At 40.9% G+C, this 72,089-nt stretch overlaps 2 protein-coding genes and 1 pseudogene across 4 annotated transcripts; all 3 read right to left on the bottom strand.

Annotated features, from left to right (window-relative positions):
* Nucleotides 1-18,817: 18,817 nt before the first annotated feature.
* LOC148901390 (5S ribosomal RNA) lies at nucleotides 18,818-18,936 on the bottom strand (annotated as a pseudogene).
* Nucleotides 18,937-40,539: 21,603 nt separating this feature from the next.
* On the bottom strand, nucleotides 40,540-56,511 carry cnot6a (CCR4-NOT transcription complex, subunit 6a). Its single transcript, XM_089023062.1, has 12 exons — nucleotides 56,493-56,511; nucleotides 55,330-55,451; nucleotides 53,573-53,759; nucleotides 52,459-52,544; nucleotides 52,263-52,367; nucleotides 52,025-52,093; nucleotides 51,210-51,367; nucleotides 50,930-51,084; nucleotides 47,618-47,772; nucleotides 47,309-47,542; nucleotides 46,693-46,895; nucleotides 40,540-44,244 (listed from the first exon to the last, which is right to left on the bottom strand). Exons 2-12 carry the CDS (start codon nucleotides 55,439-55,441, stop codon nucleotides 44,029-44,031), a joined length of 1,680 nt encoding a protein of 559 aa, XP_088879188.1. The 5' UTR covers nucleotides 55,442-55,451; nucleotides 56,493-56,511; the 3' UTR covers nucleotides 40,540-44,028.
* A 1,285-nt stretch (nucleotides 56,512-57,796) lies between these two features.
* On the bottom strand, nucleotides 57,797-69,213 carry simc1 (SUMO interacting motifs containing 1). Of its 3 annotated transcripts, none has more exons than XM_089023034.1 (10): nucleotides 67,253-69,213; nucleotides 65,640-66,383; nucleotides 65,310-65,557; nucleotides 65,117-65,186; nucleotides 64,706-64,866; nucleotides 61,672-61,764; nucleotides 61,424-61,555; nucleotides 61,143-61,299; nucleotides 60,659-60,743; nucleotides 57,797-59,643 (listed from the first exon to the last, which is right to left on the bottom strand). In XM_089023034.1, exons 2-10 carry the CDS (start codon nucleotides 66,087-66,089, stop codon nucleotides 59,432-59,434), a joined length of 1,608 nt encoding a protein of 535 aa, XP_088879160.1. In that variant the 5' UTR covers nucleotides 66,090-66,383; nucleotides 67,253-69,213; the 3' UTR covers nucleotides 57,797-59,431. The 3 variants fall into 3 exon arrangements, with proteins under 3 accessions (XP_088879160.1, XP_088879168.1, XP_088879175.1); XM_089023042.1 differs by having other exon boundaries at nucleotides 65,640-65,864; nucleotides 67,253-69,212; XM_089023049.1 differs by lacking the exon at nucleotides 67,253-69,213 and having other exon boundaries at nucleotides 65,640-66,016; nucleotides 66,117-66,234.
* Nucleotides 69,214-72,089: the final 2,876 nt, after the last annotated feature.

Raw genomic sequence — 72,089 nt, 5'->3', positions numbered from 1 at the left:
GCCTTTTATTCACACCTCTCTGGGTCTCCGTCAATTGACTCACATCTTTCCGAGCCGCCTTGATCTTGGCCTCCAACCGTCTTTTCCATGGTGGGTAATAAATCTCGTGGCTCTCATGGTTGCTCTTGTAGCCAAGCATGTCTAGGATCACTGATGCTGAGGTGTATATCAGCTCATTGGTTTCCGTGATCGTTCCGGTCGGGATCGTTCTCAGTGCTGCATTCACAGTTTCCATGAGACTTTCAGGTGGTACTTCACATAGCCGTTGTAATCGGTGCCTTCGTTGCCCAGTTTTCATTCTTGCCATGATCTTATCTCTCAGGTCATTTGCTGCCTCGCTCAGCATTTCATTTATTGGGGCTGGCTTCCCAATCTCATTATTCATTGGGGCTTGCCTCCCAATCTCTGGTTGAACCTCTTCCTGTGATGTGGCAGCCTGGGGCCCTTCACGTCGGAATTTGTGTTGTACCTCATCAATCTCAAGTTGTGATAGCAATTGCCGTTTGTGGATATTGGAACACTGAGCCACTAGTTGTTTCGTGGTCAACCGCGACTGTGGGTTTCGAAGTAACCATTCAGCCCCCATTCACCGCATGTAACCCCTCTGACTAGGGTTGCTTGAGTAGTAGCATTCCAACAGAGCCATGTTATCGCATCTCGTCCATCTCCGCTTTGTTCCAGTAGCCCATTTTTCATCAGGGTGCTCTGGTTCCCCAGCACCTGACGCAGACCTTGTTTGGCCGGGCGACGTCTGAGCCGGCATGTCATTCCATTTATAGTCTCTCATCATTGTATGAGGTAGGCATTAGCGTGAAGGGTCTTGCCCAAGGACCCACACTGGATGATGTCATTGTGCTCATTTTCTCTGCCACAAGTGGGATTCGAACCCTCGTCTCCCATATGCCAAACCGATGCCTTATCAACTGAGCTATCCAGCCGCTATATATATATATATATATATATATATATATATATACACAAGCATACACAGACACTGAGAGACCGACCAATAGAGAGACCGAGAGACCAAACCGATCGACCGACCGAGAGACCGCTAGATAGATAGATTGATAGATACAGAGATCATTTGTACAGGGAGTTCCTGTTTTGCAGTTCTGTAATTTTCCAATCGAGGGCGTGGAATAAAAGAATGACAGCAGAGAACAAGATGCTGTATCACTGACCTTATAAAAGATCAAGGAGCTCTCAAAGGTCACTGTTGCCATATTGTCTTTCTCTGTGGTATTGACACTTGGTATTTCTGTGATCTTTTGCTCTAATTAAAAAAGAAGTAAACAGTTGCCAAGACAACTACTGTGTTTTTGCGCAAGGTTGTCCTATCAGATGACAGTTTATGTGAATAGGGTGTTTGCATTTGTCTCTTCATCGATGCCAATGCGCATTCTACAACTTGTTTCAAGCAAACCTCTGTCGTCTACTTTTGCGACATTTCGGCATCACAGGTCTTCAAGAGGAACGCACTTTTGTGCTGTTTGGAAAGCTTTGATGCACTTCATGTTCTGCACTGAACTGTATTTATTGCTAGCTGTTAGAAAGTAATGAAATCTGACTTTCTGTTTGCTTTGGAACTCACGGGGAACCAAACCCACTGCAGAGTGATGCCTCCCTCTGAATTTTTCTGTTTGTCAGTGTTCATTTGCCTTGTGCTTCATAATGTTTTATTTGTTAGTGTACCTGAGGTGACACCGATTGCAACCAATTTCAGTGTTGATTGGATATTCAGCCGCTAATATCAGCATGATCACAAATGAAATGTGTTACAGAAATGTACTCCTTTTGAACTCCACATTAGTTCATTTGGCTGATCACAAAATGTCAACAGTAACATGCAGAGACCTTCATGGGGGCGACACGCCAGCTTTCAAAGCTGACCATGCACCTTATAATCCACTGCGCCTTATATACCGACCAATATTGAATCGCAACCGGTCTCGCAGCTACGGTAAGTATAGTAAACTGCCTCACAAAAGTACTATTTTTTTACTTCAGAATAAATAATAAAACAGTGTATTCATTTTGGGAGTGAATGAAGTTGTCCGAAAGTTGATTTATATTCTAATAATAAAGTTTGACTGCCCTATCTGACTGTTTTGTTGCCCTTCCCTTTATCACACACAGCACCATCTAATGGGTGCATCACGTAACCCAAGCCGAGGAGAGATCGGGCCAGCTCCTTATCGTGGGCTAATTTCAGACAGTCAACCAATATGGTGCAGAATGCTCATACAATTCAGATTCTTGATCCTGTACAAAAGAATGCCACAGACGAGTTATGAGACTAACATCTGGGAACTATTTTGATTTGTGAAGAAGTGCACAATAGGTCATTTACGAACAATTTCCAAGGGTGCCTGACCCCAAAAGTTCTGTTATAGTCGAGAATAAATTCGAGAATAAAAAGGAGTTTGTAAGTGGACTAATGTGAGAAACTAACGTAAGAAATCAACGTGTCTCATTGCACCCGAATAAGGTGCAACGTATCTCCTGAAAACAGCTTGGCAGGATTTGAATCTCAAGCCTTCCCTTTTGAGCCGCCTGCCTAGTTTTCAGAGGCCACGTTGCTGTGTTTTTCTACTCTCTGCAGCACGTCTCCTCAAGCAACCCCGCACCCCTCCAGATCATGAAAATCAAACTAAACAGGCACAGATTAGGCAGATAAGAAACATATAACATTCATTCTTGAGTGAAGTGTTATTTCTTTCTTGTAGCTTTCCAAGAATTCTGAGAAATCCGTGGGTAACATTTTGGCCTTCCCCTTCCTTTGGATGATGATCCCATTGTCTTGTGGAATGGCACAAAGAACACATTCCAACACACATTCTACTGCGTTTAAATGGAAATAAATGTAGGTGAATGCAGACACCTGAGGCCAGGTGGGAAGGTGACACACAGCAGATCAATATTAATGATTGCGGGGAAAGAACATTTGAAAATAAATATTTTAATCACATTGGTTGATGTAAAAAAGTGAAGGTCAAGAATAAGCAGTAAAAAGGTCCTTAAGCTACTACGAAAGCATGGTTTGATTCAGGATGTTTCTTTTTTTTTAAATCCATTCTTTCATCATTTAAGATTGAAAAACTGAAATCAGCAAAAGTATGGTTGCGGTTTATCCACGATGGTTCATTTTTATTTGATCTGTCAACCTGCACCAACACCATTGTTTGTTTGTTTGTTTGTTTGTTTCTCGCCACACACAAAGATAAACTGGTCATGGATTTTTTTGGAAGTGGCGCAAGTTGAAATATGATCTCGTAAAAAACATCAACTCAGTCCTGATGCTCATTCATCATCTTCCAACTGCTGCCAGGAAATACAAAAAAAAAAATTCTAGAAACACAAAACGAAGACAACTACAGGTTTGGAATTCAAGTTGCCGCCTGCCTGAGAGCTCGCAAGCAGACAATTAGCCCACCTTATCTATTGACTGATATTGTGTCCGTCACAAAAGCTTGACGTGGATATTTTCCTCTCAACATCTGCTTGGCTCATAATGTCTTGGAAGTACAAAACAGATATTTGATCTGATCGTATTGTCTTTGTTATTTTGACGATTATGAACATTTGAAAAATACAAACACATGACACACAGTGAAATCATTAGTGCTTTGATCTAAAGTATGAAATTCAAAATAGGCACATCTTTTTTTCTCGCAGAGATTTACAACGCTGCTCCCAGTTAACTTGACAATAGCCAGCTGTGCTGTTGGGTGAAAACCAATCTAATATTCCATACACAAACACGCTAGCATGTTAACCACCTTGGGCTAGTTCAATAACAAGCTATCGCAACGCTGCTCCCAGTTAACTTGACAATAGCCAGCTGTGCTGTTGGGTGAAAACCAATCTAATATTCCATACACAAACACGCTAGCATGTTAACCACCTTGGGCTAGTTCAATAACAAGCTATCGCAATTGATCGAAAAAAGAAGAGCTGCTGTGTCAAACAATGAGGTTGATGCCAAAGGTGTTGGCTCCAAACCCCGGGCACACAGTCAAGAAGAATTCTTCCATCACAAAGTATGTTAAAAATGCACTACCAAATAAGCTGTTTCTGAACCCTTTCTGGCTCAAAATGTGACACGTGGATAACAAATGTAAAGAGTGGAAATGGAGGGGAAGTTTTGGAGCAAGTCATGAATAGTCATAGAATCCAATATCTCAAAACAAAATGTGTCTTCTATTCAACACAGAATAAGAGCACGCTCGTACGACAAAGACGACATCATGGAAAATTCCGGAAATTTGCTCAAGTCACAGCAATTATTTCAAGGAGAATTGTGGACTAAAAATATTCATACAAACGTGGCATTTCCAACTTTGAGTGCATTTTCACATGTTGCTAATTTGCTTCACAGCTGATCTTATCAAACAACACAAAATAGTTTCAGTCGTGTATTGACAAGAATTATGGAGCTAAAATGACCTCTGGATGTCAGAATGTAATTATTCATATTAGTAGATGTAAATCTCTACTACATAAGATGCCAGAGAGTCTAGTAATCACGCTGGTAACTTTGTGATTATTTTTTTTTTCAGGGCGTATTCTCTCTGCGTGTAGGAAATCTGCCTTCGCCAGCACTGCCGAGTCAAAGTATTTGTATGCAAACTAACGTGTATGCACATATCGCAGAGTGGGGATTTAAAGGAAGAACTCCATCCATTTTAAATATGCAGCTTACATTGTATCATCGAAATATCGAAGAGCTCAAACTCACGACCTGCATTGTGTTCTATATTGATCATGATCCAAATTAATTTTGAATCAGAATCAGAAAGCCTTTAATAGTCCCACAGTGGGAGAATTTGAACATCATCTACAGCAGCAAAATTGAAAGGAGGTGGGGGGAAAAAGTCTGGCATTTGTACAAAAAATTATACAAGACTGAAATGTACAAGTGCACAAAAAGTTTCATGAAAAGAACTGTTCGCGTATGAAAATACAGTACAAAAGCATATTTGATAAATGTGACTGTACTGCAAAAGTTGTGGGCGTTTGGCATTCCACGTCAAAACAGTCCCTTTATATCGTAAGTAAGTTAAGTTATTCTGGTGTATTCAATCACACGCCTCTTCTATTTAAGTACTGGCTGGGATCTTAAAATGAAAAACAATTAAAATGGATCTTGAATGACCAGCAAGACTTGCTCAAAGCTCCCTTTCCTATGAGTGCGGTGTGCAGTCATTTCCAGCAGAACCTTGCATCTTCTTCTTTTCCTTTCAGCTTTTCCCTTCAAGGGGTCACCACAACAAATCAGTAGCTTCCATCTTTAGAGGTTTGATCCGCGTGTTTGTTTTGGCCAAGCTTTTACGTCGGATGGCCTTCCTGACACAACCCTCTGTATTTATCCGGGCTTGGGACCGGCACAAGAAGACATATGTCACTGTGTGGCTACAGAACAAGCTTGCATAGTAGTTGCAAAACAAAACAAAGCAAAACAAAGTCTACACAGTCAAGAGTAGAGAGTACAGAGTACCTGTAACATTTAAAAAAATAGGGAGGTGAAATGATATTTAATAAACAGAGTGTGTCTTTAAGCACCTTCAATCACAATGCTCAGTTTCAATAGGTTTTCCAAAACATACCAGTCTCAATTAATTGAGCCTGGAGCTCACCAATTAGCCCTTTGAGGGTACTTATGAGCAGCTTGAAACATGAGGGATGTGATGGACCCTCCTTTTTGCAAATGCTGACAGTCTCAGGTATAAAACTAAGAAGAGCTTTGGAATGCCTGAACTGTGAGAATCAACTAAAGTAGTGCAAACTTTGTGCAACTAAAGTGGATGTTTTGATGTTTTCAAAAGATGGATTTTATTTACATTGAAAGCAGCTGCTGGAGTGGTCAACTGCAACACTTGTGGAACTTTAAGCGGTTAACTTCTCCCTGAAAAAAAGTCTCCCAGTACACATTTTGTTCAAACCCCTGCAGGAGGCTGCCTTGTTTCACTGCAATATTTCTGCTACAGATACCCAAAGGTGTACAACTTGGTGAATTTAGCATCTTTGGGTTTCATATGTTCAGAGATGAATGGAGATCTTATACAGACGCCGCGCAGCTTGTAAAATTCTAGTTAGGACAAAACAGTACATCCGAACATTTTTGCTGGTCTGTATGTCAAAAAATGTTTGGACAGAGATGCTGTAAATAAGATTTTGTATTGTGCGTCGTTTTCCGGCCGAGCTCGCTTGTGATTGGCTGCGTACTGTGCGTCACGCACACGCACGCACACGCACGCACACAGATACATTGGAGGTTTCAAGGGCTGCATATTTGCTCGATGGACACCAAGACTGACAAAAAGTAATGGTGATTACTAAATTACGTGCCAGCAGCTTCAGTAATGGCTGGCTGAAGACCCAAGGATATACAGTATGTCGTCGTACTACAGTAGGTGTTAATTTATGTTACGACTGTTGGAGGGTCTGTGTTTCATACTTCTCTGTTCAGTGTTTGACTTAAACATAAATTCCATCCAAAATATCACACTGAAGCAACTTAGGATCAAATTCACCTTACAAACGACCGCTCGGAACGTATCACGTTCGTAAGGTGGGGAGCGCTTCTAGATGTATAATTTTTGCGATTATAAACCTTGTCCGATATCAGGAAAGGTCGAAATATCTAGTCTTTTTTTTGTATACCACACAATCTCTTTGGGTCCGTTCAATTCTACAATTGCATCTGTTAATTAGATGCCAGAATGAACCATGTTGTTCTGGTTGTCAATCAGGAGATAGCTCATGTGTGATAGAGAGATCAGTGTTGCCTGGTTGGACGTCTCCTTATCAGAATCAGAATCATCTTTATTGCCAAGTATGTAGAACACACAAGGAATTTGTTTCTGGTAGAACACGCTGCACTAGTATCGTCGTCCAAAAAACTGCTAAGTGGCACTATACAGTTCCACTTTGGCTACTGTTGAAAGAGTTCAAAGAGTTAATGGCTTGGGGGAAGAAGCTGTTATCATGTGAATGGTTACCTCCCCTCGCAGATGAAAAGCCAATACCTCAGAGAGGAGCCGGGGGGCAAAAAAAATAGATAAGTGCAGGACCTAGAGTTATGCAACACTAATCGATTGAGAACATACAACAGAAGCCACTCTCCCTTACCCTGAAGTTTGTGTTCTTTCGGCTTGCGGCCCCGCCAAGGGAACCCCCTCCTCTTCTCCAGACAGCTTTAATGATTCAGAGAGCAAATGATCCGCGATGAAGTGGATTTGGGCTTACTTGGCGCACAGCGTACTCTACAATGGATTGCTGCCGTAATCAGTAATAATCTAAATCAAATTTGTTTTTCAGTTTGTAAACCTCCACCAGGTGCATTTCAGATCAGGAATGTTCCAGTTCAAAAGTAGAAGAAGCAGAGGCTGGAAAAAAATATTCACGTTGGCTTATTTTTATTAAGTCTGATTCCAAAACACTGAACTGACACTCAAGGATCTGTTGAAATGCTTTTTCATCCGAGAAGCTCACTTAGGACAAAAAAGTTGCTGGATTTGCCACACTGGAAAGTTGGGAAGTTCCTCGGGGAGACTGATCTGAAATTTGACAGTCTGGGGGAAAATTCGGCTTCAATCGCAAGAGAAGAATGCCACCATGAGGTATACATCGGTGAGGAAAATAATGAAAAAGTGCTTTTGTTTTGGAAAAAGCTTTCACTCTTAACTGGACACAATGTCGTTTGGGAACTGAGTACAAGCACAATATTTACACATTTTCCTTTTTATTTTATTTTTTAATGAAAAGACTTATTTCTGCGATGTAGAAAACCCAAGCTCAAACGGAAGTTAATCCATTTCGATGAGTGAGGAAAAAGGAAATTATATATTTTCTTGACAATTCAGGCTGTTGATGTTACTGGATATATATATATACAGTAAAGTCTCGTTATATCGATATCGGATATATCGATAGTCCCGGTTATATCGATACTATTTCTATGCACGCACGGAGAAAATTACGTGCAAACAGGGTCGGATATATCGATAGTCCCGGTTATATCGATATTTTTCCCAGTTATATCGGACTCCCTTGAATATCGATATAATGAGACTTTACTATATATATATATATATATATATATATATATATATATATATATATATATATATATATATATATATATATATATATATAAAACATAATCAGACATCATTATCATAATTATAATAAAAGTCAATTTCATTAAAAAAGTATTATTTCACTCCTTTCAGTGTTGTAGTTTTAGGTCAGAGTTTTTAATCCAATCAGAATTCAGCTAGCTTGTGTCGCCAGGCTGTATGAAATCTGACCGAGGCCTTCAGAATAAACAGTGAGGGCTTCTGTGCGCTGTACATGAGTTGATGTATAGTTGCGATAGCCAATCAGATCACGAGTTGGCACAGTAAGGCCAGCTAGAGGGCCTCGCGTTGAACATGACATGTACGCGTCCTGTGATTGTATACTCACTTTACCTCAGCGAAGGCAGCGCTATGCAAATCAACCAAGCTACAACAGATCAGACCCGGAAACTTTAGCAGAAAAACCAAGTATGTAATTATTCATATTAGTAGATGTAAATCTCTACTACATAAGATGCCAGAGAGTCTAGTAATCACGCTGGTAACTTTGTGATTATTTTTTTTTTCAGGGCGTATTCTCTCTGCGTGTAGGAAATCTGCCTTCGCCAGCACTGCCGAGTCAAAGTATTTGTATGCAAACTAACGTGTATGCACATATCGCAGAGTGGGGATTTAAAGGAAGAACTCCATCCATTTTAAATATGCAGCTTACATTGTATCATCGAAATATCGAAGAGCTCAAACTCACGACCTGCATTGTGTTCTATATTGATCATGATCCAAATTAATTTTGAATCAGAATCAGAAAGCCTTTAATAGTCCCACAGTGGGAGAATTTGAACATCATCTACAGCAGCAAAATTGAAAGGAGGTGGGGGGAAAAAGTCTGGCATTTGTACAAAAAATTATACAAGACTGAAATGTACAAGTGCACAAAAAGTTTCATGAAAAGAACTGTTCGCGTATGAAAATACAGTACAAAAGCATATTTGATAAATGTGACTGTACTGCAAAAGTTGTGGGCGTTTGGCATTCCACGTCAAAACAGTCCCTTTATATCGTAAGTAAGTTAAGTTATTCTGGTGTATTCAATCACACGCCTCTTCTATTTAAGTACTGGCTGGGATCTTAAAATGAAAAACAATTAAAATGGATCTTGAATGACCAGCAAGACTTGCTCAAAGCTCCCTTTCCTATGAGTGCGGTGTGCAGTCATTTCCAGCAGAACCTTGCATCTTCTTCTTTTCCTTTCAGCTTTTCCCTTCAAGGGGTCACCACAACAAATCAGTAGCTTCCATCTTTAGAGGTTTGATCCGCGTGTTTGTTTTGGCCAAGCTTTTACGTCGGATGGCCTTCCTGACACAACCCTCTGTATTTATCCGGGCTTGGGACCGGCACAAGAAGACATATGTCACTGTGTGGCTACAGAACAAGCTTGCATAGTAGTTGCAAAACAAAACAAAGCAAAACAAAGTCTACACAGTCAAGAGTAGAGAGTACAGAGTACCTGTAACATTTAAAAAAATAGGGAGGTGAAATGATATTTAATAAACAGAGTGTGTCTTTAAGCACCTTCAATCACAATGCTCAGTTTCAATAGGTTTTCCAAAACATACCAGTCTCAATTAATTGAGCCTGGAGCTCACCAATTAGCCCTTTGAGGGTACTTATGAGCAGCTTGAAACATGAGGGATGTGATGGACCCTCCTTTTTGCAAATGCTGACAGTCTCAGGTATAAAACTAAGAAGAGCTTTGGAATGCCTGAACTGTGAGAATCAACTAAAGTAGTGCAAACTTTGTGCAACTAAAGTGGATGTTTTGATGTTTTCAAAAGATGGATTTTATTTACATTGAAAGCAGCTGCTGGAGTGGTCAACTGCAACACTTGTGGAACTTTAAGCGGTTAACTTCTCCCTGAAAAAAAGTCTCCCAGTACACATTTTGTTCAAACCCCTGCAGGAGGCTGCCTTGTTTCACTGCAATATTTCTGCTACAGATACCCAAAGGTGTACAACTTGGTGAATTTAGCATCTTTGGGTTTCATATGTTCAGAGATGAATGGAGATCTTATACAGACGCCGCGCAGCTTGTAAAATTCTAGTTAGGACAAAACAGTACATCCGAACATTTTTGCTGGTCTGTATGTCAAAAAATGTTTGGACAGAGATGCTGTAAATAAGATTTTGTATTGTGCGTCGTTTTCCGGCCGAGCTCGCTTGTGATTGGCTGCGTACTGTGCGTCACGCACACGCACGCACACGCACGCACACAGATACATTGGAGGTTTCAAGGGCTGCATATTTGCTCGATGGACACCAAGACTGACAAAAAGTAATGGTGATTACTAAATTACGTGCCAGCAGCTTCAGTAATGGCTGGCTGAAGACCCAAGGATATACAGTATGTCGTCGTACTACAGTAGGTGTTAATTTATGTTACGACTGTTGGAGGGTCTGTGTTTCATACTTCTATATATATATATACATAACATAATCAGACATCATTATCATAATTATAATAAAAGTCAATTTCATTAAAAAAGTATTTTTTTCACTCCTTTCAGTGTTGTAGTTTTAGGTCAGAGTTTTTAATCCAATCAGAATTCAGCTAGCTTGTGTCGCCAGGCTGTATGAAATCTGACCGAGGCCTTCAGAATCAACAGTGAGGGCTTCTGTGCGCTGTACATGAACGGGCACATGTAGTTGATGTATAGTTGCGATAGCCAATCAGATCACGAGTTGGCACAGTAAGGCCAGCTAGAGGGCCTCGCGTTGAACATGACATGTACGCGTCCTGTGATTGGATACTCACTTTACCTCAGCCCTCAGCGAAGGCAGCGCTATGCAAATCAACCAAGCTACAACAGATCAGACCCGGAAACTTTAGCAGAAAAACCAAGTATATCTACTCGCTTTTTTAACCCACAATGGCTGAAGGAGAGGACAACTCGCTGTCGCCATGTAGGCCTATTCTCAAGAACAAATGAAAAAGATTTGTGTACTTTTATTTTCAACAAATAGTTCGTTTTGTGAACGTCTTGTTGTTTTTCTTATATTAAACTGACATTTTGTAATTTAGCGTAAACTCTTGTTAAAGATTGCATATTCTTGGTGGACTTAATGAAACTTTGTGGACAAATGATTTTAAATTTCCTTTTATTTTTAAGTGTTTGCAGTATCACGTATAGTGACAAGTTCTAATTGCTGATGCAGATTTATTGATGTGTAAAAGCTCCGGAAAATAGCCTGTGTTGTAGACGATTAAGGTGATGCCACGCCCAGTACTGCGTGCGTGTGCTTTTGTAAATGATATCTCCAGGAAAGGAAAGATTGGAATCTTGGAAAGGAAACATGGCAAGTTGCACAACTTGCCCCAAGCCATGATGTGAGGTAGGTCCAAGGGAGGGTTTCATTGCCATTGGAATGTCATCTCACTGTTCTTGGATCATGTCAAATTCCACTTGACTTCACTCGCCCGTTCCTCCCCTTGGGCTGCACTAAAGATGAGAAGCGTCGCTGTGATAAAATCGTCCCCAACAAATGGTAAAGAGGCCCCAGGCATCCTACAGGCAACGACAACGTGACATACGTCCAGCCAAGTTTTTCTATACAGCAGAGCTATCTGCCGAGTTTTTTTCGTCGCCTGTGAATCAGTAAGATTTCAAACTTTTAGTCACAAACAGGAACATCTGACAGATGTGTTGGTGGTATTGCTGAGAAGTCGCTTGCCCTTGTGTTTTGTGAGATTTTTTTTCTCAGCGCCTTATTCCGGCGCCTCCATTTTCAACCCCATTTTCAAACTACTGCCAAAGAACCAAACCAATCATGGCTGGTGTTCGTTGCAATCGACAGACTTTTTCCTCCGGGATGTACGGTAGAATATATTCTGCTATCCAGCAAAGAAGAAATGTAGTCTTTGAAAGGAAATATTTAATGAGACGAGCAATGTCACACATCACTGCATTCCTTGCACAATATGTTTTGCTTAGTTTCAAGTCCACAACCATTTGAATCTATTTAGTGAAATATAAACAAGTGCTATTGTAATTACTATCTAGCATTAGTCCTCAAGGGCTGTTTTATTATATTTTATTATATTTGATCTTTTTCTTGAAGAATTGTCTTTCTATGAGCCATTTGGTTAAAAAAATTTAACGCGAATTAAACTTAAAATTAAAATTATGCATTTTATCTTATTTTAATTTACTGCTTTATGACTTTGTTGAGCCAGGTTCTTTGATGAAGTGTTGTAATATTTCCACATATGTCTGTTATCTTAAAATCACACCTGCAGTTGCATTGCACATTTGTACGAAATGCATTCAACAATAAAGCACATTCATCATTTGCTATTCAGTATGTGAAACTTCAATTCAGAAATATCATACTAAAATGTTATTTTTGTTTTCTTTCCCTCCTCAAAATAGAATCTGGACATTTAGTGGTAGCAATTTCAGAAATGGCCACAAATGTTGAGTAAATGGGGTAGAACAGTGACTGTAAAGTTTAGTTCGTGTATCCAGGCTTCCTCTGGCGGTTGGCAAACCAATCACAATTTTGTTCAGTTTTATTTAACTTTTAAGATCAATATATTTGGATTATATGTTTAATAAGCATTTGTTTTAAACATCCTTACATATTTTAACATACTTTTAGTGGCACTACATTTAGTTTTTATTACTATGCATCTTTTCCCAATATCTGAGCACAATGACAATGTTCAAACTGAATAATGTTACAGCGACAAGCAGTAATCATAAATGTTGAGCTAAAAAACAGCATTTTTGCTGGCCGCTTGCACGTGACTACTGCCTTTGAATATTGGTCTTGAAGAGCGACCTATTTATTGAGGAGGTACTTGCTGTTGCATTGGTGCTTTATAAATTATTTTTTAAGTAAAACAAAATAACAATAACCACAAATATGATTTACTCATATGTAGTGGTGTCTTTTCTCTTCACAAGACCAAGTGCAGCTGTCCCCTCGTATTGCTAATTTCATTCTTATTATTGTAGTTGACTGTAGTTGCATTTTTGTTGCCTTTGCTTGACTTTGTATGGCCCTCATCACACTGCCTCATTGCCAGCTCTGGTTTCCTTTGAGGTTACATTAAAATGAAAAGAAAATAGCCAAAGAATAACACACTTCTGGAATTAATCTTTAAGACGCTCACAATGTTGACACATAACGTCATGCATGATGATGTTATCCCTTCTCAATGTTCGACTTCCAAAACTTAGAGTGCAGGACAAAAGAGCAGAATTCGTAACAAAATGGAGTGGGCCCCGTCTAACACGGAGTACAGGAATTGAAAACAATATGGTCTGAAAGTTATGATTAAAAAATATTTTTAAAATATCACTTTCATGTAACGTGGACTTTTACAAACATGCTTCAGTTAAGTAAAACATCCATCCATTCATTTTCTTTACCCTCACAAGGGTCGCCGGACGTGTCGTGGGCTACCCCAGCTGTCTTCAGTCAACTCTGAACCGGGTTCCAGCCGGTCGTAGGGCACACAGCTGAACAACCATCAAACCTCGACAATGTGAGGTCACTAACCACTCACCAGCAATACATGATTTTTATTTAAATTTGGTTAGTCTTTTCTGACCTTTTTAATTGCACAATGACGTACGTTTATGGGATTCTGCCCTACCTTATCACTGCTTTACAGTCACTTTCATATGAATCTTGAGAGAAAAGGTGGATTAACGGTATAGCAACTTGTAGAAGAAGTTGCCAGTGTTGAGCAGATGTTGAATGTGGTCAGTCCCCCACCACTTCAAGTCAAAAGATGGCTACCATGAAATTAAAAACCTATATCAGTGGAAAAAGCTGTCCCATGGCAGGATGGCTTTCATTTTCAACATTTTAGAGCCATGTGGTATGCTGAATTAAAGAGAGTTCCAATGTGTCCAATACTGTACCCCCTTTAATTAATAACAGTCTATGTTATTATCAAAGCCATGCTTTAGTAGGGAGGAGCAAGCAAATACTTCCTGCAGCAGTCTTTCAAAAAATATATACATAATAATAAAATAAACAAAGAGTATGGTGAAAGAGATCTTTGACGTCTGCAATAAAATTCCGTAAAATAGAGGACAGCGCAGCAATAATAGCAAGTCAGCCAATACATTCCGGCACCACTCTGGTTTCCAGATACTACTAAATCTGATGAGGAGTTGCACGCATGTGTTTTTTACGGGTAGGTCAAGCGTGTTTATAGTGTGTGTGTGTGTGTGTGTGTGTGTGTGTGTGTGTGTGTGTGTGTGTGTGTGTGTGTGTGTGTGTGTGTGTGTGTGTGTGTGTGTGTGTGCGCGTGTGTGTGTGCCTGCCTGCGTGCGTGCGTGCGTGCGTGCGTGCGTGAGATGGTGATTACCCTTCAAAGTAATCAGGTTTCAAAAGAAAAAACAAATACAATCTCAGCATTTGGACCAACAATTGTGGGTCTGTCCTCCACCTCTTTTTCTTCTTTTCCCTTCAGGGCTTGCCACAGCGAATCAGTGTCCTCCATCTTCAGAGGTTTGATTGGCCTGCAAATAAAAGTTTCACTGTAACCTTTGGGATTCCCAGCATGCCATTGTACTCTGTCGATTCTGCATGGAGAAACGATGGTGTCATGTTTTTGTTATCTTTGTTGGCATTATCATGACTTGGGTCTAATAACAACTATGATACTGTTCTCACACAGGCCACCAAAGTTGCCTGCACTCGATCCAGTCAGTGTGTGGTTGCCCGGCAACGTAGCGTCCGGTGCTTCAGAGCGGCACTATTTTTTCCTGATGAATGATCTGCCATTGAAAGGGAAGATAGGCAGAGGTGAGGATGAGAGAGGGAAAGACTCAAATTGGTAAATGGAAGACGCAGCCTCAATCTGCCCCGAATCAATGCCTAAGCAAACAAGCCGTGTCTGGTTCTCCCAGATGCCATCCTTCTCTCTGTTGGATCCTTCCTCTTCTTTTGGTGTCGCATCATCCTTTGGCTGACCTGACTTCTCTCACAGTCTCAGTCAATTTGACTATGGATCTTAATTATCCCCACATTTCTTTCCAAATCTCCTTAATTAACTTGGACATAATTCTGAAGCCAAACTCCATCATGGTTTTAGGCTGTGGTCTTTTGATTATGTAACAAAGTCACCAGTGTAATGTCCCAAAACATTTTCCACAAGTTGTCATTGGAAGGAAAATTGTGTCTTGAAAATCAAACAACACATGCCTTTTCAAACTGCCACCGTCATGCGAGATGTCAAAAAATTTCAAGGCAGTTCAGCGCTGTGGCGAAGAGTAAACATGGACAGGAGGTTGATTGAACATTGTAAATTGTCCATCGGTGCGATTGGAACACCAAAATGTACACCAAAATAACTCAAAAAACAGATACAAGCAACTGGTGGTGTAGTGGTGCCCTTGCCTGACTTGTGTTTGGGCAATGTGGGATCGGTTCCCACTCAGTGACGGTGTGGTTGAGAATGGTTGTCGGTTTCTATGTGTCCTGCTCCAGACTGCCGACCAGTTCAGGGGCTGGTCGGCCTTCCGTACAAAAGTGGCCTGCTGTAGGCCTCCAGGATCTCATCGCGATCCTGTTCAGGATAAGCGGTGTTGATGTTGACTGTTTCATGTAAATTTCTCCAGTGTGAGACTAAAAAAATGCTAATCTAATCGAATCTAATGTATCATTTCCTATGCTTAATTATTATGATTTCATGTGATATATAATGTGTATTAACGTTATCGAACTGATCTGAATTATTCACGTCATGCAGTTTTTAGAGCAATTGCAATCTCTTGCTTGTCAAAATGTTCCTGGAACCATATGGATTCCATATTTCATTCAGTCCACAATATTATTTATATACTTCAAAATATCCATTTTTTTTAACTGATAATTGTGGTATCTTATGGCTGTAAGGAATACGGTACATGTGGTACAATGTGTCCATTTTGTTCCCTTTTCCCCAGAAAATAAGCCACTGACCGTCAACTTTGTGGAAACGGGTCAAAGCCTTATTGAATAAGGTGAATGTGTCGCACTTTGCTTTATATCACAACTTGCAACATACATGGCAGCGAGGTCAGCAACATCGTTTCCTGGTTCTGCCTTATTTCCACCCTTTTCTCCTTCCTTAACCAACTGTAATTAGATCCACCCCCATCCTTCTCTCTCCTCCCTCGCACTGCAGTGCTGGTGTTCTTGCTGCCACTAATGACACTGTGCAATCTCCGTTGAGTGCAGAGCCAGTGACTTGGGGTCACATATGTTATATATTCATCTCCTGAACACTTCCATATGGAAGCGTGCCACTCTGCCAAGACCCGGCACATGTTTAGCAGGAAGAAGCAGACAGACTCTATGATAGCGGGGGGGCTAAGAGAAGAAAATAAGAGAAATAGCGTGTGCAGACTAGACCAGAAAGGGAAAATTTAATTAATTTCAAATCATGGAGTGATAGGTTGGAAAAGGAAACACATAGCAGGACTTGATTTTTCTTCTTTCCTTTTTGGTCTGTTGACTTGGGCAGACAGAAGCAGTCATAAACAGGAAAGCCCAAAGTGATGAAGCACCTCACTGCTCCTGGATGTCTCCATCTCCCCTACCTGCTGTTAGATGTGTTCCTCTCATTCTAGCTGGCTCGTCATAACTCACTTGTAGACATTCTGTGTCCCGCCAGCTTAAACATACTCCCATGACACATATTTGGATTTCTCCGACCAGTCTCCTTTGCTAGAGTTGTCATTCGATTGGAATTTAGACCATTTGCAATGAATTGTAATCAGAAAACTTTGAATGTGTTCAAAAAGTAGGGAAATGAAAAAAATATGATGAAAATGGTCATAAATAATGGTTACAAAAGTTTAAAAAGAACATAACTTGAGGAAAACAAATAATTACATAAATAATAAATACAGGTAAACCAATTAGTGAAAAGGGGTTGATTCTTTTAATTTCCAAGTACGATAAATGTATAATGGAAATTTTCCTCACAAGGTTTAATATCCACTGACCTCCATTATTATTAGCAAGGGTACTGAAGAAATGTGCTTTGGCTTCTGATAAACTCTACTCGGTACTAAACATTGGAGCAACATTTTTTTATTAAAAAAGGAGAGAATCCAATCTTCGAGTGCAGTAAATCATGTGTGCCATGAATCAGAATTAGAATCAGAAAACCTTTATTCATCCCACAATGGGGAAATTTGCAGTCCACAACAGCAATTTGAAAGGGGTTGGGGGGGTGAAAGGATAGAAAACAAGATATTCTAAGCATAGCAAAATACAAATGTCAACTGTATACTGTAAATGTGCAAAAAGATAAGAGTAACCCTGATATTAATTCTTTGCACAATCCCCTTTTGACAACCACAGAGATAACAACACGGGAGGATACAAAAATACAAAAAGAGAGATTGCTGATGATACTTTGCCTAATTTCTCTGAATAATCCAGCGACCTCTTTCACATGTTTTCAATGGGGGTTGAGGTCTGGGGCGGCATTTATTTGCCACATGATAATAGTGAATGGGCATAAGCACAGCATAACACAACAGCAGAGCTCACACTCTCTCTGCACGCTTGACATATGGTATGGAGTGCTATAAAGGGGACAGAGCAGCCTGTTCAGCGTGTCCTGTACACGCATGCAGTGATGTACAGTACTTAACCGATGACTTGCACACAAATTCTGCGCACCCATGTGGATATTATGGATGAGACAGAATCTTACTTTCAGAAGCCACATCCAGACCCAATCCTGGTGAAATTCTTAAAATAGATGGACTGTCTAAAACATCTTTAAATCTAACATTTCCCACTTGATTAAAATTTACCTAAACTTATATAAATCCAGTGAAATTTACTAAATCACACTTCTTGTTGGCAGTTGTCACTTTTGTGGGCCCAGTAATCCAAATAAGAGGCAGAGTAAAACTGACATAAAACCAACAAGAAGTAAACAGGTAAACACCAGAAATGTTCAAACAATTTCATCCGTGCTGTATGTCATGCATATTAGCATATTTGACAATAAAGCTGACTTTGACTTTGACACAGAGGTTTGCCGAATGAAAGTTCCCGAGATTATTGCTAGTATATTACTTTCGGCTTTTCCCTTCAGGGGTCGCCACAGCGAATCGGTGTCCTCCACCTACCACTGTTTTGTACATCATCTTCTCTCAAACTGGCTACCTTCATGTCCGCTTTCACAACATCCATAAACTCCTGCCTGGCAGTTCAAGGCTCAGCATCCTTCTCCCAATTTATTCACTCTCTCTCCTCTGGACATGTCCAAACAATCTCAGTCTGGCCTTTCTGACTTTCTCTCCAAAACCTCTAATATGAGTTATCCCTCTAATATCGTCGGCCTCCATTGGTCATGGCTGACCATGGATGACTGTCCCGGTGGACAGTGTGCCTGGGCGGTGTATTATGGAGAGCAGGTTGTCGCCTATGCAGCTTGCTCCCCCTCTCCACCACGCTGACTGGACCAAAGGAACAGCTGAGCTGATACAATTTGGGGTCAGTATGGTCGCAGGAGCTGCCGGAAAGGTAGCGGAGTTCGCCACCAGACCGCCTTAGGTGCGCCATTACCGGATTGATTTCGGGTTTACTCCCATAGGAGCTGCCGGAAAGGTGGCGGATCTCGCCACCAGACCCCCTTAGAGGCTCCGGAGACTCGTGGATGGCGGGGTCGTCTTTACACCCGTGTAGGTCTATAGGACCTACCCACTGCCAATGTACAGCACCTGGTATTCGCAGGCGGTCTCCCATCCAAGTACTAACCAGGCCCGACCCCGATTAGCTTCCGAGATCAGACGAGATCGGGCGTTCTCAGGGTAGTATGGCTATCCCTCTAATATACTCAGTCCTGATCCTATCCATCCTGGTCACTCCCAAAGAAAACCTCAGCATCTTCATCCCTGCTACCTCCAATTCTGCTTCCGGTCTTTTCTTCCGTGGCACTGTCTCCAGTTCACACATCATGGCTGGTTTCACCAGTTTTATACACTTTTCCTTTCAGCAAAGCTTAAACTCTTCTATCACACATCACACCTGACCCTGTTCTCCAGCCATTCCAACCTGCATGTACACACTTCTTCACCTCTTTTCCACTTTTTCTCTTCATTGCTCTGGATGGTTGACCCCAAGTACTTAAAATCCTCCTCACTCTTGTACTTGGGTCCCTATCATTCACACACGTGTACTCCGTCTTGCCCTGACCCTCATTCCTCTCCTTTCAAGGGCAAACCTTCAACTGTCTCGTTTCTCCTCCACCTATTCCCTGTTCTTGCTACAGATCACAACCTCATCTGCAATGATCATCGTCCATGAATATTCCTGTCTACCTTTGTCTGTAAGCCTGTCCATCACCATAGAGAATAAGAATTGGACTCAGAGCTGACCTTGGTAAAGTCCCCCCTCCACTTTGAATTTCTCTATCACACAAACAGCACACCCGAACTCACAAAAACCTTGCGCAGAACATTTCAGACTGTGACTTTCTTCTTACATTAAAAAAGGATTACAATACAGGTTACAGTTACCTGTTTAAAAAATGTGGTCAGTTATGTAACTCAAGCAGAATTATGTGTAAGCAATGTGACTGATTACCTTCACTTACTTTTGGATTACTCTCATACTAAAAATGATCAAAAGGCAAATTACATGTAATATCAATTATAAACACAGACATACTTTGTAAAGAGATTATATTTCTCAGAGTATTCCATGCCTGGTGGCACATACATACAAACTAAGTAAACAACAATACTCACAGGCATGCATGGTATTCTCTGTTCTCTGTGGGAATAACAACAAATAAACTAAGTGGTGGACTGACTTGTCCCTGACTTTTCCTCGTCATTAACTATGCTGCCTGCTTCTCTTCTCGACGACCTTAGTGCTACCCGGCATTTGCGGACCAAAATAGTACCACACTGAATGTTAATTTGGATGCCAAATTCAGTTGGTTTCCAAAAGGGGCTGGTGGGCCTCGGCCATGTCGGGTGAGCAGTTCAGACAGCTGTATAAAGAGCTTAGTAGAGAGTCTTCGCATCAAGAGGAGTCGTTTGAGGTGGTTTTGGGTATCAGCTGCCTTTTGGGTGCCTCCCATTGGAAGTGTTCGAACCATGAACAGAGCAGACTGGAGTGATTAAAAAACTCGCCCAAACCTGGCATCGCTCAGTGTGGGTGCATGTTTGTGCGTGCGTTAGTGCACATATTGGGACTATATTGGCTGCTATTGGGGACATCCGCAATCTACTAAAAAACACAACAGTCAAGCAAAATGTAGTTGATAAGCATTCTATTTACAGGAAGTATTTGTAAAAATCATTTATTTATTTTGTCCCACCAATTTACAGTTCTGTGCAACTTCAGGCCAACAGGTAGTTTGGTTGATTTATCAGTACTGCATTGACCTTATGTATGTCAAGAATAGTGTGGGGGAGGACCCCAAAAAGCAGGTAGCATGGAGAAGCAGGGTGAACTTGACAAACTGTATTAACAAAACAATGAAAAATATAAATCAGAATCAGAAAACCTTTATTCGTCCCACAATGGGGAAATTTGCAATCCAAAACAAATCCAAAACAAAGAAAGTCCTGAAAACAACATGAATCCAAAGTAACAAACAAAAACTTCATGGCAGATGCAAAAACAAAGTGAAATCAATAAAAATAAAAATCAATGGGAATAAGGCTCAAAACGCTAAACAAAAGAAGCTGTGACTGCAACAATGATCTGACACTGAGTGGTTGGGCCGGAAGTCCTTTTAACAGAAAACCACCTGTTGGTCCCAAACAGATCAACACTGACAATATGTGTGATGGAAATCTGCACTTTACAAAAACACGACAACAAAATTAAATCTCAGAAAATCTTCAACCCAAAAATCTCAATGCAGATTAAAACAACAGTTTGAATAATTAACTCATTCACTGCCAGGTGTGCAAAAGTGTCTCCACTCCAGTGCCAAGGTTTTGTTATTTTCACTCAAATTGCAGGACCCACAGAATATTGAGTTTTAGGACTACATAAACATTAAATGCAACATATGAAAGAAACCTTAGACTCTCTTCTTCCATCAGAAAAAAAAAGTTAATTCCTAAATTATATGGGTCTGGAGTTATCTCAGCTTGAAATGAGGGCGGCTGTCCAAAATACAATGCAATACATACGCACATATTGTGAGCGCTAACATTGAAAAAGGGGAATGCTACCCCTCATGGAAGGGGAAAAAACATTGCAAGAGGTCTGACATTTGTCGGCAGTCCCCGCAAGAAAAACCGAAACCCGAACAAATTCGGGAATGGCGCTAGACGTCTTCAATTCCCTGAATAAATTCAAGTGAATGAGTTAATGCAGGTGCCATTTTGCATGCTACCGCATACATCCACAAAATACATTTCTTTGCCATTTATTACGCATATAAAACATTTCAAACTGACTTTTTCTATCAGTGCTGGCATATGTCACATCACATTTAAATTCGGATGGCTCATAATAAAGCTTTACTTATGCAGTGCATTTCACAACAATTGCAAAATGCAAGGTTTTGTGTGGATATGTTTTATTGTGGGGATGGCATCGCTGATAAGAATTCTACATCACCGACCGATTCTCATTTGCAAACACACCTGTCCTTGAGATTTCTGTTACTTCCCGCGAGGTATCCATGGAAACTTGGAAGGTGTGGGTGCACGCAAATTTGTGTGCTTGGACGCGTGTGTGTGTATGTGCGTGTGTGCGCGTGTGTGTGTGTGTGTGTGTGTGTGTGTGTGTGTGTGTGTGTGTGTGTGTGTCTGTCTGTGTGCGCGTGCGTCTGCGTGTGTGCGTCTGTGTGTGTGTGTGTGTGTGTGTGTGTGTGTGTGTGTGTGTGTGTGTGTGTGTGTGTGTGTGTGTGTGTGTGTGTGTGTGTGTGTGTGTGTGTGTGTGTGTGTGTGTGTGCGCGCGCGCGACGGTGAGTGCTATAGTATCAGATAAAAAGATGCATTCACCTTTTGCAGTTGACTTTCTCGCGATTCATGGTGGCGAATGAATGGATGAATGGAAGTCAACCGTGGTTATTCGGTAACTACTGTAAATGTGTTTCATGGTCAACCTCTCAGAGGGGAACTTTACCCGACTAAGTATTTAACACCAATGTCAAACATCAAGCACATAAGGATCCTTAATCATCTTCTGCAATACCAATGATGCATTTACATGTGAGGGAAGTGCAGGTTTCTGTGAATTTTTATTGGAAGCTCTGTTTGAAATTTTGAACTGGCCCAAATGATTCATGATTTTTTAATCGGGCCTGCTGATGCTTCCAGATTTCCTGAACAGGCGACGCCAACAGCAAGCTGAGAGAAATCACAAGGTCACAAGGCTCACGACCGGTTTATTTAGTTGTATTCTCATAACAAGTTCTATCGGGAGATGAATGCATTGCTTGAAACTGGAGGAGGACAAGCAAAGCTCTCGGATGTGCAAAGTTGTCACACTAACTTACAAAATAATTCAAAATAAAACAATGAGATCATCCTGAGTGATTCATTGATTACTGAGCTCTTGTTTTCATAATTACTAGATGGGGGAAATGATTCATTGTCTTCCGTATGTGGACAGCAGATGTTGGATTGGATTTGCCTTTATGAGTCTCGCAGTGGACAAATTTACATTTCACAGCAGCAAAGTGATGAAAGTAAGTTCCAGGTACGATTTTCTGTCAGATGGAAAAACTATTACTAGTACACAAAGACTTTACCTTGGAAACATGCACTTTGCGAGCTTTGCTAGAGCATTTTAATACAATGGTTATTTATGACATGGTGAATATTATAACACAGCAGCGATATCATCAAAGGACAAATTCATTTTATGCCATCCCACCTGGATCCTAGCCATTAAATTATGAAATAAGAATTTTGATACATAAATGAAAATTACAGTGATGAACGTTATTCAGCCAGCGGATGCGACATCAGGTAGTCAGAGTAAGATTCACTTGAAATTGAAGGGTGTGATGAATTGTATTTGAAATTGTGGTTTGAGTTTTCAGGATTGGGTATCCGCAGTTACCCCACCTAACAAATCCTAACCTTACTCTTGTGTTGTATTATTTTGTAATTCGACTTCAGATGGCAGCGCGGCTTTACAACGGTTCCGATATGTTGTTTAATTCTTGCTTTCATAGCTTTGCTGCAGTGAATTGGGAATTTCTTTATTGTTTGACTCAAATATTTATCTTCGACTCAGCATGATTCCGAATTGATCTTGGTTCCACTCCCTGGTGCTTTCTACTATCGTTGTGACTGCTTTATTTCCTGTATATGATAGCTGTCCATGATAAGCGCTTTGTTACAGCTTCAGCTGTTGTTAAAGCGCTATATAAATCAATACGTATTGTATTGTATCTTATCTCATATTATCAGGAACGGAACCCACTCCTTTACTTCCACCTTAAATATATAACCCTTTCATAATTTTTTTCAGAAATGTGTTTTTAGAATGAGCTTTGGAGCCGTACCTCACATTCTTGATTCCCCTTGGATTGAAATTGACATCCAAAAGCTGTGCAGTGTGGCATTTTGGCTCCTTTTTGTTGATGTTCTTTTGGTTTGTTCAGCAAAAGGCAGCAATGCGATCAGCAACCATCCAAGACATCATCCCAGAATGAATTAGACACCTGAGAACATGCTAATAAAGTTTCCCCAAATCTATGCAACGGTTAATTATTTAAAAAAAATGATATTTTGTAATTTTGTTTAAATAAAAAAAAAGGAAAGTTGAAAAAGTGGATGGTGACTAGAATGGGCGCCATCAACCCCATGACAAAACCATCAAAGAGTCAACGAAGCTGATGCGTTCAAGTGGCAGGCATATGTCCAATGTTTCTTGTAAATGGACAATTCGGTTGTTGAAGAGTGTGCCATGACACATCACCGCACCTTCTCAAGTCTCAGAACCTGCATTTCCCCTTCTTGGTGCAATAAATCAGTAGCCAAGAAAAGTCAGCGTGCAGCTATTGCCTCATGAAAAAGGTTCTGGTATCCATCCTCTCTCCTCTCCTGCATACCTGCTCTTAATTTATATTACAGGCATAAAGCCATTCATCCTCAGCTAAAGGTCTTCTCAAAGGCCCCGGGTGGCGTGGCATGCCTTGCGCATAATTATTTTTTTTAACAAAGTAAGCAGGCCTTGCAGAGTAGAGAGGAAGATTACATGTAGCATTGTGGGAAACGTATATATTAAATATTTTAAAAGCTATCTTCATGCTCTGAGAAAGGTTTTACATACAACTTGATTGATAAGGTGAAGACAAACTGTACTGTGCGTGTATATTCCATGACAGGTACCTACAATGAGTTAAGGCCAGGCAGCAGCAAAAATCATCTGATGTCACACATTTTGTATTCTTCAACTTCAAAATGTGAAAAAAATAGTAGGCCTACTTTTGTAAGTGCAACATAAACATGTCTGCCATCAAGTGGTAATTCGTGATATTACATCTTAAAACTACAGCCGATGAATGCATGTTGGTAGTTATTTGTCATGGGAAAATATAAATTGAATGTTTATCTGTGTTTTTGTATAAATGAGTGCTTTGTGAAACATTATATATACATATATATATATATATATATATATATATATATATATATATATATATATATATACATATATATATATATATATATATATATATATATATATATATATATATATATATATATATATATATATATATATATATATATATATATATATATATATATATATATATATATATATACGTATATATATATATATACATATATATATATATATACATATATATATATATATATATACGTATATATATATATATATATATATATGTATATATATACACACATATACACACATATATATATATATATATATATATATATATATATATATATATATATATATATATATATATATATATATATATATATATATATATATATACATATATATATACACATACATATATATATATATACATATATATACATATATATATACATACATATATATATATATATATATATATATATATAAATATATATTTTTTTTTTTGTTCATTCGTTTGTTTGCTTGTTTATTTATTTATTTGGAATTAATCAATGGGCCACTAGTTGTAAACTACTGGGCTGGCAATTAGCCCGGCTAGGCAGCCCCACTTTTGTTTATGCTCCCCCTATAATCTGCAGCACCTGTAAGGCCCGACAACAATCCACATCCGTGATGTAGAAATTGCAGTGGAAAGCCGCAAGAGTGAGACAGTTTGTACTGTAATCTAAAATGTCAATGAAGTCCGCACAATTAGAATATGCAGTAGCAAAGGTAAAAGTGCAGTTAAAAAGAAAAAGGCTCGGTCGTCATCCCTCTCCGATGTCCGAGTGAGCGCCAAGACACTCCTTCTAGGGTAATAGGACACTGCCAGCGGCTGTTGCGCTCACGAAAATTTTCACCCCAAGGCTCAATATTTCATCTATTAGTCCAGAAGAAATTGCAAAAATGGCTTTTATAGGTGAGGGGATTTTTTTCTCTTCCATTAGCTAGTTGTGCGTGTACAACACAAAATTCTTTTCAGTTGCCTTATCATGAAATTATGGCTCCCTCGCAACCAAATTTCGTTCATTGCCCCTATAATGTCTCATTAATGAGGAATGAGAGAAAGGACGTTTTCTACTTTTGTTGATGTTGTGGTCTCATTGCCGTCATATAGAGATAAACTTCACGGGTTGTCATCATGATTTAAAGGAGACGATGCCTCACAGAGATCACAGGCATGATAAGGCGGTGTACATCCTGAATTCGGATGCCAGCCAACCGCAGGCCACACCCTGCACCTTCGCACTGTGAGGCCGGCATGCTAATCAGTCGACCAGCGTGCTACCTATGACCCAAGTTTACAACATGAAAAGTAAAATCGTTCAGTTGTGACAGAACTTGAGCGCAGGGTCAGACTCAAGTGTCATCAGCACAGTGCAAGAAGTCAAGGCTGGTTAGATAAGTAAAGGCAACACTGTGGTTGTATAACCAAGCCGAGCTTTCTAGAGACTACTGACACCTTTCCTTCCAGTGCCCATGTAAATCGGGTGGAACATTTACCTGAGAAAAAAACTTTAGTGGCTGAAGTTGAATTCACCAAAAGTGCAAATAGCTAAAACAACAACTGACACAGGGAATGGTTGAGGTCCACTCCAAAATAGTGCCGTCACCTCCCAATGAAGCCATTAAAGGACAACCGACGTCACTTTTTTGTTTTTTAACTGACATCAGAAAAACGTTTGATAGCATCTAAAATACCCAAAACATGCAGTATGATATTTTTAGTCAAATGCAAAACACCAATAAAAATGACTTAAAGTGTCCAAAATCTGCAAAAAATTGAGCTGCGAATTGGGCATTTTCAGAAAGTCCCGCCCCCAGTTCGTGACGTCACGCCAGGACGTCTTGCATTGCTGGGGAATCCAAACAATGGCTTCAGATTCGGAGAATATGCTTTCTTGTTACACATCCAGTTATGAATATGATTCAAATAGTTCTGAAGAGGAAAGCATACATGTTTGCAATCGATTAAAGAATTTATTCCATGCCATCTTGAGGCAACATTGGGGCAACAATGGATGATCAGAAAAGAGGCACAAAATGGTGACCTCCAGTGGCCACCTCCGCTTCCACAGGCCGATAAATTCCTTATATGGAGCTTGGACTCCCTCCTCTGGCGGCTTTTGGGTGCAACACGTTTCTCAGACCAAACGTACAGCAAAATACATTGACGTGATGGAAGGACGCTACAATGCGTCTTTTTTTATGGTTAGGGGGCGGTCCTTTCATGACGTCACGTACGGACTCGTCACCAACTCAAAAACAAGACTTCCTGAATATTCAAAGCGAGTTTTAAAATGTAAAATATAGCTATATGCGGTGGAATCTTATTAAAATACGCTCAGTAGAAGTCATTTGAAGCCATTTTACAAATTATGGACACAACTTGTCCGGAGACGTCGGTTGTCCTTGAAGTGTCCTTCTCTGTGTCTGCTGCCTTGAAAGGAGCCCAAATTTGTGCAAACATTTCAACAGCTGACATGAACACACCTCGCACATAAAACACATTAGCAAAGCTGGAGTTTAGTAAGCGTAGCATTGTCTGTAAAACTAGGAGTCATCACCACCCGACACCATAGCCCGGGCACTGTAACAGTTCATATTATTGTCAATATGGCTGCAATGATTCACAATCAAAACTGATATTTCAAAAAAGTAATGGAATGTGAAATATTGAGAACCTTTGCTCTGCAAAAGACAATAGATTGTGGCATCTCAAACTCACCAATATCAGCAGAGCCTCCAAGGCATGGTCTCATGACAACAGAGCCGCCATGTGATCGGTGTCACACAACGTGGAGAGGGTTTTGCCAAAATTCTCTAGGGTTCACCCGCCAGCTGCATCATTATCTATTCTTACCTCTCAGCTCTTTTCTCACACAATAGTTTTACCTCTCAGCAATTTATTTGTTGATTCCCCCCCCTTGACATAGGTGCTTTAAGATATTGGTGCAAAATACACAGAACAGCTATATGTAACTAAGACACTTTCTTTAAACTGTGCTGGCTGTCGTGCTGGAGTCAAGACAACCCAAAATGAGACGAAGTGAAGACAAACATCCGCTGAATGCGCTGTCTGATAGAACTCTATAAACACCAGGGAAAACAGCACAAATAGTGCATTACACCGCAGAAGCAATCGCTGTTCAAAAACCAAAGCTTGACTGGGATGTGACCAAACAACTAAATTTGGTGACTTGAAAAGGGAAACGAGCAAGGTACTTTTACAAATAATTTCACCGTGCAATCCAATATGGCTGAGGCATTGATGCACTCAAGATGGCATCTGTGTTTATGTATTGTAAATATTGTCTGTGATAACATTTGCCAGTGGTCATCATAAATTCAAGAATAATGAGTTGTATCTCAAAAAGGGAAACGAGCAAGGTATCTTCACAAATAATTTCACTTCGCCACATCCAATATGGCTGTGGCATTGATGCACTCAAGATTGTGCCCATGTTTATGTATTGTAAATATTGTGCATGATAACACTTGCCAGGGCACTATTCAAGACTAATGAGTTGAAACAACACCAAATACATGTAGCAAAGTGCTATTTATAGTATCTTACTACAGTAATAATATTTGGGCCCCTCCGTGCTTTTCATGGCCATCCTTTCAGACTGAGCTCTGGCGCTGGATCTGATTTTTCAGTGGTGCTTTCAATTTAATGTGACTCAAAACTCAAATCACTTGAATCTCGAATAACCTTTACCCAGTGATATGAATTCAAATGGAATTTAAACACCAGCAGAACCAACAGAATAAGAGTTAGAAAAAAAGTCCGACTCAAAGTACAACATGGACTAAGTTGATTTAGGCCACTATATACAGTAAAGTCTCGTTATATCGATATCGGATATATCGATAGTCCCGGTTATATCGATACTATTTCTATGCACGCACGGAGAAAATTCCATGCAAACAGGGTCGGATATATCGATAGTCCCGGTTATATCGATATTTTTTTTCGGACTCCGATATCGATATAACGAGACTTTACTGTATATATATATATATATATATATATATATATATATATATATATATATATATATATATATATATATATATATATATATATATATATATATATATAAACTACTGTCCAGACATGGCGGTGCCTGAATCTGCTATGATAGGTCCCTGCTCTCAGCTTGGTCCCTGCTCTCAGCCAGAGGCATTTTGCTCTTGTATTCTTTATTTATTCTTATTTAGACAAATCTGTCTAAATTTGTGGGTAGGAGAGAGGAGAGAGAAGAGAGGAGAGAGGAGAGAGGAGAGAGGAGAGAGGAGAGAGGAGAGAGGAGAGAGGAGATAGGAGATAGGAGAGAGAGAGAAAGAGAGAGGGAAAGAGATCAAGATTGTGATCAGGCCGGAGGCTTCCCACAACAACACAATGTGCCGTTTTACTGTGGCATTGGGAAGACGTTTGGCACTCAGGAAATCGGCCGGTACAGATGATGGCTGAAGAAACCTTTTCATCGATCACTACTACTACAGGTACTACCACTACTGCAGCTACTACGACACCTAATAACAACACCAACAATAATAATAACAATCATAATAATAATTTCATTTTCGATTAACTGCACTTCTGTACTTCGATAAGGAATGGCAAAAGTCAATTTAAGAGAATTCTGCAGAGCGCCATCTGCTGAAATTCATAGGGCCCAAATAGAAAGTCCCCACTGCACAGAGGTGAGGCAGGCACGCACACCTCCGCGTACTTGCCTTGAGGACTGCTGCAGGACATAATGAGCCGAGTGGGATGTGAATAAAGCACTGCAGACTGCATAATGAAATGGAAGGAATGGAAGCAGCGACCAGCAGCTGTCATTTATGCGCCTCTCAGTTGGCTCGTCTCAATCAAGATCAATATCCCAAAACACTTGCCGGGTCTCTGCGGCCCTGTTCGGACCGAGCATTAAAATTCTTCCTGGGTGATCTGAGGGCTTCACACCTGGCATGAAAAAGAATCACTGACGATGTGTCCTTTGACCACTGATGAGGTCTCATTAGACTGCTCCCTAAGCAAACATACACTATTTATGCCTGCATTGTATAAATAAGGTATACTCTTACACAAGCAACACAATAAACAAAGTTTTCTTTCTCATGTACTGTTTATATGCCTCTGATAAGAGTCACAGCAAGCTAGATCCGATCTCTGTTAACTTCAGGTTAAAGGCAGATTGCACCCAGACCTGGACTACTCGCCGATCAAGCTTTAAGACCCCCATTCACATCATTGTCAAGTAGAAATTGAACCTTCAATGCCCATACTGAATTCAAGTTAATGAACCATAACACCATGAGCTCTGGTGGTTCTCGACAGTTTACCTGCGATGGGGGTGGGGGGGGGGGCAAAAAGGAGGCAAGAGGCTCACTTGGGAGGGCAAAGGTCAAAACCCCTTGTTTTTTTGTTGTTTTTGTATTTTGTTATGTCACATGGTTATGTCGTGTGGACCTGATATGGATTGTTTTCAATAGTTTTAGCCACGGCATTCGTCAAAGAAGAATCTGTGCTGGGTGGTTGGGAGTTCACAGCAGTACGTGTGTACCAGCACCGATTTTGATTGGGAGAAATGTCTGCGCCATTTGACTGTTGTTGCCAGACTGCCCCGGTGCGTTTGCACTTTGTGCCTGAAATTGGCAGCATTTTCACAGCATTGCTTTGTTCAGCGGAAAGGTCGGTGCTGTTGGATTGTATGCGGCTGGATGGATGCATGGCTTGAGGAGCCGACGAGAAGAAAGGAGCATAAGTGCAAAGCGCCGATGTGTAAGTATAACTGCTAGTCGCGGCTTGGAATTGAAGCGGATTATGTGGGACAGGAAATGTTAGCCAATCTATTTTTGTTAATGTTAATTTACACGTCACATCAATAGGACTCCTGACTGATGAGTCCATTTTACTATTCAATTAGCCACCGATAACAGAAGCAATTAGCCGACAAATAGCATATCGCGCGGGCAAGTAGCTGCGCTTACATAACCAGCATTATTAGTGACAATTATTGTGATAGTGCGCACAACTTTGATTAAACTTTGCAGTTTATACTAGCATCCCCGACAGGTTTATAAACAATGCCGCAGTTTACATTGAAACTGATAGTGTGGACTTAACATTTAGCAGAAAATGTTTTGTTTATTTAAAATTGACTATGTACACTATGTATATTTGCACCAGTAATACTGTGAAATAATCAAAACATCAAAAAATAATTAGTTATTTATCTAATTTCCGTCAGTAAGTCACTGTTATTTGGGGAGAAAGGGGGATGATCTATTACTTGGCCGCCTCATTCTTGTAAATTTGCCAGATATTCCGCAGCACCTCACTTCAGTTCCCGTTTTCCGCCAGATCCAAAAGTACATACAAACACAGGGGCCTCTTGAAGTGGGAGTCAAACACGATAAGTTCCACGCAGCTGACAACAGACTGTTTCTCTCCCGTCAAACTCCAATGACCCGTCCGGCACACTTTCAAGCAGCGCACAGTGTTTTGAAAACGTGTCGGCCTCCGTTCCAAGCTATACACACACAACATCTACACTCCACATGTGTCTTGTGTTTATTCTGATGTGACCTGAATTATTTTCCAGGCTCCACTCAATGCATTCTCCACATTTCTTTGTGTTGGAGGAACACCAGATTTTTTGCTGTTGTTTACACGCAAGCGCAGGCGACGCAACAAACACAACAGCCTCCTTCGATGATGTGTCAGTTCAGCATACCCACGTGTCATTCATTCCCCTTCTGCAGCTGCAAGCCTAACACATGAGAACAAATTGGAGGACGGGAAGAATTTGGGTGCAATTTATGAGGACGTGCACAACAAAGTAAAGGTTCACAATGCATGAGCCATGAATCCTTTTTTTGAGCAGACTAGATGAAGATATTCTCTAAAATAAGGAAGTCATTTGAGGAATATCTTGCTTCTCATTCTGTAATTGACTATGACTCTCAATTTGTCTTCTCATACCTTCTCACCATCTGCCTTGGTGAAAAAAAGTAACGAGCCCATTGTGACACATGTGGGAAAAAAACGATTTGACCTCAACAACCAAGTATTTGAACTTTATTTCCCCCAATTGTGCTGCTTGAAAGTCAAACTGCTGTTTTGACATTGACATGTAGGAGTGTAGACAAGAAGCTTGTAATGAATGTTACATCATAAACAGTGAGTAAGAATTGCACAGGGGGGTCTTCACCGCCCAAGACCCCAGTTCCCCTCACTATCCGAACAAACCTCAATGAACTTTTGAAACAGAAGTCTGGATTATCAAGGACCAGCGAGCGACCATGTCAGGGGAACTAAAATTAAGTTTGATTAAAGAACATTCCCCATATATGTCTCTGCATGCTGAATAAGGCGATAGAGGAGACTTTGGGCCTTGTCCCTGGAGAATGAAATGTCAACAGGCGACATCTTGTATTGGCTGTACACATGGAAGAGTTGACACTTCCACAGTGAAAATGGGAAAGAAGGTCACACGTCTTTGTAAAGCTTGCCAATGATTGCATCACTCATCGTTATGTGGCCGGGACATGTCTCTCTGAGACAGGCAGTATTCCACCTATAAATACAAGAGACTAAACAAGAACTAAGGAAGGACAACCGCAGCCAGCCAGCTGACACATTCAGCCCTTTGCTCCTTCCTTCAACTATAAGTGTGACAGGGGCAACAGCGCAAGTCACAATCACAGCGTCTCTAATTCAACAACCATAATCGTCTGCTTGCTGAGGTCATTTGACATTTGCATACTTTGCATCAGTGTGGTGTACACTCCAATTTGACATATTTTATGATAAACAGTTGATTAAGCACCTGACATGAATTCAAAACGAAAATATTCTGATAGCCTTACGAGCCAAACCCACTTACTTTCTGCATGAGAGAAATGGGTCTGGACAGCAACTCGGCCTGGGTTCAATACGGGCCATGCAATAATCAAATTTGTTTGTGCCGTGACGTATTCTTTGTGAGCAACATCACTCGTCGATGGGGGAAATCCATCCTTATCATATTCAAAATGATGTACGGATTGGATTTTTACATTAATATTCTATAGCAGGAGATGTCCAAAATCAAGCTTCTTTTGTATTATAAACACATCAAACGAACAAATACATGTAAGGTTGTCCTATTATTTAGGAGTTTATGTTTCGAACATATAGTCCCTTCCAAAAGAATTGGTGAATTCAAACGTTTTTTTTTTTTAGCTTGTTATGGGCAGCATTTTCACAGTCCCACTTTATCCAGCAGAAAGGTCGGTGCTGTTGGACAGTTTGCAGGTGAATGAATGCATGGCTTGAGGAGCCCGTGATGAGAAGAAAGGAACTGTCGCAGATTGGAATTGAAGCGGATTTATGTAGGACAGGAGATGTGTCAATGGATGCTACAGCTGCGTGTTAGCTTTCAACATTTAGCTTGGAGCAGACGTGCACAATCCACCATGACGACCCTGATCCACTGGAGAAAGGGACGCTTTGATCCTCTCTTCTTTCATCTAGAACTGCTTCATACAACAAAGAGGGTGCAGAAAGTGCTTAATCTTGAATGACTGTGATTTTTGTGTTATGTCACTTTAGTTATTATCTGCTGTTTTGACTTCAAGATGGCGCCGCGAGAGAGGCTGCCTTTCCAGCAGGTCCTTTATTTTGTTTTTCGACTTCTTTTTTTCCTTTCCTCTTACTTTCATCACTTTGCTGCTGTGAAATGTACATTTCTTTACTGGCTAATCCAATCCATGAAAAAATGTACACACCAGGTGATTCTGTGTCGTCTCATTTCGTGTTTCCGTCTGCCAGGGCCATATTGGCTTGCTCGTCCTCCAACCCAGATGATCCTCTATCTGGAGAAGGTGTTGTCACTCCTATCACCGCTAATGTCAACTGTGTTTATTTGAAAGTAGCAGAAACCTGGTCTGATAGTTGCTAAGGTAACCACCTGTGTCTTTTGTCTCATCCCTGACTCCACCACCTCCACCGTTCTCCATTTGCTTCCCGTTCTAACCTCTATGCCATTTGCTGATACTTTAACGTCCTTGGAGAACTTACGGTGTACACTTTCTTGAGACCACTGAATGGTGTAGTCAAGGTTTTGCTAGTTGCACACACTGCTGTACTCCTAAGACTGGGTGGAAAACCCAGCCGCAAATCGTCGCATATTTTCCTTTCTGCGTATTAGGCTGTTGTTATTGGGACTGTGAACTGGCGCAGACCATGACACGCTGGGGAACAAGGAATGCTGGTGAAACTAGGCTTTACGTCTACCTGGTAGCGCTGACTTGTGAACCTCGATTGGTAGGACAAGTCCGGAGGAATTTTGATTTGGCAAGAAAATAATCATCACAACAACTACCCTTATTTTATGTTTGTGTTTTGAAGGTCTTTTTTTAATTCCGTGAGTGAATGGTTGTACTGTATGTGCATGTCTTTGCTGGACATTTGGGTCAAATGGCTTAACACTCTTTGACTCTGAGAGCAATTAGTTGAGCTGAAGACGGAGGCAGACAGCAAAAGAGACACGCTGTCCCACAAAGAGATGACATGGCCTTGGTCATGATCCTGCTCAGGCCACGCTACGTTTATTTTCCAGGAAGTAGACATAGCGATGCATTGCTCACCTGCAATTTAAAAGAATGGTTGAACAGCTTTGAGCCTCCAGGAACAATCTGTCGTGTTGTTCCACTGAGGTTCAACCAAATCATTTAGTTTTTATACGCTAACTTTCATCTTGACAACATATGCGTGTGAAACTACTCTCTAAGTAGTGCATGGAACAATATTCCATGACTAAGTGCAGCTTTGGTTTGATCCAACACAGCACGCCGGCTCTGACTGCTCATATCTCCACTCCAAACAAATGCAGGAAACATTGCTTTGTTTTGAGAAAAATCAACTGACACAATTTTTTTCCAGATACGTCTTACTTCTTTACACAACATATGTGTTGCAATTTCTTGGCAAAGGTTCACAGGCAAGTTGCCATGTTTCCTTTCTGGCTCTTGGTGCTTAAAGGACAACCGACACATTTATTTTGTTTCTTAACTGACATCAGAAAAACTTTTTATAGGATCTAAAATAGGCCTCCCTGTGTGGAGTTTGCATGTTCTCCCCAGGGCCACGTGGGTTTTCCCCGGGTCTCCAGGTCCTCCACTCCAAAAACATGCATGGCAGGCAGATTGACCACTCCAAATTGTCCCTCTGTGTTAGTGTGAGAATGACTGTTATTGGTATACGTCTTTCTGTGCCCTGCGATTGGCTGGCAACCAATTCAGGGTGTCCCCCGCCTCGTGCCCGAAGACAGCTGAGATACCCTAATGAGGAATAATCGGTACGGAAAATGGATGGATGGATTGTTCTGAAGAGGAAAGCATAAATGTTTGCAATCGATTAAAGAAGTCCTTCCGAGTCACTTTGAGGCGTCAGGACTGATGTGTAGCGTCCCAGAAAATGCAGAATATGGCGCCCAAGCTTCTATGGAAATAGGCTGATTTGTCAGCTGGGAATTTGTGTCACAATCAGAATCAGAATACCTTTATTCGTCCCGCAATGGGGAAATTTGGGAAATTTGTGTCAGCGAATATCAAATAGTTGTCTTGGTGCAACACACAACGATTCACCATTGCGTTATTTATGTGCTTTCCTTCTAATTTCGCCATCAACACAGATCAACACAAAGTTTTCAGACCAAACAAAGTACCAGAAAATGCATTGTGTGTCGCTTTCTCGGTCAAGGGCATTCCCTCTGTGACGTCAGTAATCCTCAGAAACTCAAAAACAAGACTTCCTGAATAGTCAGGAAGAGTCTTAAAACGTAAAACATAGCAAATTGCGGTGGAATCTTTGTAAAATACGCTCAGTAGAAGTCATTTGAAGTGATTTTACAAATTATGGACACAACTTGTCCGCAGGCGTCGGTTGTCCTTTAATAAACACTACGAAACTAGTTAAATGTGCACATTCTAAAAAGATATGGGGTTTGGATGACTTTCAGAATAGCAATGGGAAATTAAGTGACTCAATCCAAAAAAGTAACTGAATTAAAACAAATCTATACAATGAAAGAAAGGGTTGGAATTGAGTCCATTGTGCATGAAGAGCAGCTGCAACTGATTCCAGCAGGCCCTTGGCCCTGGCGGTGACCCGAATGAGGGCAAACACCATATAGGATGAAGGGATGCATAGGCACGGTTTATTTGTCTTGTGGCATCTTGAAAAATTAGAAGGTCAAATTCGACATCTTCGATTCTGTATTCCGCAAGTCACAATTTGTCCATTTTTCTTTAAAGTGGTGTTATTTTCCTTGTTGCCATATGTTATTTGTACCAGATACATTTCAGCTGTCATCACATTGTCTCTGCGGTTTGTCAGCTTACAGTAGCCGAGTGGTGCGTTCAATGCACATCGCAAACAATTCACACCAAAGTCAAAAACATCCATACATTGAAAATCTGTCTTCCATCTGCAGAGCTTTAATTGTTTATCAAGTTCTGCAGCACGTGGCATCCAAAAATATGTTCAAGGAGGCTCGTCCCAAGTCATCACAATAAAAGAGAATAATGGGAAACAGCCTTTGAATGGCCCAGGATGAAGGAACTTTGGATGGGGAGGGAAAAAAAGCACATAAAAGATTAAATACAGCCTTGTCGTGGCAAGTGGTTCTGTGTCTGACCCCGATGCACCCTCATCTAACATACACGAAGTAACTCCAATTCTGACTTTTTAAATCTGGCCGTGATGACAGCTGACCACCTTGCAAAGGAATCCATGTTCACATGCTTGCATCAGACTCTTGCCAGTGTTAAATGTCCTCCTCACTCGCAGCTGTATAGAGAACATTCATTGTGTTTAAACCGTTTGAGGAGTATAGAAGGTTGTCCATTTGTTGGGTGTTTTTCCATGCAGAAACATAAAAAAATCAACTTGGAGATACATTCAGTTTGAATTTGGAATGAGTCCCAAATTAGCACTGTTTTGCTTTAGTTCCAAACAATATTGTGCAAAGTGAGGCACATCTGGCTATAATAATAGCAAAACTGACCATTGGGAGGCGGGGGTTGCTGGAGCCTATCCCAGCCGTCTTTGGGCACGAGGCTGGGGACACCCTGAATTGATTGCCAGCCAATCGTAGGACACATAGTGACATATAACCACACTTATACTGACACTTAGGGACAGTTTGGAGTGTTCAATAAGTCTGCCATGTATGTTTTTGGAATGTGGGAGGAAACCGGAGGACCCGGAGAAAACCCACACGGGCCCAGGGAGGATATGAAAACTCCACGCAGGGAGGCCGAACTCACAACCTCTGCACTGTGAAGCCGGCATGCTAACCACTTGTCTACCAGGCCACCATCTTTAAATTACCGGTCGTCAAAGATAAAGCAGTGGGGGCAAGGTAGTCAACTGGTGAGTGCATCTGCTCTCACAGTGCAGAGGTTGTGGGTTCGCTTCCAGCTCAGGCCTTCCTATGTAGCGTTTGCATGTTCTCTCTGTGCCTGCGCGGGTTTTCTTCCCACATTCCAAAACCCGGCATTGCAGGATGATTGAACACTCTAAATTCCTGGTGTGACTGTACATCAGGGGTGTCCAAAGTCGTTTTTCGAGGGCCGCCGTCCTGCCTGTTTTCCAGCTCTCACAGGAGCAACGCACCTGATTCAAATCATCAGGACCATTTTGATGCTGCTTCAGAGCTGGCTGAGGAGCTGATCATTTGAATCAGGTGTGTTGCTCCTGGGAGAGCTGGAAAACAAGCAGGACAGCGGCCCTTGAGGACCGACTTTGGACACCCCTGGTGTACATGATTTTTCAGGGGAAAGACTCACAACACACGTATAACCATAGGATAAAGTTCAGGAAATGTTGACAAACATGGGAATCAGGCTTTTGCCTTCTTTGATAGGAATCCTGGGACATTTTGTGAATCTGCATTTCCATGGCCAAGACATCCGTATTTTGGCTCTTGTCAAACGTCAGTCACACTGACTTGTTGACTTTTACTCAACAGCAATGAACAGGGATAATATATTGTCGCCTCTTTCAGTTCTGGTTTTTATGTGTAGTCTGACATCCCCAATGAGAAACACAAACACTGAGCTTTAGATTTCATATATCTCACAACTTGGATCTTCACAACTTGGATTTGTAAGCAGGAAAGCCAAAGACACGAGTGAGCGGGAGTTGGCAGAGCATCACTCGGTCAAATGGCCCCGTGCATGCACACATCGACACAAGTGGGAATTTCAGAGGAAGGATTTAAAAAAAGTGGTTTAGAGGGGAGTCGAGGATAAAGCGAAGAGAGATTGAAAGTGTACATGTGTGATAGGACTTCACGGGCTTTCTAATTGCACTGCCACGTCAACACAACAGTTGTCATCTGCCAACCTTGAGGAGACGAGGAAAAAAGGAGTGTGTCTTTCAACAAATTCTCGGTCATAGTCACAATTGAACACACACATACAAACGCGGACATGATCATAGATCTCAGTCTTTAAAATAAGTCACCCAAAACCTTTGATAATCATGACGTGGCATTTTCCATGCCAAAGCTCCCAGCTGCAGCAGGACTTGACAGTTCAGCCAACACAAAACGAAAGGCGACAGTGAATGCAGGCAATGCCACCAAAATATCAGAAAATAGCTCTCAGTCTTTTCACACGTTTTCAGCAATTACTGTCAAAAGTGTATAATGTGTTTTAAAACAAATCTTTGACTTCACTGTACAGGTTCTGTAAGATTTTTCAAATATATATGATTTTTATCTTTTTCTGAAACCCTCCCTACATTTGAATTATTTATACGTTTATTCTGTACTCTGTATTTTGTCAAAATAGGCTGTTTACTATTTTCAACATGCATGGATGATGACACACAGTTGTATATATTTACGGTAAATGGTAGAGGTAAAGTAAGCCATGCCACAGAACTAGACTGAGCCCTATTAAAATTATTAAGTCATGTACTTGAATTAATCATCTTTTTTTATACAAAAATAATTAGAACCAATACTCGAGTCAAAGTATTTTTCCAGCTCTGCAAGGAGTGAAGCCTTATATATACTGTGTCAAAATCAATTTCTATCTCTTCCCATGGTTATTTCAGTTCAAAATGTGCTTTATTTCGACCCACTTGTTCCACCTGTGTATCCATAAAATATGGGTTGTCGTTTTAAAAAGAGCTACATCTGCTTCTCTTCCAATACTACTTTTTGCACACTGACTTGACTTTTCGACATTGGATCATCCTCGCATGTGAAACTTTGGCATCACCTAGTGTCCGCAAATGATTCTACACGCTATTCTCATGTATATTGGGGGGTGCTTGAACGAAATATTACGTAAATAGAAACATATAACGCACGCACTCTACATTAACAAGTCGCAACCTTCGGTGACGTCATAATTACAGTCAATATTTTTTTTCTATGCCATAAATATGAAACAAAATTAGAAAACAATTATTTAAACGATTATTGAGGGTGCCGCAAGATTATCTAATGTTATTTTCTTGTCTTTTATTTTCTGTGATAGATTGGGATGATGGCATTCGACAGGCACTTTTGCGCAAAAACTTTTCAATCAACTCAACTCCCGCAATCCACCTGTTACCGCGCACGCACACTCACGTACACACGCATCCAGTCAAATATCATAGCTCACACGTACCGTTTTAAAGTGTTTCCTCCTCGGCCCTATAGATTCCGGTCCTTAGCCCGTGCCCTCGGGGAATTTTATATGATACAAACTCAGAATGAGAGTAACGATGACGATAAAAGATATAACTGTGATTACAATCTTAAATTCCAGACTGCTGAGCGCTCACAACTTCCGGTGACGGACGTCACGTGCCACCTGCTGCTTTATTTTAGTTTATTAATGAATATTTTTAATAAAAAAATACACTGATAGGGTGATTCTGGTGCAATATCCATTAGTATAAAATATATTCGCAACATGCAAAAAGATACATGTTTTTTTTCTCCTCTATGACATTAGGCCATTCCGTAACCAATCGGTCGATCACGATCGACGTAATCGGCTTACCTGTAGTCCCTAAAATGTCATCTCAAAAAGACACGTACGGACTCGGGTTCACTAAAGAACCATGTAAACTTTGAAACCTCCTGACAGTACAAGTGCAATTATTATTGTCAATACTGTGGCCAGGAATCAAGTGTTTTGCATAATGGCATCACAGTGCAGAGGTCATGAGTTCGAGTCCCGCTCTGTGTGGGGTTTGCATGTTCGCCGGAGGCCCATGTGGATTTTCTCCGGGATCTCCGGTTTCCTCCCACATTCCAAAAAGATGCATGCGCTTGCGATGCAAGCTCAAGCCCCCGCCTACTGCCCGATGACGGCTGAGATAGGCTCCAGCACCCTCGGTGATCCGAGTGAGCATTAAGCGTAACAGAAAATGAATGGAATGAAGGAATGAATGTGAACTGATTATTTGTGATGAGGGTAGATGGTGAGGGAGCTCAAATCCTATTGACAACTAAAACATCACTTAGTGTGTTACTTAAGCTGACCAAATACATTTTATGTGTCAACATGCCACTGTACTCCAGCTCTAAACTGTCATCATTATCTTTTCATAGAAACTACATTATTTTATGGATTAATGAAGTGAAAATCACACATTACTTGGGGGGAATTGGTAAATGTACTGGGTATACACTGGAGTTTAAGAAGCTTCGCGGATATATGTATAGTGACTTCCATTAAAGCACATTTGATGAAATAGGAAAATGAGGCCAGATGGGGACAGAATTTATTTCTAATACTCATTGCAAAGAATAAAAGGTGACACAACTTGAAACAGATAATATAGAATTTATTCTGAACAAGTAGGAAAATACATAGATTGGTGAAAAGGAACAAGCAGAACCTGTAGTCAATGAAAAAAAATACAAAACTAGTCCAAGAGAATTGAGGACGGCTAAGTGTACAACGGAAAACATTGTTTACCATTCAGTTTCTTTTTTTAAATAATACGCACTGATTTGAAAAGAGCTGCCTTGATTTCTTGTCTGGGTTAATGGACATTCTACAACATTGTGCAAGTGTTTAATAGTCAGTTATTTTATTTATTTCTTTTTTGCTGGTATTTCATGAATGGTAAACAATAGTTGGTCCAGTGCATGAACAGTGACAGATCAATAAAATGTACTCAGCTGACTACAGATAGACAATCCTGATCATTGAACAACTAGCACGAGGTGAGCAGGGGAAAGAGATGAGCAAATATACAGGTGAAATTAATGTTATCAGATAACAACTGTAAGAGGATGTGTTAGAGGAAGAAGCTACATTAGTCTCCACATAAAATGTCTTTAAAAGTGTTTGAATGTTGAGTATTATTGCCATTTTTCTGAAAGGGATGCAATCAATTATATCGTAAAGTAATATAGTCAGTTCATTCCGCATAACTTGGATTGGTGGGTGGAGGGTATGATCTGTTACTACGAGCAGCTTTGGTGTGCACTGCAATAACAACAAAAAGATGCAGCCTGGTGGAAATAGTTCAGTTGACACCAAAAGGAGCACAAAAAACAAGTCACACAGCACAAAACAATGTTGGGAGTTTTGTTTTGTGATTTGGCCTTTGGAGGCGGCAGGCGGCCTTTGCGAGGGATGCGTGCGAAATGAAGCAATGGGACATTTCCAAATAGGGATGGTGGGGGGGGGGGGGGGGGGTGATTACAGGAGCAGGCTGGTGACCAGCGGCACATCATAAACTCATCAGCCACAAGGAGGTCAGCTCTGCTTCCCTCACCTTCAGGCACAAGCACGCTCCAGCTAGTGCCAGACAAAATATATGCAATAAAGCTGAAAGATAACAAAAAAAAACACGCACAAAAAAGTGACACTTCCTGATGCCAAAACGCCCCATCCTTCATTCCGGAACATTCAACTCCTGTACACATAATGGACAAAGGATTTGGTTTATGGCGGGATCGGCGTCTATGATGGAAAAGTACCAAAAAGTAGCAATAAAAACAATACCGTTGCAGAATTCAGTATTTATACATCAACACAATTCAATATTTCAGAAAGGAAACATGAGATACATCTTTTATTCACACTTTACAAAAAAGGCTAGCTTTTTCATCTACTACAATACTAATGCCATTCAGGAAAAGGAAGTAAAAAAGTGGACATTGTTGGTTTTCAGTTAAAAACAGGATGCAAACAAACAGGACAAGAAAGACCTCTGAGGACTAACTTAATACTTCCCATTTCTTTGCGTCTGTCGCTTTAAAACGAAGCGGCGAAATGTGGGTGTGGTGGCAGTCCTCTACTAAGTGCTCATCTTCCCGTGGCATTAAAGCCAGGCAAGTTGCCAACATTTTTGGGCGGGGAGGAACTAAATGAGAAATATCTTTTTTAGGGTGATAGGGGGGTGGGGGTCCCACAGATGGCACAGCAGCCGCAGCGACTGTGTGCAAGTCTGTGACAATGATATGAAGGGGTTGGTCAAGATGGTTTTAAAATGACAGCTCAGCTAAGTAAAAATTGGGGTCGAAATGTGGAGATGATCTCGCTGTGAAAGCAAAGTAGCAGAGCTGTATAGATGTAACCATCAAATAATTGTAACCATAAAAGAGACACCTCTTTTATGAAGGTGTGTGTGTTTGGAGGTGGTGGGTGACACACACACCTGGTTGGGGGGGGGCGCAAAAAAAGGAATATACACAACACCAAGAACATCGTCAAAGCTCATAAAAAAGGAGAACCAACTCTAACAAAACACTAATGGACATAAAATTTTCACAAATGTCTCAACAGTATTTAAAAATAAAAGGAGAAAAGGTTGTTCAGGCTTCGGTCGAATTTTAGTAGTGCAAGACAACGACTGCTACTATGAGGCACATTGTTTGCTCGGACATGGGGGGGGGGTCTGAGTGGGCGTCAGTCACACGTCACATAGAAGTGGTGTATGTTGGTGCAGGGTTGGGCAGATCTACATACAAATCACCACAAACAAACAAAATCCTGAAAACCAACATATACTCTATGCAATGGTTCATCTCAAAAGGGAGTGCAAAGTTGTGACGAATGCGCCGTGAACAACCTCTTCTTCTGCTTATGTTTGTACAAGCTGGTTATTAGTTTCACCGCGACATGAATGTGATAAAAATTTAGTCATAGTTTACATACAATTTCTCAAATGCAATCATAATTTACTCTTGGTACAAAAACACCAGAAAAAATGTTGTCTGTGGTTCGTATACAATCATGTAAAGACTGAATTTATGCTTTTGATTCTGTACAAACACTTGTTTGGAGGAAGAAAAAAAAAAACACAAAACACTGATATCGTGCGAGAGTGTGTATGTGGGACTTATGGAGCGGGAATGTCACGACTGGCCCTCAAGACCACGCTACGTGCGTGTGTGCGCGTGCTTTGAGCTGGACAGTGAGAGGAATGGTGGTCGTACCACCCAAGACTCGCTCCCTCGCTTCCTGACTAGAACCAAATCAAGACCACAAGCCCAAATGGCTCCCGCCCAAAATTAAGTGCAGGCTGAGACGAGACTAACAACAACACCTGAAACAGTCTGAAATTAGTTTGGTGGCTGTTTCTCAAAGCATCCCTGCGGGCTGTGTGAAGTTGTGCAGCACCGTTGGGTGGCTCTGCGGGTGTCGGAGCCATTGCACAAGTGGGACAAAGGGGCTGGACTGGGCTGGGCCGGGGTCGAAGGTGTAGCACCACGGGAGGCCGCGGGCACTCGATAGGGGCCCCAAGCACCACCGAATGACAGTGGGAAAAGCTTCCATCTTGACTCCCGACTACCAGACTTCTTCTGACCCCGATGCATGTGTAAAGCGTGACACGCCTGCCATATTTGCTGGTTTCAGGTTTATACAGAACAGGCAGACACACACGCACCATCAGCTCATAAACCTCTCCACTAAACGTGGCCCTCCCTCTCGCGTCAAAAAACGCGCAATGAGCTAGTATCCTGTGTGGCGTCACAAGACGGTAAAGAGGATGGATGGGTGGGAAAAGGGAGTCCAAAAGAGAAATTATGTTAAGCAACGTGTACTGGAATTGAGCAGTTAAAAAAAATCACAGAGAGAGAAAAAAGAAAAATATAGAATATCTATAACATCATACGAAATCCCTGTTGGCCAGACCTCACGGTATGAATATTTTACATGTGTTTTTTTTTTCTTTTTTGCCTTCTTTCTCCGGGCGGCAGAGGGAAGAGCTGATCGTGGGAGGGGACGTGGTGAGACGGGGAGAACCCCTCCCACCACCACCACCACCCTCGCCTGGTGGAGCGGCAGGGACTCACTACCTGCGTGCAGGCAGATGGAGACCATTGACCTGGGGGGGCAAGTTGGGCAGAAGGAGCTCCAACTGGGTGAAGAGACTGAAGTGGTCGGAGGGGATGTGAGGGTGCGGGCAGCCGCTGACATTGTTCTCGACCAGCCAGTGAGGATCCAGGGGGCCCAGGATGCCCAGGACGTTTAGGTGAGGCTTGGAGTAGAAAATGTAGTCGATGACACCCTGAAAGGAGGCAACATTAAAGTTAATTCTTGGATTACATATTGTAGTTCATTCTACGTGGGTTGAGTTAAAGTCATTTCATCTATAACATAATCGGTCATAACAGGTCAGATTAAATCCAACTGAGCAACGCTGTCTTGGGTGGCGCGATCGAGGGGAGGTAATGTTAGAGACACTGAGTGAGTGGATAGAAAAGCCACCAGGTCTGTTTGTTACAAGTCTTATTTTAGTGCAAATTGTCCTACATTTGTGATACTGCATCTGTACATGATGTTGAAGCTTTTGTGTCATAAACAATGTCTGGAGCATATATTTTTCCATTTCTTGTGATGTTTCACATATATTTTGCGTGCATACTTGCAAGTTCATAAAGGACATTCACTGTAGCCCGTTCTCACATATGACATTTCTGTAAAGGAAAGATTGGACAGCACAAATATGATTCTATATAAGAGAATACTTGCTGTGTATCTTTTAACTAATTTAGCAGGTTTGTTGACCTTTCAAAAGTAGTCGAGCAAAAAAAAAAAAATAATAATAAGTTCAAGTCCTTTTCCTCAAGCCATGATACTTCGGTGTTTTTCTAACACTTTTTGGCACTTTTGGATTATGGCACCTATGTCAGCTTGCCTATCTACCGGTTTGAATATTGCACTGATGCCGTACCTAGCCCATCATGCATGAATTAGTTTGCAAAAAATGCAATTGAAATACCCCATATTCATTAATCTGCCTTTTATGTCCGTTCGTGCTGAAATTTCGAACTCTTGAGAATGAAAAGTGAGGGGTGTTACTTCTTCAAGTGTTCGTGCCTCAACATGGTTACGCTCGTGAAAGCAAAACAACAAACTCAAACACCTATTTCTTCAACATTTGTCGACTAATATCCAGATTACTTTTAGGCAATTTTTATCTATGACCCTACGATAAATGCAGCCCCCTGAAATTCCTAAAATCACAAATTTGCCAGATTTTGTGTGTGTGTGGGTGAAAAAAATAAAAAGCCAAAATAATTAGACAGAAGAAGAAAAGCTTATAGATTCCAAGGAAGAGAAAGTTGCGTAGACATAACCATATGGTTTGATAAAAGCAATTTAGCAATCATTTTAAGGAAGACAAAACAAACACTACTTGGAAATGTTAAATACATCAAATACAGACATCATGAGAGGTTATACATGGAATAAATAAAATATAATTCTATAGGGTAAAAACTGTTAAGGACCGCATATTGGAGACATCGAATCCAAACTTCAAAGAAGCATTTCTTTCCTGGCAAAAGCAGATAATACACTCAGAAAACCCTCCACATTCTGTACTGTTCACTGCAGTTATATTTAAATGTGTGTTCAGAAGTCTGGAGGAAACACTGGGCTATACCCATTGCACATATTGCCAAAGATCAATGCAAATCACCCACAATGTCGGATTTTGACAGCAACCAACCATTCTTATCATATGTACGCTACTTTGGTAGAATTCTAAACGACAAAATCAATTTGTAAAGCCAGTAATAGTTTACCACCATATACAGAATGTGTTTTGGGGAGAGAGGCTTTAATCAATAATGGTCAAAACAAAATATTCAAGAACAGCAATGTAACTTTTTGGGGTTTCTGTCTGTGAGGTAAAAATATGGAATGGCCTAAATAGGGAACCTCAACAATGACATTAAGTTAAATAAAATATCAAAAAATATTTTGGAGCGCTACAGAGAAGAAGAGAAGCAGGGTTTTATATTACCGTAATTGTGATTTTACAGGAAAAAGGTGATAATAGTGCTTGGTAGGATTACTATCTGAATATATATAACTGGTTCACTGTTACAGGGTAAATAAAGAATGAAAGAGTGTTATATTGTCAGATGGGCATTGGAACTAAGATACTGGTGGCTTATTGATTCAGTGAAAATGAGTAACACATGGCTAAATATTTGTCTGTGGTTAAATATGGTATTTTACCCCACAGGTTTCTGCAAGTTACTGTATTATATATACTCTTCCCTTTGTGGCGGTGTTTGCATTATGCATGTTCGAAATAAATTGCTTGGGTGGGGGATGTATACAACATATAATATATACTGCCCTCCAAATTATTTTCATTTAAATAATTGTTAATTTACATTTTTTTTCCTTTTTTTTTGAGGCGGCCCATGACCACCTGTTGAGTCGAACGGAAGGAGCATAGCTCTCTCTCTAGTGTATGCATTGTACATTGCGCTTTATAATCCAGTGCATCCAATATATGAAAAAAAATACAAAATAGACCATTCATTGAAGATGTGGCTAATAAACTAGCATGGCTTTTCATTGGGAAAATATGCTATTTGTTTTTTGTTTTTTTCATTTCTATGCCGATCTGTCAAATTACTTGACTTGAAACTAGTCAATGGTGCAAAAAAATCTATGGGAATCACTGGCCTAGATTTTATGTAGAAAATCTTCTTACCTTGAAATCAAACGTGTAGTTGGTGTAAGGCATCAGGCCGTTCTCGTAAGCGCTTTTCAGTTTGAAGCCATGGGTGATCCTGCCGTTCGACGTGCTGCTCTTGCCATTACAGTTGAATTTGGTCAGGCTGTCACTGTAGCGGAGCTCCTTGAAGTCTTTGTGGGTGCAGTCAACTCCCCCCGTACTTAAGTACTCAACCACACCTGCATTGGGAAGCAGAAACACTCTTAAAATACACTGTAACAGTATGAGACTAGTCGCTTCAAAATTGAGGTGGCAATTTTATTATGGTCAACAGGCAATGCCACAAATATGTTTTTTTCCTCTTTACATTAATGTAAAATTTTCCTTGGAGTCCCTCAAATGGTGCATTTGTCTATTGTTAATATTTTGTCCTCGATGGTTTCTCTTTTACTGTGTACTTGTGAAGTCTGGCTGTGACATTGCAGATGCCCTCAGGGGATGAATAAACCGTGTCTACATATTGCCGAAGCTGGCAGAATGGGTGCCCAATTGCTCTCCAAAGTGATCATGATGCACTGTCTTTGTCCTTGATTTAATTTAGATTTGCCCAACGAACCAACCAAAGCATTCCAAGCACCACTGCGTTACATACCAGAGTCAGGCAAAGAGTTGAGGTCAGCACAGAGCACCAATGGAATGCCATTGGTTTCACCGGAGACCGAGGACAACTTGAGGCTGCGCGTCGCCTTGTCCACAATGTTCTTTACTTCCGACAGGAACATCATGGTCTGAACCAGTTTGACGTCAGAGTATTCCGGGTCCCAGTGCATGTGGGCGTTGGCTACCAGCAGTAGCTGCTTCTCCATCCCGTGCAGTGACTTTCCAGCTAATAAGTAGTGAACCAGAAGTAAAACAAAAGCTCAAATACATATGCAAGTATATGGAGGTAGCATCGACTCACAAGACACTTCCATCATCTCTTTGCGGACTTCAAGCAAAACAGCAACCCCGATATTGTCCTTCGTCATCACGCGGTTCAACATAGCCTCTGAGCCCTCCGAGTTAGCCATTGCCAGCTGGTTAAACTCCACTGTGTGCTTCTGCACTGCACTGAACCTGAATATGAAGAGATGCAGGGGACCAGGGTGAGAGTTAATCAGTCGTAGTATGTGTCAAGTAGGGATGCATCTGGGGGAATTAAAAAGGGTGCCAGTCGGTCGGCCCCTTATGTCTGAAAAGGGGGCCAAATTCTAAAATTGATGGGGCCCGATTTAACTAGATAGCCGAAGTACCCAAAACTGATTGAAATAAACCCAAGTACATTCATTGGAGCATGATATTTCTTAATTGCAAATCTTTTCCCTTCGGCTTTTTCCCTTAATTGCAAACGAAAAATCATTATTTGAGTAGTACAGTGATACATTGGCTTACGAACTTAATTGGTTCCCAGACAAAGTAAGGCAAAAAGTGTGTATCCCAAAAATTAATTTCCCATAGAAAACCATTACAATGAGAATAATCCGTTCCCAGGTCCCCATAAAACATAATTTTCTACTTTCTAATTTTGTAAGCCTTAAAACTACACAAAATATATCTTATTTCATATACAATAAATGTGCTATGGTATTATAATTAAATAAATAAACTGTACAGTATAATAAAATTGTTTTATTTACCTTTGTGATGGTCGTTGATGGCTTGATGGAATGCAGTGGCCGGTTTCATCAGCATTAAACACTTGATGAGGAACATAGCCTTCTTTCACCATCTTGAGGAATGATCCCTTAGTGCTTTCTCTGCGATAAGTTTACCTAGTTCCTCATCAATTGTGTTCTGTTTAGCTGGGTTGATAGCGTTTTGCATCAAGTGTACAGACGGCCTGTGCGGGTTATTTGTGGAGCCTGATTGATGGGATATTTTAACCTTGCAGTCTACACTCTGCCATTGAACTATCAAAGTTCAAACGAGTCCTAATTTCACTGTTTTCTATCCATTTTCTCACCCCTCTGTCGTCGGCCTGTCTCTTCAAAGGACAACCGACGTCCCCGGACAAGTTGTGTCCATAATTTGTAAAATGGCTTCAAATGACTTCTACTGAGCGTATTTTACAAAGATTCCACCGCATATAGCTATATTTTACGTTTTAAGACTCGCGCTGAATATTCCGGAAGTCTTGTTTTTGAATTGGTGATGAGTCCTCACCCTACGTCACTGAAGGAATGCCCCTGACCGAAAAAAGGACACATTGTAGCAGTCCTTCCATCACGTCAATGCATTTTGCTGTACTTTGGTCTGAAGACGTCATGTAGGACCAAAAAGAGGCAGAAGAGGGCGACAAAGCTCCATGTAAGGAATTAACCAGCCTGTGGAAATGGGCTGATTAATTCCTTACACGGCTTTGTCGCCATTTTCTGCCTTTTTTGGGTGTGACATTTCCCACCCCTGATGCCTTAAAATGACACGGAATAAATTCTTTAATCGATTGCAAACATGTATGCTTTCTTCTTCAGAACTATTTGAATCATATTCATAACTGGATGAGTAACAAGAAAGCATATTCTCCGAATCTGAAGCCATTGTTTTGATTCTCGAGCAAGGCAAGACGTCTTGCCGGGACACCACGAACATGGGGGCGGGACCTTCTGAAACTGGCTACTTCCGGTTTCAAATTGAAGTACTTTTTAGACACCTTATGTCATTTTTATTGGTCTTTTGCATTTGACTAAAATATCATACTGCGTGTTTTGCATACTTTAGATGCTATAAAACGTTTTCTGATGGCAGTTAGGAAACAAAAAAGTGACGTTGGTTGTCCTTTAATGTTTAACCTCTCCCCCCCACTCACTGCTGCGTTCTTGACCAATCACGTGGCTTTAACCGAAGACTGGGGCGGGTAATAAAAACAATCGGCTGCCATTTTCTTGTTAGGCGAACTGGCTCATTCGCGAACGACACATCACTCATTGTGGCAGCTCCGTGTGTATCCCGAAAAATTTTTGTATGCCAAGGTTAAATTTTCATAAATTTAACATTCGTAAACCGAAAAGTTTGTAAGCCAAGCGGTTCATAAACCGACGTATCCCTGTATCTATTTTTCTAATATATTAAATAATTTAATTGAAGTCAAAGAATTTATTCATACATAAACTATACAAATCATATTTTTCATATCACTATTGTCACTATCACCAACGTTCGTAATAGCTTTGTTTTCTTCATCAAAATAATCCATACCTGTATTGTCAGTTTGCATGTGTTTCTCTGGTGGCGGCTGTATTTCAATCCAGTTTCATCTGCTTTTGAATTATTTTCATTATCCACTAAATTCGAATCATTTACAGCAGTTTGCTGCAATAAATTATCACTACCTTCCGTAGACTTAAGTGATTGTATTTTTAAAAAACAAGAATGTCATTGTGTATGTATACAGTAAAGTCTCGTTATATCGATATCGGATATATCGATAGTCCCGGTTATATCGATACTATTTCTATGCACGCACGAAGAAAATTACATGCAAACAGGGTCGGATATATCGATAGTCCCGGTTATATCGATATTTTTTCGGACTCCCTTGAATATCGATATAACGAGACTTTACTGTATTTGTTTGCTGCCTGTTTTTAATGTCTTTTAGACTTTTACTCCTGTTCTCACGCTTCATATTGCAACCATCCACCATGTCCGATGTCAATACTGCAATGCACCATAGGTAAATGAATTTTCGATTATCTCTTTCGGCAGTTTCCGGCAGATCACGAAAAAGCCCGAGATATCTTCTACCACGACTTTGGGATGCACAGAAACAAATGCAAGTTGATTATGGCTTGATATCGGCAAGGCAAGATGGCAGACGACGCAAGTTAAAACTTCTGAAGTAAAAAAAGAACAGTTTTCAATTGCTGTTTAACTAAATTTGTTTCTTTAGGTATTTTAACAGAAGTATGTCAGATGTGGCGCAGATCACATAGCAATATGCAGCAATCGTAATAGACCTGCGCCAGTGCTGGCGCAGTAAAGTTCCAAAGCTGCGGCAGTGGCTGACGAAATGCGAAAATGGCGCGAGGGCGTGACCCAGATTCATCCCTGCAGAACCCATGTCGCCCCATTTTGTTTTTCACTTCACTTGAGCAGCAACTTCAAATTTTGTCTCGCATCATCAAAATCACAATAACTTAAAAATCTAATATTTGAGTGAAATGTCTGGCCAAATAACCACATGAAGGCATGTGAATTCTTTCAAAAACACTATTTGGAAAACTTGAGTACTTACTTTTCTGTTTTGTAGAAAATTGCACATCCATCAACATGTTTGCGGTCCGACTCAGACATGGTCCGAGCTCGCGACTTTGGACTGAAGAACCCGTCATAACCCTGCTCCTTCAGTTCAGGCAAGAAAAAATGGTAGTATTGCTCCGTCTCCACTTCCTATGTTTCACAAGGAGAAACACGAGTCAGAGTGTGCAACGTGGTGATGACAGATTGGCAAACATTTGAAAAAAAACAGAGCAAAAGATGCAGTCTGACGGGAGGGATGATAATTCACATATCACCTGCAAACTGATTATGTCCGCACTGCAGCCCATTATCTCTTGCATGATTGACTTCTTCCTGTACTCCCAGTTTAGAGCCCAAGAGGGGCAGTAGCCGTACAGCTGCCTTGTGGCATATTTATCACACAACACGTTGTAGCACATGACAGAGAACAATGCTGAAAGGGGGAAAGCATAGAAAACAGCTTAGTTACTCTCATACAGTTTAATTAAGTGGGAACAACGTTTTTCTCAACACATTGACTGATGTCAACAAAGACTAGTTTACGATTAAACGCGCAATAATTTGTTGAATAGGGATTTCGAAACTTACGGCGCGTATGAGCCAGGACTGCAATTTCATTTTAAAATCCTATCATTCAAATGAACCAATAGTGTGAGGAGCAAAATAATGTTTCATTTCAGCAGCCGAAAGGGTTGTTCAATTTCCTCCATCCATTGCGGTAAATCAAAACTTTGTTGACAAATTCAACGGCTGAAAATTTCAGTCAAACTGAAAGTCCCAAATGGAAAACTAAAGGAAAAAACATGCTAACCACTACGGTGCCGTGCCGGCCCTACGAAGACAGGGCAATTGGACTGTTCGCGTTGTCTTTTTGGACTCTCTTAAGAAGGTCTCGTCAGTTCATGAAACGCCTCACCACAGTATAAAATATGACTGTTATTACAGTGGGTAGCATGCTTAGTTGATATTAACGCAGTTCCAAACAAGCTAGCCCCATGCCATAAATGTAAAATGCATGGGAGCCACATTGGCTAATTTTTAAACCCCAAAAAGTTGGCACATTGTACTGATATACCTCCTGTTGACTCACCTGATGGTCGGGCTCGGTCTGGTTCCTGCAGAGAGATCCACGACCGAGCCGGGGGCTGCTCTGTTGGTACTGAAAAAGAGTAAAAAATAAAACAAATTAAAATCTAAAAAAAAAAAAAATCACGGTTACAGGTACATTTTGTAGGCACAATGCCCTCACATAACACAGTGGCAAACAGTGTTATGTGACAGAAATACCTCAAATATGGAGAGAAGGGGTATGCAGAAAGTCTACTTACTGCGCTTGATAGCACCCGCCAGATTGTCTAACAAGTAGTTGAGCAGTCTCCGCGTGCCGTCGGGTTCTTGGTAGAGGCTCATAATTTCTTGTGCAAGTGGGTTTCCTGTCATGGGCAAACACAAAGTGAAGAGGGAAAAATAAAATAAAAATTCAAAGGAACCTCTGGCTGCCCCTGTTGTTAATTTGACACTCACCTTTTAACCCCAGTGTTTGTAACTGAAACAGTTTTCCCAATTCAAACGGCAGAACCCGCAACTGGTTGTTATTTAAAAGCAGTTCCCTGTGGATGGGGAAAAAAAAATCAACATTTGAGCAACTGGGGCATACACGTTTCTCCTTGTCTTCCTAATTGAAAAGTAAAATAGGACTGAATGTTATACAACACTGTAATTCCCACAAAGAGATTATAGAAAATTCAAATAAAACAAATAAATAATAATAAAAATAATAATCTAATTCCATGTACAGTGATACCTCAGTTTACGAACGTAATTGATTCCCAGAAAGTGTGTGTGTAAGGAGAAATGTTCGTCTGCCAAACATTTATTTCCCATAAGATAACATTAAAAATGAGAATAATCCATTCCCAGGTCCCCATAAAACATAAATATCTACTAAATAAGCCTCAAAACTACACAAAATATACCTTATTCTATGTATAATAAATGTGTTATTGGATTGTAATTAAAGAAATAAACTGTACCGTATAATAAAGTTGTTTTATTTACCTTTGTGATGATCGTTGATGTAGTTGCCTCTTGATATCTGAGTGAAGTTGCCGTACTTTCTCGGCGATAATACCCTCACACACAATGTCCCCTGCTAGCTGCTTTTTGTTCATCCAAATCAACAGAAAAAATGTTTATTGCCTGAGACCGTTGCTTAGACAACACATAAAGACCCTTAGCCACATGTAGCAATGGTCGACTTAGCATACTGGTACTGGGATGCTAAGTCACACAAACGTACACCTCGTTCGTGTTTTTCGATGATCTCCTTCTGCTCGACCGGAATTTTTTTTTGCGTCCTGTTCGGCTTAACACTAGCCTGTGGTGAGGTCTTTTTCGGTCCCATAATAGCAAAAGTACTCCACTCAAAAGCAAACCACGTCTGCAGTCAAAGGGGGTGTGGAAAACTAGTCCGCCAGCCACCGTGGCGCTGTTCGACCATGTGGTTTGGTGTTCACCCGCTGAAACCTAGGCCGTATGCCAAGATTATATTCTCGTGAGCTGAAGCGTTCGTAAGTCGAGGTATCACTGTATTCTGTCTAAATGCAGCAACAACGGAAAATAAATAATGTCGGCTCACCTGAGAGACACCATGTTGCCGAGCTCTGCTGGCAGACTCCTGATCTTGTTAGATGAAAGATCCAGGTACACCAAATTGTGAAGTTTGGCAATGTCTGGCGGGATGCGTGACAACGAGTTGTCACTGAGGTGCAGGGCAGTGAGGTGGGTGAGTGACCACAGGGCTGTGCTCAGACTTCTTACTCGACCTTAAAAGCAAATGGGAACAAGTCAACCCCTTTGACACTTTTACCACTGCAGCCAAGTTGTGATTGTGGAGTATAATAGTAACAATGTCACCATCTCTGGATTTTTCTGGACGACTGACCCCTCTCCCCATATTATATGAACTATCATAGCCATATGTCTTGTTCCATCATGTAACGTCCATAGTTCAATGTGAATTAGTAAGTTTTGTTTTGACCTTTTTATGTTCTCATTCTCATGGGAAAAGCACAATAATGTGTCTGTAAAGTGACACGGAAGTGCACAAAACAATGTCACATGGTGCAGTGTTTACAGCAGTAAATATAGTGCTGCATGCAGGCTCCAATCATTTTTCTGTATTTGTAACTTCCCAGGTACTCGGTCCTCTGATGTCATATAACGGATTTCACCAGAAATCCCATTAAGGACACGGGGAGACTGAAAGCGGAGCGAAGCAAGAGAAAAGACAAATGTTTGCAGAATTGAGAAAATTGTCTCTCGTGTCATTTTCCTGACACTTCAAAACGATAGACATGAGGCATTAACTCAGGTCACAGACAAAGCATCTTCATGGTACAATCATTAACATCTGAACATGTGTTCTTTGTGTGCTTTATGTTTCAAGCGGAATTAAATTAAAGGCAAATATTATCCAGTCCTGGCAGCACAATGTTCGACTGGTTAGACTCACACCCTCACAGCGCAGACGTGCCGGGTTTGATTCCAGATCTGGCCATTTTGTGTGGAGTTTACATGTTCTTTTCATGCCTGTGTGTGGTTTCTCCAGGTACTCAGGTTTCCTCCCACATTCCAAAAACATACACGGCACATTAATGGAAGGCTAAATCATCCAAAGGTGCGATTGTGGGCGCAAATAGTTGTTTGTCTCTGTGTGCCCCATCTACTGCCTGAAGGTAGCTGGGAAAGGCTCCAGCAACCCTGCAATCCATGATTAAAGCCTGCTTGATTATCCTTGATTAATATTTGATGATTAAGACAGTTATTTTTCATAACTTTGAAATACCAAAGATGATAATGAGAGGTCTCCACCCACATACTTTTGATAACTCGGAAATACTTCACTGTTAACACGCTGCGTCAATATTATTTTTAAGGAGGGGTGCAGGTACAGAATCATCCATTTTAAATGTGCCCAAATGCATGCAAGAAAACAGCATATGTACGAAAAAAATTGAAACTTGCAGTTGGTTTGTGTCGCAACCATGAACCAGTGAAATTGAGTCATTTTGGTGTCGAATATTGTGCCCAACAGAAAAGATACGCAGCTAATATTTATTTAAACTGAAATATTCATTCTAGGAGGAGGACCAATGTAAAGTGCAAAAATACACCCATGATTTTAACATACAATATATAAATTCTTTCCTCGTTTTTCCTGTTTCAGCCAGCCAGGTTCATTTCATTACATGCCTCATGAATGTATTTAACAATCCAAAATAATAGTAGATGGCAAATTTAACAAAAACAAACATTCAGTTGATTGGTCTAATTTGGCCTAATCTTAAAAGATTTAAGAAAAAAACCACCCAGGAACCCTTGATAAATACGCACCACTTATTTCCAGCTCAGCCCAGTATGACTTCTTCCCATTGGCTGCCTCCTCGCTCGACATTATAGTGTACATCCGCCTAGGATCCGGCGGGTCATATTTTTCCTTGGGCATTCCTGTAACACTAGAGAATGAGATGAGCGAGAGAATGAGAGATCAATGCCATTAGAAGAGGCTGGGAAATGCTAAAGTTGTGTCATCATTTGTAAGACTTGCAAACCAAAAACAATTTACATGAAAAAAAACATTAATAAATGACTTACTGAAATCACAAACACCACAACCCATTTGGGGACACCCTACTTTTAAGGTTACCAGAGATGAACACAATTTGAAGAAGTGTGCAAATATCAAAATGAGAATTAATAGCATGTGTCTGAAAAATAACGGGGCGTAATGAGAATGTCAACAAGTCTTGATAAACATGAGTATCGGATGAGATTTCGGCAAGCGCCAAAGATTATTGAACATTTTACAAGAACGCTATAGCCTGGAAATGTATTGTTTATAGGCGTTACTTAGTCCATTGTCCTAGTTTGGCTATTCTCCCCTCATTGACGATGGCTGATTAGCCTAGCTTAACCTAAATAGGTTTTGTTGGCTACCAAACTCTGTATAACACACACGCCACACAGCTAACGTGAACGCGGACGCATTTCCACGCAGACCGAAGTCATTAAGTGGGTCAGATCACACATGCATTGTGGTTGCCATCGTCCCATCGATCTTATCAAAGATCGCGAGACGTGAAATTTATGAATATATGCATCACATGTGTTTACATAACAGCCTTACACTGCTTAGCGAACAACACTAGGCCAAGAAACATCGTAGCAACAAGCTACTGCTAACTAGCCAATGTTACAGAACGCACAAAAAATCGTGTGATTTTTATTAAAGTGCGCAGGCTAACAAATCATCACAATCGCGCGTGTGCGAGTCCTTCCGAGCTATTTTAGCTTTAGCGCTTGTTGGCGAGATAGCTAGCTAAATGCTAACAGATCCAATTATTTGAGGCTGACTTGCCATTCTAATAAGTCTCGCTACGGTGAGGGGGAGAAAAACGTCGATACGTTTTCGAAATCCAATTCGGTCGAAAAGGACTATGAGATGAACGTGGGTCGGCTGGATGGAAAGAGTGTCGTTTATACCTGCAAGAGCATACCAAAAGGCGAGGACGACTGCGTGCTCTCTTTTGTTTTCTGGCCACTTCTGAGCCGTTTCCGCTGCTGCTGTATTATGGCGACGGTGAGGATTTTTTCCCTCTACTGATAACGGCGAACGCTCCGATTGGTCCGCGTCTAACGGGCTCCAACAGCTGTTGAATCAAAATATAACCCTCAGTTTAGTGAACTTGTCAAAGGTGGTGTTTGGTCCTTGTCTTAATTATTGATTGGTGGCTTTCATACACATGCTGTACTCACATGTGGGTGCAAGATGAGTCCCTGCTAATTGAAAATGAAACTTGACACACCATACAAAATAACGTTGGCAACAATCCTGGCACATTTGATTGAATAACAACAACAAAATAATCGACAAGTATGTAATATGAATTGAGTTTCCAAAAGTATTAAAAATAGAGCACCCCTCCCAGAGTTCGGACACGGTGTGAGGCAAAAACAGTTCTCTACAAGAGCAGCGTCTTCGTATTTTTGCACCTCAACAGGAGAGGCTCGCTTGGTGATTGCCGAGTGCAGTTGTCAAGACGCAGCCTCCTTCTCGTCTCAAGCAGTGGAAACGGTCTCCATGTGACTTCGTGGTAGTTTGTTATGTCAGCACTTTTAAATACAGTACAGGCAAGATTGCACGGGGCACCACCAAACTTTCACACTGGGCAATTCGTGTGCGGGGGTGCATTTGTTTGTCATAGAAACTGCGGGGTGGGAGTGCATTTGTTTCCCTCACATCATACATGTAGGTTGTAGCAATTACCCTGTTTTAGGTTATTATCCCATTACTGTACAAGAGTCAAAACCGGGACCTGCGACAGACGAACAAAGCTTTCTGACACCGGGCAGCACATTTATCTCGAATAACTTCAGAGTCTCGAGATTTCATTTTACCTTGCAAAGATTCAAGAAACACTGAGTCCTTCTTGGTCTTCTCCCATGCAGTCCACTTTGGCTCAAATAATCCTGGAGTTTACCTATTATTTATTTGGAGGTTCTTTTGTTACCACCCAAATCATTTTAAGACAGTGTGGGAGGTACAAAAACATGTAACAGTGCAAGGTTAGATTAAGCGGTAACGAATTACGCATTTTATTTTTGTAAGGTTGCTACACTAACCAGGGTCAGCGATATTTTACAAGATTGGGACAACTCGACATTTTCAACAAAAATAAAAATACTCACAAAATGAAAGTTAGAAAGAAAAAAATGTACGTTTCTTCATAGACAGTACATATCATTTACAGAAGGAATCTCCATAATTACATTTTATAACTTGTCAATAGTTACAGTTGAATCAATTTGATTACTTTTTATTTTGAAACAAGGATAAAGTACCCGTATTACCTTTACACCAGCATGAATATTTAACATGGACAATAAGTCATTGTCTGTCATAACATTTACAATGCTGATGTCATTAAATGTAGGGCGAAACAAAAAAATGCAAGCAAGAACAAACCTACGTAAAACACTGTTGAAAAATACTGCAGCGTCGTCATTAATTGAGGTATGAGGGCTGAGTGCATGTGTTGTGTGTGTGCGTGTGTGTGGCCCACAGCTGGGTCAGGCTAATAATTTTGCTGCCTAGGTAGAACTGATAAGATGAAAGAGTTGCATGATTTTAATTGATTGGGCCATTTATCACAGTCACCAAAATCACTTATACATGATGTGTGTAAATTAATTTTACCATGTTCAAAATTTGTCATGTACAGTTTGGGATTGTACATTAAACCAAACATCATTTCCAATATTTATATTAAAAAATACTTGATGACAGGAGAAGTGATCTAAATGCCTAACTAACTACAGTATCTTGAGTTTGTCTGAGAGTGTCAGGATCTTTGCCGTGCTAATCACTGTCGTGCTGTAGTTTGTCATAAAAGGCCTGTTTCCAAACCTTTTTTTGTTTAGTATTTTTAGAGCAGCTCTCCCACAACTTTAAAGTGTGACATGGTGTAAATGGATGATTGGAAGGAGCTCAGTATCGCTGTCATTTTTACACTCAATTTAACCAAAACAATGTACCGTATATAAGCCAACCCAAAAGCCTTGCTTTTATTCAAAAGATGACACTGCGCCTTATATGCAGGTGCGCCTTGTGTGTTAAGTAATATTGAGCCAAAACACGTCTCGCAACTACTGTCAGCAGCCACCGACTCCGATTCCCTCTGGAGAAGTAGTGTGTAACACCAGCCTCTAATGTAGCGTCTTATAATGTGGTGTGCCTTACATTTGGAAAACCTTTATACATTATATTTGGACATTTCTTTTTCATTCATTGAAGGTGCGCCTGATAGTCCAGTGCGCCTTATTTATTCAAAAAGTTCGAAAATAACCATTCATTTTGGGGGCACCTTATGCACCGGAAAATACGGTAATCATATACAGGTCAAAATAAGTGTGCTTCAAGAGATCTTGAAATTATTTTCATGATTCAAACTGTCATTAAAAAAAAAAAAAAAAAAAAATCGACAAATTAAAGCTTATTCGTGGGAAAACATAGTTCATGTACTTGCGCCTTATACACCAGAAAATACAGTATCCAGAAATATGGGGAAAAAAAGAATGTTTGAACATTTACACAAAAGCCTAAAAAACAATGTTATTGTTTTTTGTAATTCATATCGCCGATCTAACAAAACAATGGCAGCCAGAAATGTTCATAAATGAACACTTTGTCGTCATGAACAAATATCATAATTAATCGATTAAGATAAATACAAAATTAATCTTTTCACTTATTTAAAAGAGCAAACCGTTATTCGTTGTTTGTAATGATAAAATATATATATACACACACACACACACACACACACACACACACACACACACACACACACACACACACACACACACACACACACACACACACACACACACACACACACACACACACACACACACACACACACACACACACACACATTTAACATTTACAGACATCAAACAGGAAGTCTTGTAAATAAGTGAGGGACTCTTCCACGTGAGGCGGCAAGGCTTGGCCGATGTCTGCCTGGGATCTGGACAGGAAGGCCTCCACAGATTTACAAATGGCCGACTTTGTTAGCATATCATCGGTCTTGTAGACCAAGCAGACCGGCCGGCTTATGTCCTTGCTGACAGAGCTGTAGGGATATCCTAGAAATGACGTGGACAGTGTAGAGGTCAACAATACATCTTTATTTACCAGGGTAACTACTGGTGCAAAAGCTATCTTAACGTTATTGGAACATTTTCTCCTCGGCAGGGATAATGCACAGTGGTCAGTGTATTTCAGGACAATGCAAACGTGCAATAAATAAATAAATAGACAAAAAAATAAATACATAAATAAATAGACAAGTAAATGAACACATAAACAAATAACAAAATGAACAAATAAATTAATTAATAAATGAATGATTGGATAAATAAATGAATACATAAATAAATAAATAAACAGACAGACAAATAAACAAATAAAATAAAATCAGATATTAAAATAGTACTGCGGTCAGTCTTTCAGGACAATGCAAACTTGCAATAAATAAACAAATAATTAAAAACAAATAAATAAACAAATGAATAAATAAATAAATGCATGAATGAATAAAACAGAATATGACAAGAATAGTACTGTGTTGAATAGACAACTACAAACATCTTAACTCATTCACTGCCATCCCCGAATTTATTCGAGAATTGAAAATATGACGTGGAGCGCCATTCCCGAATTTGTTCGGGTTTTGTTTTTTTCTTGCAGGGGGTGCTGATAAAGCGCTGGTCAGACCTCTGGCAATGTTTTTTCCCTTCCACGAAGGGGCAGCATTTGCCTTTTGTACAGCCGCCACCACTTGCACCTCATGTTACTCCAGACCCATTTAACTAAGGAATGAACTCTTTTTCTGCATTGAATGTTCATGTAGTCCTAAAAGTCAGTATTCTGCGGGTCCGTAAATTTCAATGAAATTGACACAAACCCTGGCACTTGAGTGGACACATTTTTGCACGTCTGGTAGTGAATGAGTTAACAAATCATGCAAGTGAAGAACTATTTTTCTACCTTGAGTACATTTTTAGTCAAACCTAAGTACAAAAATGCAAAATATAATATTGAATCATGATGTATTAAATAAGGGAAGAAAATGATTGTTAAAAAAAACAAAAATCTCACCTTTCATTGTTGTGTTGTAGCTGAAGAACAACATCCACAGGTGTTGAACTAACTCCTCCCATTTCTTCCAACGTTCACCACCATCCTGGGGATCAAAATGACACATTCAGTTGTGGGTTCATCAATTGCACCCCCTTGCTGTAGTTATCTGTGGCGCCACACTTTGGACTGATTGCCAGCCAATCACGAGGCACGCACAGACTAACAACTGTTCATATGCTCAATCATATCGTGAGACAACATAGAGTATGCAGTTCCCCTATTGTGAATGTTTTTGTAATGCGGGAGGAAACAGGACTACATGGAGAAAAGCCGCGCAGGAAGAACAGGCTAACTCCAGACACGAAGGCCAGGAACCGGAATCGAACCCATGTACTGTGATGGTGACGTGTTAACCAATCGACCACCATGCCACCTCCTGGCATAACATTTAGTTATCAATGTATTAATTGTGATAATACTTAGTGACTCGTGCAGTATTCACCATTGGGTCTGCAGCCATTGTGCAGTTTTCCAAGAAGTGCAACAAGCGACTGAGTGACATGGGCGTAGTCATTTTCAGTGGGCACGCTTGTTCCAGGAGATGTTCCAGCAGCTTCCATTTGAGCAGGTGATTCTGCAAGCTGTCCAGTAGCAGGAGCCTGGGTGCCATTTTGGTAGAAAGAAACACTTAGGAATAGAGGGAAATTGTGTGGCAGGAGAACAGAAACATTTTCTTGGTGGTGTACCGGTTCGCTATGGTATTCAATCTTCTCTCAAGCTCACCTGTGTGCTCGCAGATGCTCGATGTTAATGAGTGTGGAAAAAAGCTCTTGTGACAACCTAGATGCGCTTAGGGCAGGGGAATGATCAACTTCTAAAGCCAGACATAACATCCTCTGGAGAATGAACACGATTCTGCAGTGTTACAAAAGGTTAGTCTTCATTGGGTAGAAAGTGGAAAAAAGCATTTCATACTTAATACTCGTGGTTGTTCTTGTCACATTCGTGGTCATAAAATATGCGGGCATTACCTGATATGCTCATCTTTTTCTCTGGCGGCTTCATTACTCGCTTCACTTTCAACCGATTTCATAATCGCCGAAAACAACCACTTAATGACATCCCTGAAAGACCAACATCATTGACCACAGGTTAGCACAGTTGCCAAAAACAAGGCTCAATCAAGACAATTTCTTACATTAATTTAAATAACATCCACAGAATGACTTGCGTAAAAGTATAGTCACTGCGGAATTGCCAATGAATCAACATCTATTTTGATAAATATGAAAAAATTATGAACAATTCAATCGAAATTAATCAAAATCGAATTTAAAATTGTCCAAATACAGTGATACCAGTCTCTCAGTTAACTGATTGATGTACACCTTCACGAGAGCAGACTCATTTTCTTCTTAGTTGTTTCAAAAGATAGCATTTGCAAACATCTGCTTTGTTTTCTGCCTGTGTATTTTCTTCTATGGCCACCGCTCCCTTGAATGTTATGGAAATACAGTAAAGTCTTTTTATATCGATAGTACTGCTTATTACGATACTATTTCTATGAACGCATGGAGAAAATTTACATGCCGCATATATCGATATATCCGATCCGGATATATCGATAGTCCGGTTATATTGATATTTTTTCCGACTCCCGAGAATATCGATATAACGAGACTTTACTGTATATAAAGGAAATGTATTTTTTTGCAACATCTGTATTATTCATTCATTCCTTTGTTTTCCGGACCGCTTTATCCTCACTAGTAGGGTCGCGACGGGTCCTGGTGCTTATCCCATCTGTCTTCAGGCATGAGGCGGGGGACACCCTGAACTGGTTGACACCCAATCGCAGGGCACACAGAAACAAATAACCATTCACGCTTCTACTCACACCTAGGGACAATTTGGATTGTTCAGTCAGCCTGTATTATTATTTTGTTAAAAATATATAATTAAATAAAGGTTTTACCTGACAACAACACTGACCCTTTGTGGCAACTTTCTGATACAATCATTACCAATTTATTCAAATGATGTGAGCTTAACGGACAACCGACATCACTTTTTTGTTTTCTAACTGACATCAGAAAAACGTTTTATAGCATCTAAAATACCCAAAACACGCAGGCTGATATTTTTAGTCAACTGCAAAACACCAATAAAAATGCAACAATGCAACAAATTGAGCTGAGAATTGGGGATTTTCAGAAAGTCGTGACGTCATGCCACGATGTCTTGCCTTGCTCGAGAATCAAAGCAATGGCTTCAGATTCTGAGAAGATGCTTTGTTACTCATCCAGTTATGAATATGATTCAAATAGTTCTGAAGAGGAAGGCATAAATGTTTGCAATCAATTAAAGGAGTCCTCCCATATCAATTCGAGCTGTCAATGACAGCAATGTAGCACCCAGAAAATGCAGAAGATGGTGCCCAAGCTCTGTTGGAAATGGGCTGATTTGTCTACTAGGAATTTGTGTCAGAGAATATCAAATAGTTGTCTTGGTGCAAGACAACAATTAACCATCGCGTTATGTGTTTTCCTTCTAATTTCGCCATCAACACGAAGTTTTCAGACCAAACAAACTACCGCAAAATGCATTGTGTGTCGCTTTCTCGGTCAGGGGCGTTCCAAACGTGACATCACGTGAGGATCGTCATCAACTCAAAAACAAGACTTCCTGAATATTCAGCGCAAGTCTTAAAACATAAAATCTAGCTACATGCGGTGGAATCTTTGTAAAATACGCTCAGTAGAAATCATTTGAAGTGATTTTACAAATTACTGACAACTTGTCCGGAGGCGTCAGTTTTGCTTTAAAACTACACAAAATATACATTATTTTATGTATAATTAATGTGCTATTGTATTGTAATTAAAGAAATAAACTGTACTGTATAATAAATTCATTTTATTTAGCTTAGTGATGGTTGTTGATGTAGTTGCCTCTTGATGATATCCGAGTGAAGTTGCCGTGTTTTTTCGGCGATAATACCCTCACACACAATGTCCCCTGCTAACTACTTTTTGTTAATCCAAATCAACAGAAGTTTTTCAACCACTTCTATTGCCTGAGACCGGTTCTTAGACAACACAGAAACAGCCTTAGCCACACGTAGCAATGGTCAATAGCATACTGGTACTGGAACACTAAGTCACACAAACGCACACCTCGTTCGTGTTTTTTGATGATCTCCTTCTTCTGCTCGACCGTAATTTTCTTTTGTTTCCTCTTCGGCTTAACACTAGCATGTGGTGGTTTTTTTTTTTCGGTCCCTGTCAGAGATATGACAGTCAGACACCGTGGACAGAGACTCGGAACCAGAAAGATTGTCCCCACTGCCGGCAGGAGACGCAGTCATCAAATGACATACGTCTGAATTCTGCGCCTCTCTGCCAAGCTATTTATTGAGAGTATATGTAAATTAAAGTGAAATATTAGTAAAACATGGTTTTCTTGATTATAATGCCACGCCTCTGGGCGTTCTGAGCACCAACAGCTGCAAGCAGTAAAACATAGACATTTTAATTGGTTGTCTTTTCCATGAACTGATAAATTTGTAATCTAGCGCTTGTGCAGGATGTTTAAGCCGTAAATAACTTTGGTGAAAAAGGAGTATCTCAAGCCCTAAATTCTGTGCAAGGCCAGACCTTCTAGAATCTAGATGGAGACGACAGTTCACCTTGCCATGTCTGTTTCACTCAGATTTACTGTGGCCATCTGCGCTTTGACTGTGGGCCCATTGTTTAGTTGGTCAGCAAAGCATGGCACTTTTAAACATGATAAATTCTTATTCTCCATCAGTACCATAAAAGCAAAAGTACTCCACGTCTGCACTCAAAGGGGGTCTGGAAAACCAGCCACCACGGCACTGCTCGACCGTGCGGTTCGGTGTTCATCCGCCGAAAACTGTGTGGTTTGGTTCGTCCGCCGAAAACTAGTTTGTATGCCAAGATTATGTTCTCGCGAATTTAATGTTGGTAGAGTTAAAATTTTGTGAGCTAAAGCGCCTGTTTTCTCCCCAAGATAAGCCTGTCAGGTCCTAGATACCAAACTCACTGTACTTGTGCGAAGTGCTGATTGCATGACAACGCAGCTCTTGCGATTGAGTGATGGAGTTGAGACGTGGACTTTTTGTGAGAGAAGTCATCCTCCAAAGTCTGGACAATATACTCAAGGAGCATGCGCACAACCTCAGGGCGATGCTTCTCTTTTTCATCCTGATGAAAAAGGGCAAGCATAAGAACATCTGAAAATTGAAAGCTTGTACACTCCTTAAATGTCATCAAGATTTGGACATCAGACTCCTTCTGCACCTTTATTTTCGACATTATTAATTGATCAACTCGTGAGCAAAGTAGTTTACAATATGAACAAACTGGGAATAGACCGGTGTCAGACGAAGTACCGTGTTTAACTATACGAGCAAGCTTGAAGTGATAAATTGATAAATTTGCCAGTGTTGAGTACCTGAGTGGACATGACTGCAGTCAACATCTCCCAGTTCCAAGGCACTGTCTTTTTATCCACCAGGTGGTGTCTACAATCAATACGTGATTTCAATCCATGAATAAGAATATTGGAATGTCATAATATGATATAAGATAGAGCCCCTTTCTTTGGACAGACTATCATTCGCCCCAGGTGTCGTTGGCTCTCTTACCTTTGTGTCCTCATCAGCAGATTCCAGGCCTGCACACAAAGATGCTGTGGACACTGCGAGTCTAGCAGGATGCCACTTAGCACGTGGGATATGAGATCCTTGGGAAGACAGTAACCAGGATGTACGAGGTCTGACAAAAGCTGCAACGTGCCTTCATGGTACTTCTCATGCATGGTGATGTAGGGTAGGCTGAGTCTTTGCTGGCACCCAACAGTTGATTTGTCATATTTCACATTGCCCTCGTGTATCTAAAAAGACAGCATATGATAAGTCCATGCTTAAGGATTGTGAAGTGAATTTAAGGCCAAAAATGTGAATAAGTATACCAACCAGAGTATCTGCTGATCCATCCATTAATATCTGGAATGCACGTGGGCACACAAAATGCCTTTCATCCTGACTGGCCCCATCAGCATCAACATTTCCTTCGCCATCGCTGTCCCCTTGCCACATGAAATATGTTGGACTGTCTAGCTCTGCTACATGGCCACCTGCCCAACAGCCATCCAAATCTTCACTTTTTGATATGGAGCAAGGAGAGTCAACAGGAATGCCCTGGGAAAGGTAATAAGACCCGTTTATCTCAATATCACTCACGTCCTCTGTCCCTCTTTGCGAAATGGTGGTCCCATCTTGGTTATAGTAACATGTGGACATCGGGTCCTCTTGGTTGTTGTTTGTGTAACACGAAGCAGGGGCGAATGAAGCTGGGAGATGCACAGATAATACGGCATCATCCATTTCATCTGCATGAGTGCTGTGCGGTTGTCCGGGACACATTGACCTCTGTGTGGCGCCTTCACTTACACTGAGAGAAGCGTTCTGTCCTGCATGTATGGCTTGTGTTACTCTAGTTTCTAGAAAAGGCTGTTTGTTTGGTATTCTGCCCTGCTTAATTGATTTGTGGACATGTAAATAAAGTTCATTTTAAGTGTCATGTTTCCGTGTTCTTTTTAGTATGTTGCCCTCTTGTTCGGCCGTTTTCCTCAAACGGTTGTCTTTGAAGTCTGTTCGTCTTTCATGCAACTGAAGCTCCGTGAGATACTTCGTTGCTTCTCTTTCCCCTGTTGTAACCTCAGAAAGGGAAGATAGAGTATCTTATTTGTAACAGAAGATAGATGGAAATTGAACATAAATCACTGATAAAAACATGCATAAATTGACATTAAAACACAATAGCCTCTGTCCCATCTTGTGAATTTATCCACTCATATTGATCTTTAAAAATCTTCATTTGGTGTATCTTAAAGCAGATGGGGCAAAATGGATTTCACTCCATACTTGGAGCGGGTGAATACATGAGCATGCTTAGTACTCAATAAGTGCAGTGTGAGCTCTCTTATCTGCACCGTAGTGTCAACACTGCATTACAGTAGGCTGCCACCAGCGAGCGGCGTTCGCCGCCTTCAAAATACAATTGAACAACTGCATGGACGTCAGTGGTTTGGACTGGAAGAAATAAATATAAAATTTCTTAGGTGGCAGGTAACACCACGTTCAGCTAGAAGTAATAAAAACTCTCAGAAGAGTGCCAAGAAGCGTTCTCAAGTGGAGATAGCTAGTTTTAAGAGGCCTTGTATTCTATCGCCACTTGAGAACGCTTCATGGCGCTGTTCTTGGAGTTCTTATTCTTCTTGTATGAACGTAATGCTACCCGGCAGCCGCGCAATTACACATTTTACATATTTTATTTCTTTTGACACAAAACACTGACGAGCATGTATTGCCAGTTTTTATTTTGAAGATGTCCAACGCCGCTTGTTGGTGGCAGATTACCGTAATGCACAGTAATGACAACCAGAGTGGCGGCTCACTTGACTTCAATTTTCCATATGGAGGCCGTCTTTACCGCAGTCGTAATTTGGAGTGAAGGAACATAACACGTTTCCATCGCTAATTTAAACTGCAATAGCAATCAACTCGCGCAAATCTTTCGTACTTACAGATGGGTTGGTGATGGGGTCTTGGGCGTTAACTAGCACAGTCCTGGTGGACTTTGCCTCGGGGACAGAGACACGGTTGGAGCCAACGTTCACTCTAAACTGCGCGCGTGCGCAATCGCGCACAGTTTGCACATACTCGGCGCACAAGAACATCTATGCAGCGCAGCGCACACGAACATCTATGCAGCGCACATTTTGCAATGTAACTCAATGAGTGACAGGTGTCCAGCCAATAATGCCGAACAATTTACGTACGTGACGCAGCCAATCGGAGCAGAACGGTGCGAATGTGCCCTGCCCATATGCGCCGTGATACTGGCGTGAAACTGTCGTGTAGCCACACCGTACTCATTAGTGATGGGAATTCCGGCTCTTTTTAGAGAGGCGGTTCTTTTGGCTCGGCTCACTAGAAAGATCCGGCTCTCTCATCCCAAATGGCTCCTCAGTTAGGAACCGGCTCTCTTTGTTCACTTCAGAGATCCGGCTCTAGAAACCGGCTCGCTCGCGAACGACACATCACTAGTACACATCTGATGTTGCTCACCGTGGTGCTTAAAGAGTGCTTAAAGAGTTTGATGTTTCTCTTTATTTGTAAGTAGGTTCGTTGTCAGATCTCCCAGGCAGGTGACGCGCAGAGCTTGATTGCGGCGTGGAGTCGAGCTAATCACTTTGAGTCTGAGATGATTCTGCCCAGTGGTTCGCCCAATCTCTCTGTCCCGCGACAGCTCCTTTTATACCATTTTCACGCGTGTGCTATGCGTCAGGGTGAGACGCACATCAAGGAGATCAAGGAATTGAAAGACATGAAAGGGTTGAAAGGCGCACTTCAAAATCATACACACGTGTGACGCCACATGCTCAGGGAGCTTGCGTGACATAAAAAATTAGAGGGAACTTTGGTTGGAGCTAACAAAAAGTCATCGGTCTAGGACAGGGGTGGGCAAACTTTTTGACTCGCGGGCCGCATTGGGTTCTAAAATTTGACAGAGGGGCCGGGGCCAGTAGCATTTGGAGGGAGTGTTTGGGCCGGAAATACTAAACCTAAAGCATGAAAGGACAACCGACGCCTCCAGACAAGTTATGTCCATAATTTATAAAATCACTTCAAATGACTTTGACTGAGCGTATTTTACAAAGATTCCACAGCATATAGCTATAGTTTACGTTCTAAGACTTGTGCTGAATATTCACTAAGTCTTGTTTTTGAGTAGATGACGATCCCCATGTGACGTCACGTTTGGACCGCCCCAGACCGAGAAAGCGACACACAATGCATTTTGGGTACTTTGTTTGGTCTGAAAACTTCGTGTTGATGGCGAAATTAGAAGGAAAACACATAAATAACGCCATGGTGAATCGTTGTGTGTTGCAACGAGACTACTATTTGATTCCCAAATTCCCAGCAGACAACTCAGCCCATTTCCAACGGAGCTTGGGCGCAATCTTCTGCATTTTCTGGGTGCTACATTGCTGTCATTGGCGGCTCGAATTGATATGGGAGGACTCCTTGAATCATTTGCAAACATTTATGCTTTCCTCTTCAGAACTATTTGAATCATATTCATAACTGGATGAGTAACAAGAAAACATCTCCGAATCTGAAGCCATTGTTTTGATTCTCGAGCAAGGCAAGACGTCATGGCGTGACGTCACGAACAAAGGGGTGGGACATACTTTGGCGGGTAAGGGGATGGCGCCCTGTGGAGAAATGCGATGCCCCAAGACATCGATCTTGGACAGACCAAATTGGCACTTAACAGGGTTGACTATAAGGCCGTGCGAATCAAGGCGCTTGAAAACTTCGGTTAAGTGCGACAGGTGTTCCTCCGGTGAAGGGCTGGCCACAAGGATGTCGTCTAGATAGACAAATACAAAATCAAGACCTCGCAAGACTGAGTCCATCAGTCTTTGGAAGGTCTGTGCCGCCCCCTTCAGGCCAAAAGGCATGCGGAGAAATTCAAAGAGGCCAAAGGGGGTAATCACCGCTGTTTTGGGCACATCCTCCGCCCGTACCGGCACCTGGTGATAACCGCGAACTACATCTACTTTTGAAAAGATCACGGCGCCGGCCAAACGTGCGGAAAAATCTTGAATGTGCGGGATGGGGTAACGGTCATGTGTGGTTATGTTATTCAGCCGACGAAAATCACCGCACGGCCGCCAAGAACCGTCACTTTTGGGCACCATGTGTAATGGTGAAGCCCACGGGCTGTTGGAACGCCTCACGATGCCCAAGCGCTCTATCGTCGCGAACTCCCCTTTCGCCATTGCCAATTTTGCCGCGTCGAGGCGACGAGCGCGGGCAAAAACTGACGGGCCAACCGTGGGAATGAAATGCTCTACCCCGTGTTTAGTATCGGCATTGGAAAAGGCGGGTGTGGTTAACGACGGATAATCGGTCAGCAGGCATTCATAAACGTTACCCGATGTTAAATAATTTGTATGCGTTAACGCCCCGAGCCCTCCGGCCTCACACGGAAAAGTGGCGAAAGAGATGGCGTCAATCAAACGACGGTTGGCAATGTCCACAAGAAGTCCGTGAGCACATAAAAAATCGGCGCCAATTATGGGAACTGTGGTCGCGGCAACAATAAAGTTCCACTTGAATTCCCGTACGTGGAAACGCACAGTTTTTTTTATTTCGATTTTTCAATGCCTCAAAATGCCCCAAACCAATCTCCTGTTCAATGAGCACCACTCGAGGGCGCTCAGACTTTGCTCTTTCAGTTTGAGGTACAAAAAAAAGTATTTAAATGCATGGCTTCTCGAACGTGTGACGAAGTCTCCTGAATCGTCTGTGCTGTATGTTGTACATGTAGCACATTTGATAATAAAGTTGACATCAAAGTGAACATGTTTTAAGGCCTTGACACTGATGCTGCTTAGGTTTCACACTACTTCAGCAAAAGATACAAAGAACCTACATGCTAAAAACACAGTTATGGCAACTGTGATCTCATTGGTGTTTAACGCACAGGACTAGCAATAATATTTGTACTGTAAGAGTCTATTGTGCAGTCTTATCTGTTCCTAATATTTTATGAAGTCCTTTTCAAAAGGATTTGTCAGTTTCCTATTCTAGGAAAGTAATGTGGGGGGTTTTCCTAAAATGTTGCTTTTCTTTCTCGAAAACGGACGCTTAAAGCGCAGGCTCATAATTGGATGAAGAGAGCAACTGACCCCAGAAGCCTGCCTCCGACTGACACCGGATGAATCATGGTTGGATGTTAGCTTGACACTGGAGCAGTGTGAGACTGAAGTAGCCTGCTTTTGCAAAAAGGGACATAATGCATGCGTGTGTATATGGTGTAAGGTGGAAATGACTGTGTGGCTGCATTTGCCAGTGAAGGATATGCTTTGAAAATGCACCTCCTTACAATCATTTTTTTGTGTTGACAGTTAGTCCTAGTATGACGTCTTCAGTTCTGGGTAGGGGTGGGGGAAATCACATACTTCCGCGGAGAAATCTGATTCAGGTTAAATCGGATGTGAATGCGTGCTGTAAGACCGTTTAAGAGGCGAGAGATACCATAGCTTCAAATATCCTGCAACCATAGATGGACATACAGTAGATCGAGGAATGAGATACCTGAAGAACAGCAGACCATGAGAGTTTCAATTTGAAATTGGATCACAGGTACTAGGTAGATACAGGTATTAGGAGGCAATGGCATCAGGAAAATATTTCAATCATATTTTGTCTTTGTCCCTGTATTGGAAATAATGTCTCATCTGCACACATTTCACATGCATATATTGAGCCAGAATTGCATGAAGGTACACGCTAAACTGAAATATTGGACATTTGTGCTTGGTACAGTCAGTGCTTCCTGCCAGTAAATCTTAGAAATCTGAAAGCCTGTTCTTTTCTGCTTTTAAATGATTCCCATTTGCAAGAAATATGCATTTGTGGGATGATGAATATGCCAATGTGCCAAATCTTGACTGCCTACACGTGGGAAACATTGCTGTTACCCTTCCATTCCAAAGAAAAAGACTAAAATAGTCACTGAAATTACGTGAAAGTAATGAGAGTGGAATTTTCAAAACTGTATCATGTCTAGCCACAGAAAAGTCCTTTGGTAAAATGAGACATAAGTGGGGCTTCGTGACAGGTCGCGTCAGTCCCATTGACCACAATGGTAAAAATAAAGCAGGTTATACTTTGCAGCTTTCGTCGATATTTTTACCAATTTCATTTGGTCATTGATCATTGTTTGTTCCACTTTGTCAGGTTTGTTTCATCTTGGCATGTTTTACTCAGGGTCTTTTTTGCTACTTTGTTCTGATGACTTTGTTGTTTGAGATTTTGTTCCTGCCGACTTTATTCAATACAAATTGTCAAATACACCCTGCTACTCCCTCGTGCCTGCTTTTTTTGGGGTCCACCACCACCACCACCTTGCAAATCGTGACAAGTGCAGATTGTTTTGCACACAGAGCCATATAGCTTTAAATATTTTTCAGATTTAAAAAACTAAACTCACCATTTAAAAGCTATATTTTTTTGTTCACCCAAGTTATTTTCTGGGTGGTGGTGGTGGGGGTCTTAAACATTAAAGTTGAGAAATTAGGTAAAAAAGGGACCAAAGACTTTTTCGCAGCTTAGTAAACATGATGGTGTCGACATCATGGTTGTGTCAAAGCAGACACTGGATTGGTAACGCTCTCGACGACATCCAGAGTGAGCTTACTTCAGCTGCCGTGTTGCATTTGGATGAGAACGAGGAATATTTTGATCAGGCTCTGATGAACAAATCTCTGTGGTGAGAAAGTTAACAAGATTGTGAATTTGTAGTCAATATCATTCATGAGACAGACTGTTTCAACAAATGCA

The sequence above is a fragment of the Hippocampus bargibanti genome, linkage group LG02, assembly GCF_051943395.1.
Source record: "Hippocampus bargibanti isolate YZ-2025 linkage group LG02, ASM5194339v1, whole genome shotgun sequence".
NCBI lineage: Eukaryota > Metazoa > Chordata > Actinopteri > Syngnathiformes > Syngnathidae > Hippocampus > Hippocampus bargibanti.
The sequence above is the reverse complement of the archived record's forward strand: the minus strand, read 5'-3'. Positions and strand labels throughout refer to the sequence as shown.

What these genes read in the sequence shown, in the direction of transcription:
- simc1 (XM_089023034.1), bottom strand. Translation starts at nt 66,089, where the DNA reads ATGTGTCCCGGACAACCGCACAGCACTCATGCAGATGAAATGGATGAT. An exon ending in CAGCACTTCGCACAAGTACA is followed by an intron (nt 61,765 to 64,705) that starts GTGAGTTTGGTA and finishes TTGGTCTTTCAG; the next exon opens with GGATGTCATTAAGTGGTTGT. An exon ending in CAATGGCTGCAGACCCAATG is followed by an intron (nt 60,744 to 61,142) that starts GTGAATACTGCA and finishes TTTGATCCCCAG; the next exon opens with GATGGTGGTGAACGTTGGAA.
- cnot6a (XM_089023062.1), bottom strand. Translation starts at nt 55,441, where the DNA reads ATGCCCAAGGAAAAATATGACCCGCCGGATCCTAGGCGGATGTACACT. An exon ending in AGACCGAGCCCGACCATCAG is followed by an intron (nt 51,368 to 52,024) that starts GTGAGTCAACAG and finishes TCCCCCTTTCAG; the next exon opens with CATTGTTCTCTGTCATGTGC. An exon ending in ACTACACGTTTGATTTCAAG is followed by an intron (nt 44,245 to 46,692) that starts GTAAGAAGATTT and finishes GCCTCCTTTCAG; the next exon opens with GGTGTCATCGACTACATTTT.